We start from the raw sequence: 72,089 nt of genomic DNA on the forward strand, positions 1-72,089 counted from the left end.
TAATATACCTCACATAAACCAGTAACTGTGAATAGTTTGCAATGTCTGTAGATTCATCAAGCTGGATGCTAAATATTGAAAGTGGAACAGATTTAATTTCCTGGATTACCTGATCAAGAATATCAGCAGAGCCCTGGCCAGTTTGGCTCAGCGGTTAGAACGTCAGCCCACAGACCAGGGAGTCCCAGGTTAGGTTCCCGCTAAGGGCACCTACCTTGGTTGCAGTTTGTCCCCGGCCCCGGTTGGGGTCGTGTGGGTGGCGGCCAATCGATGTGTCTCTCTCACATTGATGTTTCCCTCTCTCTCTTCCTCCCTCTCTCCCTCCCGCTCTATCTGAAGATGAATGCAAAAATGTCCTCGAGTGAGGTTCAAAAAAAAAGAATATATCAGCAGACATGTCATTTATTCTTCTGTTGACAGTGTCATTAGATTAGGAAACTGCACTCTATTTTGTAATAAATTCATCTCCGATCATAACTTGAACAAGGTCCTTGGCCACTGGCAACAGTGAATCCTCAGCAATGGTGTGAGGTTTCATATCTCTGATGATTCTGAGTGCCACCAAATATGAAACTTCAATGGCTGCTATGTTTTGTTTGTAATACTTGCCACCAGTGTCAAGTCTGGCTTTCTTGAGTCCATCAGCTTTGCTTCTAAAATAGTTGGTATCCTTGCCGGCAAATCTCGGATGCTTGCTATCAAAATGGCGTTTCAGTTTGTTTGGCTTCATAGATTCGGCTGATAGAACTTCACAACAATAACACATTGTGGTTTCTCAATTCCTACTGTAATTATTGAGGTAAAACCATACTGTAAAAAAATCCTCACTATATTTTCTTTTCTTAACTTTCTTCTCTACACAATCCATTGTCATGGGATGGTTTGCTAATGAAAATAATATATAACATAGCTTTAATAATACAAAAGATGATACATGGCATAGTTTAGTCAATACAGTTCATTAAAGTTTCCTGTGATTTACCATTCTCTGTGTTGTTGTTGTTTTTTACATTCCTGTCACTATCACAAAGGAGGCAGTATTCACATCAACCACAGCTGAATATAAAAAGGCTGATCAGCATCCAGATTAAGTTCTCATGGTACAGATTTTTTTTTTTTTTGTCATAATTGATGATTTTACAGTACATGATTTTACACCTACCCAGTAATTATAATTCATGAAGTGTCGTTTTATCTCCAATGCTGCTGCTTTCAACACAGTAGCTACTTTTAACAGAGTAGCTGCTTTCTACACAGTAGCTGCTCTCTACACATGTGTGACTCACATAAGTACACTATGGCACCAATTCTGTCATATACACCTGTATTTGTATGGGATGTATGTGAGGGGGTTGGCATAATGATGTCATCATGCTGGGTACTTGTATGTGGGCGTATCTGCATGTGGGTGGGCCCGCCTGGAGACAGAGGGGTGGTGTCTTGGTTCCTAAGACCATTAAAAATATGTGTTTTTCGATGGTCTTAGGCGACCCCTGTGAAAGGGTCGTTTGACCCCCAGAGGGGTCATGACCCTGTGAATGGGTCATTTGATCCCCAAAGGGGTCGCGACCCACAGGTTGAGAACCACTGATCTAGACTGATATATAAACTTTAGTGATTTAGATGGCATGCTTGCTTTATTGAGAAAAATCATGCATCTTACATGAATATTTTCAATATATGTTCATTTTTATTGTCTTTAGTACTATTAATACAGATCATATTATCTATATTTGTATAAAGTAATTTTAAACAGATTAACTTTTTATGATGTGCTATAAATGTTGCAGTTCTGTGTTATTTCCAATTTTTTCACAGAGCATAACATTTGTAATCACAAATCTTACTTTTAGGAAAGTATGCAATTCTATGTTTAGAAGAAACCATTCCACTATGTCCAGAGTTTACAGAATACCTCAGGTGGATAAACATCATTTCCATAGTTGTTGTTGTTTTTTAATAAATAAATAAAATAAAGGAAATTTTTGTAAAAGTCTGATTCATAACCAAACTTTTTCCCCACTTCTATTTATTCATTCTACTAAATACTGAAACACGCACATGCACACATGCACACACACACCCCTAGATTTCTGTATAGAAAAGAAAATTTGTTAAGAAGCATAGATGTTTTTGAGAATTTACTAAAATATAAATTCATATCCAAACTGACTGTTATTTACATGTATTAATATATCTTCCATATATTCATTTCTCATTTTCTAGCATTAGATTAACATTTTCAATGGTACAAGTAATGTCCTGACCTCTGGTTCCACAGCAGTCAATTTCTAGAACCAGGAAGACTACAAGGACATCCTCTGTACATCCTGCCCCAGATTCTTTAGTCTTGAACAATTTTTTAGCTCATCACTTTTTAAAAAGTTTAGTTCAGTTATAGATATAGCATCAAATCCTTGTTTATGTTCAGTTTGGGTGCAGGATATCAACCAGTTTGGGAGTCAAAGTATCTATTTCAGTTGGTTCAAATTAAAATGATAAAGCCCTTTCCACAGTAGACATCTACTTACCATTGGACTTTTCCTCAATACAAACTGAAAATCAGTAGCTTGATTCAAAATCAAATCAGGAGGCATATAAAAATATTTTCTGGAAACATGAACATTCATAGGTCATAGTTTACAAAAGGTTCATTTTTCAGAGAGATCAGACTTGAGTCATAATCTCTTAGATTAGATTTTTTCGTATTTTTTCCTGTTACTCAGTTTTTCTTTTGGAAACTTGCTGACTCTATAAGACATAAATTTGATTCACAATGGTATCTATTCTGTATCATGGCAGTCAGGATATATGTGTCATTCTTTGATCTTTTATTAACTGGGGGAGTCAGAATCGTCATACAAAAAAATCAGAAGTCAAATGTAAAGTGGATAAAAGAATGCATGACACATAAGCCATTCTAAAAATCTTAGCTTTGAAAATTTATTATATGACTTAGATTTTGGAACTTAGCACAGTTTAATTCCATTTTGTGAATATAAAATAATAAATAGAGATAGAGATATACATGACCATATTTAGTTTATTATAAAACTTGTTGAATCTTTGAAAAATATTGAAATCATCTAGTATCATACCACCATAATAATCCTATTAACATTTTGGTGTAATTTCAGCTAATGTTTTCTAAATATGCAACACATACATATGTATTAGAAACTGAAGTATTGCTTTTTATCCGTTTCCTGTGACATAAATATTGTTGAAAGATGTTCTAAAAATGTATATGTTGGATATGGCATGGGAAAGTTGGTGTGGCCACATGAGACAATAAGAATGAGATTTAGAAAGCAATTTTATAGTCACAGGCCCCAGAGAGGAGGTCCCCAGGCGCCATGCAGGGCCACAGGGGAAGCACCAGGTTTGGTCAGGAGGCAGAAGATAGGTGTGTGGGGAACGCCAAGGCCAGAGCCCTTAATGAGGTCTCTACAAGAAAGAGAAGGCAGGTCAGGGTAAACAGCTTAGAATGGCTAGTTTGAATAATTCTGGTGGGCTTTGGGGCATAGAGGTGGTCTTCAGTTTCCTGGTACCTGGTCCTAGGTTGATTTAGGGTATAGGAAATATTGGTTTGGTATTTCAGAGTTGGATAGGGAAGTGGTTGGGGAACACTAGCTTGGGATTAGTTGGTTCGCATATGAAAAATGTGTTCCGGATAGAGCCCTTGGTTTCCTTTAAGAACTGGCTCTAGTCCTGGCCTATGAGGTGGGGGTGCTCAGCAAGTTGGAACATCATCCTGTAAACCAAAAAGTTGTAGGTTCAATTTCAGGTCAGGGCACATATCTAGGTTGTGGTTTTGATCCCCAGTCAGGGCATGTACAGGAGGCAAATGATCGATGTTTCTATTACATCAATGTCTCTCTCTCTCTCTCTCTATCTCTCTCTCTCTCTCTCTCTCTCTCAGAAACCAATAAGAACATATCCTTGGGTGAGGATTTTTTTTTAAAGGAAAGAAAAACACTTGGCCCATAGATCGCCCTGGCCGGGCAGTTTCTCCACTGTCAGCAAAGCCACAAATGTCAGAACATGAAGAATATAGAAAATAAAAATATATAGTTAACATAATTGGCCCTGTGATCAATGAGTGCCAAATAGACAAATATAGAACCTAAGAAAAAACAGAAAAATCATTTTTGTCATGACTGCCTAGTAATTCATCATAGGAATATCCCATGATTTACATAGTAGTAATACTGCTATTATCAGATGACAATCCTTTTTATAAATTTTGGCATTTAAATAATTTTACAGTGAATGGGCAAAGAAGAAAATACAAGAAAAAAGATGGATTGTTTTATTTAAAATGTCATATATAAATAAATATACATGTAATTTTTAGAACCTATTGGGGTGCTCCTTAATTTTTTTGTTTCCCCTTTTGATCAATTACCTGATATGTTAATAGTTTTAAAATACTGTCATTCTCGTATCTTTTAAATACAACTTAACTAATAATTTTCATGGATATAAGTAAAGTTATGCTTAATTCTAGTTTGCTTGTATTTTCCTGATATACCTTTTTCCATTTTTCTCTTTAAATCACTTCTGATTATTTGGTTTTAAGTATCTCTTAAATAGAGCGTGGTTAAAAATCTAATCTGAGCATCATCTTATAATAAATATACATTTATTGCCATTCCTGAGATACTCAGTATTATTGGTAACATCATGGTTTATTTGTTAGTTTTCTTTTGATATTACCTATCTTGCTACATTATCTCTTCACTTGTTTTTTCCCCCTGGACATCTAGCCTATTTTAATTTTCCTAATGGTTAATTTAGGATGTTAAAACTATATCTAAAACTCTACTCTTGAGTGACCAAGAAGAAAAGTATCCATTAACATCCTATGAGGCTAGATAAGAAATTCAGCATACATTTACTCCTTAGCCAATGATGACTTCTATAAGCCAGAATTGTTCATTTTTGTTCATGATGTAGTTATTTGTTTTTATTAAGTATCTTCCCTTTCAATAATTGTTTTTGACATTGATTCTAATTTTTTACTAATAAACTAATTCTTAATATTTTACTAATATTGGACAACTGGTATTAGAACCTTCATTTATATACTCTTATTCCTTGCCCTAGATATATTTGGTGTGAGCCTACAATCATCAAAAAACTTGTAAGACTTTTGTATTATGTTTAAAATACATTACAAGAACAAGATCTTTGTACATGATATTACTGATAGGATATAATGATTGAATTGCTATTACTTTCATTTTAAAAGGACTTTTAGATCCATCTGGTCCACAAGAATACTATAAAATACTTTACTTATATAATGCTTCTTTTTTGATTTGGTAGACTGCAAAGGATGATCATTAACTAAAAATATGGCCCTTTATACTACTTCCTTTGGGGTAGAGGAGGGAAGAGTAGGTAGGAGTGGGAGAAAGGAGGTGGGAGAAGGGAGGGGGGGAAGAAGGGAAGCAGAGAAGAAGAAAGGAAAGAAAGAAAATGTAGCTTCAGTGTAAACTCTAGTAAATAATTTGAAGTTGGGGAACTCAAAATAAATCATTTAGTCTTAATTGGACACAGAGAACAGGAGAATTTCAGACTAATCAACACATGAAAAATTTAGCCAACAATAACTTTCTTCTTAAGAAACAATACTGCTTGAAACAAGGGCTTTATTGAATGATCTTAAAAGGCAAATCTATTAGCACTGAGAAAAGTTCGGTTTTTTTAAAGAATAAAGAACAAACAGTACCAAGAATCTTGTTACGATATGTAGAAAGTCATCATGGACAATTGCTTCTGCTGTAGAAACTAGAAAGAAGGCAGAAAAAATAAACAAAGTACCAAAGAATAGATAGGACAAATATCAAGAACAGATGGGATAAATAATAAAATGACAGACTTAAACTCAAAATATTTGCATTTTTATGTAAATGTACCAAATAGTCCATGTAAAGACAAAGATGATCAGACTGGATTCCAAAAAAAAAATGACCCAACTATATTCTTTTTATTAAAAAAAAAAACAAAAAACAACACTTTATTAAACATGTATCTCAGATATGAGACACATAGGTTGATAGTAAGGGAATGGAAAACGCTATACCACACAATAAATAATCATAAAGTATGGCTATGTTATTATCAGGCAAAGGAGACCTCACAACCAGAAATATTGCCAAAAGTCTAAAGCAGGAGGACATAACAATGCAAGGTATAAGTGCATCTAACAACATGACTTCAAAATACTACTGAACAGCCCTGGCCAGTTTGGCTCAGCGGTTAGAGCATTGGCCTGCGGTCCGGAGAGACCCGGGTTCGGTTCCCGCTAAGGGCACGTACTTCAGTTGCAGTTTGTCCCCGGCCCTGGTTGGTCGTGCGGGTGGCAGCCACTCGATGTGTCCCTTCACATCGATGTTTCTCTCTCTCTCTCCCTCCCACTCTATCTGTACAAAAGATGGAAAAATATCCTCGGGTGAGGATAAAAAAAAAAAAAAAAAAAAAAAATACTACTGAACAGAGGATCTACGAACAGTTTTCTGGCACCTGATTCTGTTACGGAGCACAGAATACTCCATGTAGGAGGCTTTCTCTCCAGCAGACTTTTATTGGTATTAACATATTTCTTAGCATGAAATGTCCCTGGGAAGGTGTCTTACCCATCATTAATAATGATAAAAACAGCAACTAAAATAACTGCTACTGGTGTTTGCACACTTCCTACCTTCCAAGTAATGTGCCAAGAAGTGTACCTACATTTTCCACAAAGATGTTATTATTTTTTTCTTATTTAAAAGATGAAAAAAGTAAAGATTATAAAAATGTTAGAGGATTTTCAAATGGTATTATTACCAGCAGATGACAAATCTAGGGTTTGAAGTTCTTAATTGCTCACATTGACATTTTAAAGTGAATTGCTCCAATGAGCCAACAGATTTTCTCTTTCTAATAATTACTGAAATAATTCAGTCATTTGATTTGAGATAGAGAAGAAGAGGGGGGAGTTGAAGATTGGGAATTTTGGGAGAGAGCAACTAAATGAAGGGAATATTAGGAGATGTGGTGAAAAGCCCACAAAATCTAAGAATAAGGACGAACTGAGCCATGATGGTGGGATAAGATAGGAGGGAATCACAAAGTAAATCGTTTTTTTCTTTGCGTCAGTGTTCCCCACATTTATACACCAACCAACATTGCACAGTAAAAGCACCTTTGGTTGTTGATTACTGCCTAAGACTTCCCTTGAAGTATATGTACCATGGTATAACATTGAAAAAAATAAAATAAAAATGAAACCCTCACGTAATTAACCCCGAATTGTGAAGAGCTTTGTGGTTAGTTGGATGAATGGACAAATGCATTTAACACCACCTTCGGCCAAACCCCACTAAAATGACAGAAGTAGGATAAAAACATTAAAAAAATCCTCATGGTCAAAGGGAATGGGAAGGGGATGACAGCAAACTGGCAACATCAACTAATTTTCAGAGGATGGAAAGAGGATACATGAGTGATAGGTGACTTAAATCAGAGCAAAGGAAGCACAAACCTATGGGTCCCAAGAGGATAATATCATTAAGAAGCAAACTGGTTCATCCCTAAAGAAACTTTAAAAGGCTCAGGAATTAGAAAATAAGGTATTACACAACATGAAGGTTAAGTTTGAAAGAAAAGGAAACTGACTTTTAAAATATGCATAATAAGCAATTAAACCCTCAGAGTCCTTATTCTGTTTTAAACTTTAAGATAACTACCCATTTCCTAATCTTTTTTTTTTTTTTTTGAAGAGGAAGGAAGACAGAGAAACATCAATGGGAGAGAGACACATCTATCATCTATCGATTGCCCACTGCACACACCCCAACCAGGGATCAAATCCGAAGTCCATGTGTGGGAATTGAACCTGTGACCCAGTGCACAGGAGGATGCGCTAACTAATTGAGCCACATCAGCCAGGGCATCCATTTCCTATTCTTATAGGAGAATAAGTGTCCTACTCTTAATGAAATTGAACTAGAAATGCTGCCCTGGCCAGTTGGCTCAGCAGTTGCGCGTCGGCCTGCAGTCTGGAGAGACCCGGGTTCAGTTCCTGATAAGGGCATGTACCTTGGTTGCGGTTTGTCCCCGGCCCTGGTTGGGTCGTGTGGGTGGCGACCGCTTGGTGTGTCCCTTTCGCGTCGATGTTTCTCTCTCTCTCTCTCCCTCCCACTCTATCTGAACAAAATATCAAAAGAGTGTCCTCGGGTGAGGACTAAAAAAAAAAAAAGAAATGCTGATATCAGGCATTCAAGGTATCTTCAATACCTTGAAGATATCAGGTTCAATGAAAGCAAGAATGAGGGAATGAGGTGCTATATGGAAAAAAGATAGAGATTAAATCTTTACTGAAAAGGTGACATGAGCCTTACAACCTCTCCCTCCAACCAGTTACCAGAATGCCCCCAGACTAGATAATATCTCCTGGGCATTGTGGTTGGCAGCCTACCAAAAAACTTCCAAATAATCCCACTCTTCTGACATTTACACCCTTACGCAATAGCCTTACCCTGTATGTGGGTTGAACCAGGGACTCACTTCTATCAAATGAAAAATGCTAAAGTGATGAGAAGATTAGGTTATAAAAGACTGTGAGTCTCATCTTGCTGGCACTCTTCCTCTCTCTTGTTTTCTTGGCCTGCTTACTTTAATGATGCAATTTAATCATGTTGGAGAGACTCAAGCAGCAAGAAGTAGGGGCAGCCAACAGACAGCAAGAAACTGAGGTGCTCAGTTCAACAGCCATCGGGAACTGAATCTTGTCAGCCACCTTGTAATTAAGCCTGGAAGAAGATCCTTTCCCTGTCAAGTTTTGAGATAACCAGATCCCTAGCCAATACCTTGACTGCAACCTGTGAGAGACCCTGAAACAGAGGAGACAGCTAAGCCATACCCACATTCATGACACACAGAAATGGTAGAATAGCAAAGGTTGTTGTTTTGAGCCACTACATTTTGGGGTAATTTTTATGTACCAACAGATAACCAACACAGGCATTTGGGTCCATCCCTCTATCAAAGAATTGAACGACTAAGAGTAAAGACCCACCGACATGGACATTTGATGGACTCTCAACAACAACAAAAAACTTGATCATCTATAATAAAGTCCAAGAACCAATAAACTATGCAAACTGATATATGTCTGCCAAACAGCTCCCTCACAGGAACAGGCAGCCAAGGATCACCAGACGTAGACTGAAAGTGTTATCACTGTAATTAGCTAGCTAATATTAATAATAAGAAGAAAGCAAAGGAGAGACCAGACATTTTAAGCATGGTCATGTGGGCAGCTTCACCAGGAAACTGCCACTTCACACTCCTCAAGAAACCACCAAACCATTCCCTGCAGATCACTGGAGGAAGGAATCAAATAAAGGGGAAGATGGGTGCATGGACAGTGAAGTCAGAGTGATGAAGGAAAGGTACTTGCCTGTCAATCTATCCTAGGGAAAAGGTAATTGACCAGGATGGTAGAGCCAATGCAAGCCCACAAAAATTTGGGAACACAAAATTTCCAGGCAAAGAATTCTCTCTCTCCTGCTCTTGCATTCCTATTTCCACTTGCTCTGTGACCCAAACTCACCTGTGTGCTGGCCTGCCATGTGACCTTCAATCATATGGTAAGGCCATATGACCGATACCATGCAAACCCTACACGCAAGGACTTCAGGTGGGATAACGCGCTAGTCTAGCCAGACACTGGACTGGACTGGACTTTAATATGGAGCAGAAACTCTGGGCAGTGGCTTTGATCTTAGCCTTACTGGAGACCAGGCTGGACTTTTCCACGGCAAGACGAAGGGAGATGGGACCTTGGAAGGCAAACCCCTTAATTTTACATCATTCATAAAGCTTTCCACAATACCTAATCCTCCCATGGGGGCCTCAGGAAATTATTTGCCCCATGGCACCCTAAGAACTGTACCTGCACTGGCAACAGGTGGGAACGCACCCAACCTATAACAAAATAGCCAACATGGAAGGCAGGTTAAAACAGATATACAGCCCTGGCCGGTTTGGCTCAGTGGTTGGAGCGTTGGCCTGCGGTACAGAGAGACCCGGGTTCGATTCCCGCTAAGGGCACGTACCTCAGTTGCAGTTTGTCCCTGGCCCTGGTTGGTCGTGCGGGTGGCAGCCACTCGATGTGTCCCTTTCAGGTCGATCTCTCTCTCTCTCTCTCTCTCTCTCTCTCTCTCTCTCTCTCTTCCTCTCTCCCCTCCCACTCTATCTGAATAAAAAATGAAAAAATGTCCTCGGGTGAGGATAAAAAAAAAAACAAAACAGATATACAAAACAAAACAAAAAGAAGCTTTATGGAAATAGAAACAGTTCAGAAAACAGGTGAAAAGTTAACCTACAAACAAACTAATATTACTTTCCTCAGAAAGATAGAGATACTACATCTAGGAAACAAGAAGAGAAGTCTAGAGGAAAGGGAAGAGAAAGAAAAAGGAGGAGGAGGAAGAGAGAGAAGGGGAAAAGAAGAAAGACAAATAGAAATGATCCTTAGAAAATAAAAATGACTGCTGAAAGACAAAATTTAATAGGATTTAAAATATCATTGAAGAAAATTTTAAACAATAAAACAAAAGGGAGAGAAATGGGTAATATGAGATAGAAGGTAAGGAAAAAAGGATAATCAATCCAGGAAGCTTAGTATTTGACTAATAGGAGTTCCAAAAAGAGATTTAAAAAAAGAGGGGATTGGTTAAAAAAACAATAAATTAAACTTTCTCAGACTAAAACACATGCTTTTCCAGGCAGAAAAAGACCCACAGAAAGTTCAAAAATAAATAAATAAACAAACAAACAAACCACAGTAGGATATATAATCATGAAATTTCAGAACACCAGAGATAAAAAGAATCTAAGTTTACTGGGACGATAGGTATAAATCATTTGCAAACCATCTAGAATAAGAACAGCATGGGAATTTTCCAAAGCTGGAAACCAAAAGACCAGGGAATCATGGCTTCAAAATTCCATGGGAAACTACCTTTCCATCTGAATTCTACACCTAGCCAATCAATTGACTGTGAGACCTTGTGTAGGGTCTAAAAAAGACATACACAAGGTGCCTTTATACAGGAAGATATTGAAAGTTGTGCACCAATGAAAAGAGGGAATAAATCAATAGAGAAGAAGCAGGTCCAGGTAAGAGTTGATTCAATACAGAAAAAAGGGTAAGATAATCTCAGGAATAAAAACAGGAAAAAAGTACCAGGACAGTAGCTGAACAGCAAGTCTAGAAAGGCCACTACCCAGACCACAGCAAGTGAATTAAGGCTCCAAAGAGGAAAAACAAGGTCCATCAAATTACCTGATAATTATATTGAGAAACTATTGGAGATATAAGAGTGAAAAAAGCTGTTGGACATATGAGAAAAATTAGAGTTAGTTTACATAAACTAAGCAAACGAAAAAGTTGAGACAATATTTAACTGCAGGAAAAAATGTTTAAAAGAATCCTCAATCGCTGAATAGACACCTCTCCAAACAGGACATACAAATGGCCAAGAGACATATGAAGAAATGCTCAACATCACTAATCATCAGAGAGATGCAAATTAAAACAACTATGAGGTATCACCTCACACCTGTCAGAATGGCCACCATCAACAAATCATCAAACAACAAGTGTTGGCGAGGGTGTGGAGAAAAGGGGACTCTAATACACTGCTGGTGGGAATGCAGACTGGTGCAGCTGCTATGGAAAACAATATGGTGCTACCTCAAAAAATTAAAAATTGAACTTCCATTTGACCCAGTGATCCCACTGCTGGGAATATACCCTAAGAAGCCTGAAACACCAATCAGGAAGAATATATGTACCCCCATGTTCATAGCAGCACTGTTTACAATAGCTAAGATCTGGAAACAGTCCAAGTGTCCACCAGTAGACGAATGGATCAAAAAGCTGTGGTACATATACACAATGGAATACTATGCAGGTGTAAGAAAGAAAGATCTCTTATCCTTTGAGACGACATGGAGGGACCTGGAAAGTATTATCCTAAGTGAAAGAAGCCAAGCAGAAAAAGACAAATACCACATGATCTCACTTATATACGGAATATAATGAACATAACAGTCTGAGGAATACAGTAGACCCAGACACATGGAAGTAGGGCACAGACTGATATCCCTCAGAAGAGGAGATGGGGGGTGGGGGGGGTGGGAAGAGATAAACCACAGAACTTATATGCATGTATGCATGACCAATGGACATGGACAACTAAGCCGGGGACAGGGTGGAGGGGGGGTGGGGTGGGGGGTGCCAATGGGGTAAAAAGGTAAAATATCTGTAACAAAAAAATAAATAAATAAAATTCAAAAAAAATAAAAATAAAAATAAAATAAAATAAAATAAAAGAATCCTCAATCATTGAATACTATGTGACTCAGCAGTGAACAGTATTTCATAAAATATGTTATTTCATAATCATAAAACGTATACTCTGAAAATGTTCTAAATAAAATATTTGGAATTTAATTATATTAGAAGAAATGGAGAGAAAATACAGTGACAGAATTGTAAGAGAGACAAATCCTTACATATCATAAAAAGAATTTGATAAAATACCTCCAAAAATGATAAACCAAGAAATGGTAGTAAATAATATTCTTCCACTACAATATTATTTATAATGTGGAATGGAGTAATCCGTGAGATAGGTAAAATAACTGAAATGGTTTTTTAGAAGAAAGATGGGTGGGGGAAAGTATTAGTGTTCTTCATTATAAGCCTTTTATTTGCCTTTAACTATATATATATATTACTTTAATTAAAAAGAGCTTTAACAAATAAAACAGTTACACAAATCTGTTTCTCTCAAAGGATGTTCCTAATCTACAATCAAATGAAAAAGCCATGATGCATCTTAATTTAGTATGTTGCAATTTTCCTAATTTTCATAAAATAAAAAATAAATACACTTTGTATGTGTATAAGTGAATGAGTATAGACAATACAGAAAAATACACCCATGTTGATTCTGATTTATTTGAAGGAGGTAGGGTTGGAGTGGGGAACAAGACTTTAGGAAATATTTAGGGGCAAAGAGATTTATATCTGCAACTTATGCTCAAACAATTCAGAAAAAAAAACATACATAGATGATGGATGGTTGGATAGATAGATAGATAGACAGACAGACAGAAATAGAGATGGACACAGAGAGAAAGAAAGAAAGAAAACAGATATGGTAAGATCTGAGAGATTCTAATAAAGAATTTAAAGGAATTCTTTGTGCTATTTTTGCACATCTAAATTCATGTCTAAATAAAAGGTAAGAAAAAAATTAACCATGTGCAAAAAATGTTTTTAAGGTACTCTCAGGAATGTATCCTTAGATTGGGACAAAAATACTGCCTTTTTATCGGTATTATTAGCAAGGTACCACCATCAGATATTCATTACAGAAATAATTTAGGAATCAAGAGATATTGTGTCTGCATTCTTCCTAAGACAAAAGGAAGTTCAAATGACAAATCAGACTCGCCAATCCGAAGTGGTTTCAAGAAAATGCACTATAATTGTTTTGGAAAGAATTATTTGGAAAGGGAAGTATTTTTTGCCCTGCCTCTCATATTGCATCTGTATCAGACAAGTTGATCTTATTAACAATAATTGAAATGGGATTTTAAAGTATACATTTTTTAGGTGTTTTAAGGACCCCAAATAAATTATATATGTCCCTCAGACACATACTTGGAGTCATTGTTTTTTAAACTTTATCGAGGCAATTCTAAACTAGGTCAGAGTTTTGTGTTGGTTATCTTGTTCTAACACTTTACTCTTCTTCAAGAACAGCCACTGGTTACTAAATTAAATGGTGCACAAGCAAACAGTACTGGATGGTAAGCTCTATTTAACTGCTCATCAAATCTACCCACTGAAAACTGCAATCTTTATATTTTAAAATGTGGAGAGTGACCTATAGGCATAGGCATTTATTCTCTGTTACAACCTACTTCTTTGGCATTGCTTTATTTATATATGCAATAAATACGATGTGTGGGAAGTGCAATTAGCTTAATAATTTAGGTAAGTCTATTTGTTTCTCGGAATAGACTTTGTTTCACTTTTCCCCTTCATTAAAAAGCAATGGACTAGATGACTTCAAGTTCCTTTTCAGTTCTAACAATAGTTGTATTAGTCAGAATTCTCTAGAGAAACAGAACCACTAAAGTGTGTGTGTGTGTGTGTGTGTGTGTGTGTGTGTGTGAGAGAGAGAGAGAGAGAGAGAGAGAGAGAGAGAGAGAGAGAGAGAGATTGATTGATGAGATTGATTTGACGAAATTGGCTCACACCATCATGGAGGTGCAGGTCCAAAATCTGCAGGATAGGTTGTCAGTCTGGAGACCCAGGGAGAAGTTGCAGTCTAAATCTAAGACAATCTTCTAGCAGGATTCCTTCTTGCTCGGGGAAGGTCAGTTTTACTTACTATTAAAACCATCAATTGATTGCATGAGGCCCACCCACATTATAAAAGGTAAACTGCTTCACTCAACGTCCACCAATTTAAACGTTAATCTCATCCACAAACACCTTCACAGAATAATGGTTTATCAAATATCTGGTCAACATAAAATTAGCCATTATAATACTTTTTGTTACAATGATAATCACGTTAAAGTTTAAAAGTCAAAAATGATGTGAGATGCATTGTTACATTTTTTTTTACAGAAAAGCCCAAGAAACTCCACGGCAACTCCTGGGAAACATTGTAGTTTTTCAACAATTGAGATGCTTGCTCTTTATTAATGTGTTTAACCCAACGGTCAGGAGTGAAATGAGCTCTTAAAGAGCATTTTTAGTTACCAACATGATGTCTGATACAATATCAAAATACAGTGACTTTAAGGAAAGATACTGAATCCCTCTGTTGAATCCCCTTTATGTGTACTAAAGACAGTTCTGGCCTCAGTTTCAGGATGTAGATCTGGAAAGGATTCAGAGATCCATTATCTGTATCCTTTCTTCATAGAATTTTACTGCCTTCCTTAGTAGGGATTCCAACCCATAATTTCAGTGTTGTGATATCATATTTGGAGTAAGCGTAACTCATAGCAGTACTTCCCATCACATTATAAGGAATTATTTACCTCAGCAATAAAAATGCACTTACTAGTAACATGCTATCATTTATTTAAAAATAAAGTTTTTAGAAGTAAAAGAGTAATCGCAATATTGTATTAGTACTATAAAGAAAAAATATAAATCTCCTTTACTGGTATTTGGCTGTTTTTACCCAAGGAGTCTATCAGTTTCAGGAACCAGCTATAAAGCAAACGACAATCAGGCCCTCACTTGTATTCCCTCATAATCACAGAATAATTTGGAACAAATTCCATTTTAGTCATGGCAGTGCCCAAAGGGAAAATGTACGTGAAATAAAAAGTAACAATTTGAGAACATAGAACACACTGATCTGCACATTTCTTAGTCCTTTGCTCCCACATAACCCTGAGGACTTTGGTTATGTGGCAAGAAAGAACCCACATGGCAGTCTAGTTCCAGAATTGCCAGCAAGATTAACTTTCTTGAGATTAAAAGGAGTGAAGCAAGACCTTCAGAAGGCCTTTTAGTTTGCCTGTATGTCCTCCGATAACCTTGAATAAAGATAGTGGAGGTAAGTCTTGAACTGCCAACCCAAGTATAATTTAACAGGGCTCGTTCTAGTTGTTGAACATGGAGTAGCTATTTAAGGAAGGAAAAACCTGTGGATCTTATTAATGAATATCTACCAACCCCTATTAGGTAGCCTACACTTCATTATCCCTGCCCCCAGATTAGTGAAAACAAGTCACTCTAGTAAAGTCTGAAGTTCCTTGTTGGGTGTTTTATCATCCGTGGATCCCTTTCCAAGGTGCAGCTAGTCTACGATCAGGTCCTTCCTAGGAGGCTTTTGCATGAGGAGGCAGAGCCTAGATGCCCTACCTGCAGGGGGGATCTTTTTTCTGCCACAGGCCATTTGGATATTTATAACATCATTCACAGGCCACACAGAATTATCAACTTATTTGGTCAGGCTAATTTGGTGAGGTGTGTGATACTAGCTGGTATTAATTTCATGGGCCTTATCCAGCCTGGGGGCCGAACATTCCCCATCCTTGCACTTTTTTTGTTATTGTTATTAAAACTCAGCTCTCCACAAACCAAATCCGATAACAAAATGTCAAGTTCAACAATATGACAGTTGCAATATACACATATATCCTATCATTATGTTGTACAACTTGAACTAAATAATGTTATATGTCAATTACATCTCAATAAACTGGAGAAAAGGCCGTTATGACATCCATGTTTCCACACATTAAGAAAGACTGCTTGCCTGCAGTTTCAAGAGCAGTCATTATGATCATCATGGCCAATACTGAAGGGGAATGATACAAAAGGTAAGAAAAGGTTCTTCAAGTTCACAAAGTATGCAATAACTGAGTGCAGTTGTAAGCAAATGGGAGAAACAGGAAGAAAGTCGGTGCCACCCCTTGTTTTCATGAGGTGTCAACTGGAAGAAGGAGATGGAGAGAATGAGTCCACTTCAGCACCCGTGGAATGACAGGAGAGTGCTAAATGGGCGCTGGCCAAGGGCCCAGGTCAGCAGTGTTCTATGTAGCGGCCTTTAAACCACGACTGGCCCAAGCATGAGTGCACTAAGAAGGCGTGCTAGGCTGACAGAGCCCAAGGGTCCCCCCACTCCACCCCACCCCACCCCAAATAAAATAAAAACTAGAAAATACCGTTGCCACCCAGTGGTGTCCCAGCTCCCCATTCGGGTCTCTTGATATGGACCACTCAGTGAGACAAGAGGTTAAAGGTCTCTCAATTAACAAAATAGGAACCCTCTTAACCACTTCACAGGGGCATTATGAAGGAATATAAAGTTATATATGATTTCACAAGTGGAGATGGACTGTTCATTAAAATAAAAAAAAACACCTTGTGCCCATGGGGTGGTGTGATAGGGACACAGGACACATTATCTCGTTCCTGGACTACTCTCAGTCTTAAAAAGAAATACTTCTGTAGAAAGAAAAGACACTTCAGCTGAATGACATGCACCCCTAACCCACTCATTGAGATTGGTGCTCAGCAATTTCGACCTAAAAATGAATTTTATATAAGCAAATGTGGGACTTCAAAAATGCATTTATTCCATTTCCATTTGGACCAGTAAAAAGTATTCAGACAGCAATTACCTTGCACAATCAACCTGGTTCTCAGTAAAAAAAAAAAACCCAGCCATAAGCCCTGGCCAGTTTGCTCAGTGGTTAGAGCTTCGGCCCACTGATCAAAGAGTTGCGGGTTCAATTCTGGGCAAGGGCATGTGCCCTGCTTGGGGGCATGCAGGAGGCAACCAGTCAATGTGTCTCTCTCACATCCATGTTTCTCTCTCTCTCCCTCCCTCTCTCCCACTCTATCTGAAAATAAATGGAAAAACGTCCTTGGGTGAGGATAACAGCCATAAGAAATCACAGGTCCTTTCAAACAAAATGGTCAAACATTGTCTACTTTGTGTCTGAGAAAATAAATGTTCATAAATTTCATTTAACTCCCACTTCTAAGGGAAATAAAAGCAATAAACTCTTGGAAACTTGCTGATCAAAGGTAACTCAGTGTCACAACACTGTTGCTCAAGTACACAGATTTTCCTGTGACTTTCATAAAGAATGTCTGTAATTAATATTAATTATAGGGTACGTGACAAGGTACTCAGTAGTATATTAAACACTGGCTCTGCCTGATGGGTTTACGATCAATAAAAACATGTTAATCTAACTTTTCCAACATTTACTTTGCCAGCCCCTCCACTCCTCACCTTCACTCTCACCCAGTTCCTTCTTTCTATAAATATCCATTCCTAAAACAAACCCACCCAACCTCCTACACAGAAAGCACTTCTGTCTCTGTTCTCCACCTTCTCAGTAGCTTTGTCTTTTCCTCTTCTCTTGACATTTTCCCCACGTTCCCTCCGTTTCCATTTTCCATCCTCTACCCCCTTTCCCTTCATGTCCTCCTCCCCCTTCCTCTGCAGCCAAAGCTCCTACTTTCCACATCCAGGTCGCTCTATTGTCCAATGTGCTTATATAAATAGTTGAAGAAAAGGAACTTTCCAGAACATTCACTAGGCTGTGAAAATAAAAGGAAAGAAAGAGCTTGAAAAGTAGAAAGGTGGTATTACTTAAAGAACGCTGACTGCCCGATGGGGAGAATAATTGCAAGTCAAAGACCATGCCGCTCTCCCCCTCCCTCTCCCTCCTTTCTTTCACTGGATGTCCTATCATTGTCAGCTACTGACTGATGCAACCAACTGACCCTCTGCTGAGCTCTGACAACCAGTTTGAGGGACTGATAACTTTTGGGAAAGTTCTTTGTGCAATCAGAAATATTTTAGAACTTGGAGACTCGAAAGGACAAAAGTAATATTCCAGAATCATGAAGGCCAACCCAGCTAAACAAATAAACAAGTAAATAAGTGTGGTAATGGGGAAAATATGGTTTCATTAGAAAGGCCTTTCTGGGTAATAGAAAACTAAAGAAATACTAGGAGAAATCAACCACAGGGAAATTAGGAGCCACAAAACTGGATATAAAGTAGAATTAGAGGTAAAAAAGCAAAGGCAGGATACAATCTGGAAGGTCAATTGATAAAATGTGTAGCAAGCACTGAACCAACACCAATCAATACGGCTCCATATGAACCGAATCACGGCCTAATAACCACATCACATCCATTTTATGGTCCTATCTATCACACGAACAGCAGGAGGCAGTGGCAATTCAACTTACTACACACTCCAGCGAACTGGCTTCCAAGTGTCATCTGAAAGAAACAGTGTGGTAGCAGTTACTGCAATCAAGGCAAAAGGGGGCAGAGGCGGCTTCTAGAATGGTCTGTGAGCCCCTGTAAATTCAAATCTGGGGCAATGGTGGGACAGAGTAAGGGACACAGACAGAGAAGTAGCTGGAGCATGCCTGCTGATTCCACACCGAATTAGAAAGTTCTGTTGGATACTGTGCCGATGCATTGGGGAGAAAGGAATCAATAGCAATCAGAAGCAGGAGGTGATGGAGAGAGGAGGGCTAGAGAAAACTTGAGTCATTAATAGAATTATGAAGAAGCAGAGACTTGTGTGCTAGTCAGATGTCTAAAACTAAGATGAATGGACAATGATTTTATTTAGACTGTTTTCTTTTTTCTTCATATCACAGTAGCATTTTCATTTGGGGGAAAAATCTGAAAGAAAAAATTGATATTATATATGTTCTTCAAGCACAATTCAGGGTGCACGCGCTGCCCTCTGACAAAGGCTGTTTGCTGGCCACAGGGCCGGCTGCTGTACCTTCCTCCGTTTCCGTGTGTCTCCTAAGAGGCTGGGGTCTTCCCCTGGAGCAAAGGAAGCAAAGACAGTTTCCAGGACTGTATGATGGGAAAACCACATCTGTAAAACCAATTTTTTTTTTTTTTGAACTCTAAGTGTAGCCTCTTTTTCTTCACTATTACCATTCTCTATCATAATCCTTTATTTTTACTTCCTCTCTTAATAGAAATGTCAAGTCTGAGTAGGGATGCACCACACAAATGCTTCAGAGAGTGAAATCCATCGCAGTGTTGGAATGCAGCTGCCTTGACTATGAAAAGGGACAGATTAAAGCCCCGTCTCCACATTTGCTCTGATTAATCTAGAGAATACATGAAGCATTTAAGCTGGTCAATCAAATCAGACCTACCTTGTAAAGCATGTATGTAATAAAGTATTTATAATAAAAAACTATTTTCACATGGTATATACTTGGATTTTACTGGCCACATTAAACAAAATGTTAATCGAGAAACTACCCAGGCTACTCTGCAAGGAATGTAAGATTCTACATAGGTACTTAGTCAAGGTGTTTTATGTGACCACGAGTCCTGATCGTTGGTGTGCAGACATTTATCTATGTAAAGTTTAGTGTCCTCAAGTTTTTGGTAGGGACATTTGTAAAACATCCTCCCTTAATTTAAAAGCATTGTTTTCCAAGGAATTTACTTTCTCCCCTAAATTATTTGACAGCCAGAGTAAGAGTATAACAAATTTCCTCTCTCTGTGTAGAGTTAAAGGTAGATAACAATAAAACCATAGACTGCAAAACTGAACATTTCTGGAGCCAAAGCAAACAAACTTCAAAGGCTTCAGTTTGCCCAAATTTAAAATCTAGAGTTCAAATCCAAATGCCTAAAACTATATCCCTTTGTTCTCCAAGACCTATTTTCAATCTCCAAATATAGCAAATAGATATTCTTCCTACAAAGACCTTTTAAACATGTTATCTATCTTCTCCAAAACCTTTTGTGTTCAGTTTTCTTTCCAAGTTACATCAAGTGGATTTTTTTAATGAGACTTAAAACACTCCAACTTCTCTGTTTCATTTAATAACAGAGATGTGCAATCCTATTATAATTACCCTGAAATCCTTAAAGCTATGTCTTTTATCTATGTACATATGGTTTGTATTATACTGTACCTCATACACTGTCACATTTTAATGTGGTTCAGTGTGTTAATTATACACTGTATGGGCAGAAGATACATGCAAATATGAAAGGTAAAACCTGGATGGAAAGAAATGAAAACACAAAAGTAGGAAAATGAAAATGAGAACAACAGTTATTTAAATAAGTTTTGGTGCCCAGATTCGAAAAGGAAAGTACACCTTCTTTGTTGTGATCTTGCAATCTTGAAATAGAGTACAAGAAATTAGACTGGAGATGGACAAATATTTTTCTCCCTCAAGTAAATGTCAAGGCGGAGTCTGGAAAATATTGCCCTGCTTCCTTGATGTTACCCTCTTACAAAATCACTCTCATTAAAGTCTAGTAAGATTTGGTTTCAGAAAGTCAAACTCACAAGTACAAGTTAAAGGGACCCAAATTGGACAATACCTTCCCAAGACGAAGTTAAGATAAGTTAGAGGCTCGGAAATTCTGTGTTCTTTTAGTACTGGATGTGCTGGTGATATTGGCCCCATCATCAAAGTTCTCTGATTCTCAGTTTCCTTGTCATAACGACAGATACAATAGCCCCCAAACTCTTGCCCTACATGTACCATTGCTATCAAATGAAATGTATGAAAATACATTGTAAACTGTAAAACACCATGGAAAAGCCAGGCCTGAAACTACCAACACATGTACATGAGAAAAGATTTTTAAAGTTACAGCTGACTTTCCAATAGGAGTCAGTCAACCTCTGATGTGGTGAGTATAAAAAGTATGCCAACCTGATGGGTCTTAATAGAATAGCAGTGAGGGAAGTGATCCTTTTTTATCCTCACTGGTTAGACTACACTGAGAGAAGACCTTAGAAGACATGATTTCCATCTTTCTACATCTGAAAGACTGGTGATGAGGAAGGACCATGTGTCTTATGCAGGGAACAGAACACAGCCAGATAGAAATTGTCCAGAGAGATTCAATTGGTTCAGTAATTGACTACAAATACTTGTAGTTGTTTTCAAATCTAATATCTTAGAGTTTTAGATATAGGAAAGGAAGAGAGAAGTTGGTAATTTGGGAAGGAAGCAACTGACATCCATTTTCCATGTGAAAAGCACACTCTTAGGATGCAGAGTGGCCCAGCTGGTACGGCTCAGTGGATTGAGCATCATCCCATGGACTGAGAGGTCCCAGTTCAATTTCTGGTTGGGGCACATGCCTGAGTTGCGAATCAATCCCCATTAGGGGGCGTGCAGGAGGCAGCTGATCAATGCTTCTCTTTCACATGGATGTTTCCGTCTCTCCCTTACTTCTCTCTAAAAAATCAATAAAATAAAGAAAAGATGCAGAATGTACAAAATGCACAGCTCTATCAGTCAGGCACCCCTCCCCCCACTGTGTACAGGAGTTTTCATGTACATATACACGCACAGGGGCCAATGGTTACGGAGTTCACCCCTTAACCCGCCATCCCAGAGACCTGTGAAGAGCATTTGCTCCCTCCCTAATTGTCAAGAAACCATTTTCCAGAGTGACTGCCCACCACTTCCTGACAACCTCTTCCTCTTGTTCTGTGAAAATGGCCCCTAACCACACACTGTCCCTAAGATGAGGGGGTGAAATGGGGCAAATCAAAGGGCATCCCTCCACTATTCCCAACTACTTCGGCTTGGAAAACAAAGGGGTAACTTTGTCACACTCAAGCATCCACGTCGATTCAAAGGCCTGTGGCTTCCTGTAGTAGAATTGCTGATGGTTTGAATGGAATTTAAAACTGAGAAGAAATAAACACACAGATAGTTAACCTGAAACTTGACTGTGTACCTGATGGCTAAGGAATGAAAAGGCCATGGGGAGAGTCTGTCAGAAGTAGAAGGCAGTGCCCACACAGAACCCACTACCAGCTTGTTTGGCTCTGAACCAATCCAAAGCCGAGCTGCTGGGAAGCAGCGGGAGTCCAGGCTGAACTCAGTGCCATGTGCCGTGTGCCGACCTGTCTGGAGCCACAGTGTGGCCAAGGAGGGTGCCATAGGGCACTGCTCCAACTGAAGCCTGCCTCTCTCACCAGGGGTTAAGAAATTCTCACTAGCCCACATTTTGCTATAGTGTGAAGAATACTGGATTCACATAACAGTCCTTTATCCGAGAATTCTATAAGTACATGTGACAAATATCAAACTATGCATAAGCTGAATTTATTCCTTCAGTTGTGTTATTTGCATTGTTGTGTGTGCTTTCCCTTGTTAAAAAAAAATAGTATTATTTAAAAACTCTATTAGAACAGGTAAATCCATAGAGGTCCTAGAAATTGGGAGAGAGGAAGGACTCAGGAGCAATTACTTTTGGAGTACATGGTTTTCTTTCGGGGTGGTGAAGATGTTTGGAATTAGATAGAGTTGATGGTTGCACAACATTGTAAATGCACCAAGTGCCGCTGGACTGTTTACTTTAAAATGATTAATATTGCCCTGGCCGGTTTGGCTCAGCGGTTAGAGCGTCGGCCTGTGGTCCAGAGAGACCCAGGTTCAGTTCCCGCTAAGGGCATGTACCTCGGTTGCAGTTTGTCCCCGGCCCTGGTTGGTCGTGCGGGTGGCAGCCACTCAATGTGTCCCTTCACGTCGATGTTTCTCTCTCTCTGTTCCTCTCTCTCCCTCCCACTCTACCTGAACAAAAAATGGAAAAATGTCCTCGGGTGAGGATAAAAAAATAAATAAATAAAAATAATAAAATGATTAATGTTATGTTATGTGAATACCACCCAGTTAAAAACTACAGCCCTGGCCGGTTTGGCTCAGCGGTTAGAGCTTCAGCCTGCGATATGAAGAGACCCGGGTTCGGTTCCCGCTAAGGGCACGTACCTCGGTTGCAGTTTGTCCCCGACCCTGGTTGGGTCGTGCGGGTGGCAACCACTCGATGTGTCCCCTTCATGTCGATGTTTTTCTCTCCCCCTCCCACTCTATCTGAACAAAATATCAAAAAGTGGCCCTGGCCAGTTTGGCTCAACGATTGGAGCATCAGCCTGCAGACCAGAGAGTCCCAGGTTCGGTTCCCGCTAGGGGCACGTACCAAAATAAAATAAAATAAAAAATAAAAATAAAAACTACATATTATAATGGGATTGAAGATTCTGAGAGAGGAGGGCCTGTATTCATTAGAAAAAATTAACCTTCCAGCCTCTACAAAAACACATTTTCTTTTCTATATTTCTTATAGAGAAACTCTGTCCTAGTCACACTCAGAGGCATATGAAATCATTTTTCACGACCCAGAGACAATTTGGCCCTGCAATCAGTTAGTCAACAGTGACTGTTCCTCTGGGGCCTGGCAGTTGGCATTTAATATCTTCCTTCCTTTTGAAGCTTAAAAAACAATGGAAATACTGTCTTCCATTTTTAGACTTGTTACAACTCTAACAAAAAGATCCCTATGAAGAAGTTTTTGTTCAATGTACTGATTGAAGTGTGTCCAGTTATTATTGATATTGTACTATTCCTCAGACATTGAATGACTTATATCTATAGGATTCATTAAACAAAACCTTTAAAACTCATCTAGTCTTTCTTAAATAACAGCTTCCAAGCACCGACACTTCCCATAGAAACAGATGTATTTTTTTAAAAAACCACCAAACTCATAGAAAAATAGCTCAGATTTGTGGTTACTACAGGCAGGGCATGGGGGAGGGGAAATTGGAGGAAGGTGGTCAAAATGTATTTTCAGTAATAAGATAAAGAAGTACTAGGACTATATGTACAACATGATGACTATAGTTAATGTTGTATGATTATATAAGAATGTTATTAAGAAAGTAGATCCTAAGAGTTCCTATCACAAGGAGAAAAATTTTTTTTTCTTTTTATTGTATCTATATGAGATGAGGGACGTCAGCTAAACCTATTGTGGTAATCATTTCACAGTATATGTAAATCAAACCATCATGCTATGCACCTTAAATTTATACAGAGATATTTGTCAGCTGCTTCTCAATAAAACTGAGACAAAAGAGAAAGAAATGTGTTTGAAAGGTGTGTTTGATATCACTTGATGTACTGGTAAGTGTTCTAAGAGAAACAGTATCAACAGGATATATATATGAAATTTATCATAAGGTATTGACTCATATGGTTATGGAGGCTGAGAAGTCACAAAATACGTAGTTGGCAAGGTAGTAACCCAAGAAAGCCGATGATATAGTTCCAGTCCAAACATCACAAGGCCTAGACCCAAAAAAAGCTGAAGTTTCAGTTTGAATCTGAAGTCAAGAAAAGACTGATGTCCCAGCTCAAAGCCATCAGGTAGTAGGTCTTCAATTGACCGGGTGAGACAATCCACAGAGAGAGTGATTGACTTAACTCAGTCTACCAATTCAAATGTCAACCTCATGCAGAAAACTCTCACAGACACACACACACACACCCTATGGCCCAGTCAAGCTGACACATAAAATTAACCATCGCACCTCATCACAGAACTTTGGACCAAATGTCACATACCCCCATAGCTCCCAACACGCAGGGTCATACAAAAATAAATAAAAATAATAGTAGAAACTCAAATATCTGTTGAATGGAAATGTAGATCTTTTTTGTATCCAATTTATATATTAAGAAATGTATTCAATAAAACATTCCATTAGTCCCCAAGCTAAATGAACCATTTAAAATGAACCACATTAACTTTATTAGCCTTGGATGAGGGTGTAACTGCTTATAAAAATGAAAATAAGAAAGAGCAAGGAGGGGGCTCCTGATGGCCATCGCCATCCTCTCGATAGCTTTTCAGACCTGCAGAAGTACCCAGAGACGGGCAGGGGAGGAAGTAAATGAGCACTGACACTGGAGAGAGCTGAAATAATGCAGACTAAGAATTTTTGTTGTAATGTTTTTTTCTTACTGTAGTTTTTGTTACTGTAATTAGCATGATTGAAAGCAAATGTTCTACCCCAACAGAGAAAGCACATATTAAGTCATGCATAGAAGTTTAGGGCATGGACTTTGGAAAGAAACAACTGGGCTGAGTAAAACAACTTTACTGTGCCCTGTGATTCCAGGCAAGGGTTGGAATCTCTTTTGGTTTCTTTAGTTGTAAAATAGGGAAGCACTTGCCTCATATGGCATCGGTATCAAATCATTTACTCAACATAACATACATGTTCCATAAACATCAGCTATCTTTTAATTATGTGGACATACTGGAAATTCATCACATACACAGCTAAAGAGTTCTCTTCCAACACTGAAGACTTCAGCACTTCAGATGGGCCATGAGATGGCAGGCAGAAGCCACAAACACAGCTCCACTGTAAGATTAGATCGAGATCCCAATGAACCTAGCCAAGGTTACAAACTTCTTACAGGCAACACAGCCACAAGGAGCAGAGGCAGATGCAGCCTGTCTCCATGGACCCCAGAGTCCCTGTCAGGGAGCCTGTCATGTCAGAGCACTACCCACACAGGAAAGGGTTTCACCAGATCCAGGAGCCCTTTTCCTGTCGTGGACAAAGGAAGAAAACATAAGCAAGCATACACCAACCATCTCTAGGTTACTAATAAAAATAATGAACACTTGCCCTGGCCGGTTTAGCGCAGCGGTTAGAGCTTTAGCCTGTGGTCCAGAGAGACCCGGGTTTGGTTTCCGCTAAGGGCATGTACCTCGGTTGGAGTTTGTCCCTGGCCCTGGTTGGGTCGTGTGGGTGGCAACCACTCGATGTGTCCCTTTCACATCGATGTTTCTCTCTCTCTCTCTCCCCCTCCCACTCTGTCTGAACAAACTATCGAAAAATGTCCTCAGGTGAGGATTAAAAAAAATAATAATAAAAAAATAAATAATGAACACTCATCTAACTCCCCCATCTTCAATCCAAGCTCAGCAGAGTCGATTCCCATGGTCCTCTGAACGGCTCCTCAGCTTGATTCAACAGCTTCCTGGGAGGCCAACCTCCCCACCAAGATCCACCTCCTGCTCTGCCTGTGTGTTTTCATGCGAAGTGCGGTCCAAGGATGAAGGCCCATTGTTCTACAGTGACCATCTTCAATCTAAACATAACATTCCATGTACTGTACTTCTACGACTTTCCAGTGTAACTTTCTTGAGTCAAGCTTTCCATCCTTCGTGCGGCTGGATCTGACCCACGGACCACGGACAAAGGGTAACATCAGGCAAAGGGTCCCAGAGGCGTTCAGAACAGGCCACTGCTGCCCTTCTCTTCTCATAGTCCCTTCCACTCTCCTGGATTGACGTCTGAAGGACCTCAGTGGAGACCATAACTTGGATAATGACAGAATTGTGTTGCTGTTGCTAAAATTCAGGTATTCCAGAGAAAAGAGACTCGCAGCCCTTATGAGTCCTTTCACATGACGCCATTGGAAAGGAGTGGAGGAAGATGAGAAGTGGGAAAGAAAAACCAAACACCAGACAAATCAGGGCTCAGGAGCACCAAGAGACACTGAGTGTCTGGCAAACTGATGCTGAACAATGAAAAGTCAGAACACATTCTATGGATCACAAGAGAGGGAATGAAATAATGTCTGACAAGGTTCATTGATAATCAAATGTTTCACAACATGGGTGGGGGATGATAAAAGCTTTTAATTGCCACATAAATTTTGAATGGTTCTTCAACTCTAATCTTAGCTGCAAAGCACTGGGTCATGTGATTGCCCTTCAGCCCACAGCTCACCTCCAATTCCACCTTCTTGGATATGCCTCTCTGTGTGCCACTCGAGTGGATTAGCTCCTAAAGAATCAAAGTCTGAGTTTTGGTGTGGGCCTGTGCCAGCCTGAAAAACTAGCATCCAAATGAGTGTTGAAAATAATGCTACATTCCCTCTCCCCTACTACACATACACTCTGTTTTAGTGGAGAAATTAAGTGCAAGGACCTGAGTTTCTAGTATACCCATAAATTTTGATCCAGGTAGCACCACATTAAACAGAATACTTGGATTTTAAGAAAGAGGGACTTTGAACAATCTCAGTCATTTAGAGTGGTATATCTCAACCATTCATGTGTGTACAACTCACACTGGGATCTTGTGAAGCTTCAGTTTCTGATTCAGTAGGTCTGCATTTCTTACAGGGTCCCAGGTGATGTTGATGCTGTTGGTCTACAGTCACACTTTGAGTAGCAAGGATCTGTAGAACGAACACCTGAAGGTGCTACAGAAGGCAGTTAAATATTAACAAAAGAGAAGGGAGCCAGACATCTGATTAAGCCAGATGAACTAGGAAAGGAGAGTTTCAGTCACTCCGGGCATCCATATAGGCAGGAAAGCATTTTTCAGTCACCCCCAGGGAGCAATGGGCACTGGTCCACTGGATTAACAAGGGGAGGGAGAAAACACAAAGGGAAATTCCCTCCACTGAGTACACTGAGTACATGCGCAGAAGAAGCCAAATGACGACCATAAAGGGGGAGGGGACTAGCCTGGAAAAAGGATCAGACAGGATAAAGGCACAAAACCCCAGAAGATCTAGGAAAGGATTGGATAGGGTGCCTGGGCAGACCTACCTTGGTCCCATTCCTCCTCTGGTAACAAAGGTAAATACTGGCAGCTTGTTGGTGAACTAAGAGTGATATTAACACCACTTCAAAGAAACACCAAGTTACAGGGATCCTTAGGAACCGAAAACATGCAAGCATTCTCGAAATCATTCAAAAAGTCTCCAGTAGAGGAAAGAACCTTCCAATAACTTCTAATTCTCTGGTCAACCTATGGTGTGCTAACATGTAAAATCCAAAATGTAAATTTTCACATGTGGATTGCCTTCTTCCTGAACGTTTCGACAAACTGTTCAACTGCAAGGCTTTCATTCTTCATTTTAAAAAATTCAAAATGAAAGTTTTATTTCCTGCTGTAGTTTTACTCCTTTTGAGATCTTTGGTGGAATGGTGGTGATGAGGGTGCAGGGACGAGAGGATTCTCATAATTTCAAAGACTAGATTTTAAAAAGAGAATTGTCTAGTTTCACTTTTTTGGTTTTACTAATAAGGAAATTTGGCCTATTTTGATTTTTTCAGGGTCATCCAGCTAGTTACATAGCTAATTACTGGAAAATGTGGGACTAAAATCACTCTTACCTCCCAATTCATTGCTTTGACTCCTGCAGTATTAACTAAAACTTTCCATTTTTAACCTTTACTTTTGGATGAGTATTTTACAATCATAAAACTTTACACAAAAATGAAACCAACAGGTTCTAATAGAACTTTGGCATCTCAAATAGCTTACAAGCAAAGGGCAGGCCTGATGACCTCTTTATAGGACCACCCAGCTACAATTGGTAGGAAAATCATGTCAGGAGCAAGAACTAGATTTTTGGCAAACTATATTATCAGTTATGGGTCATTTGGCTTATAATGAGTGCCCCAAAGAACTAAGTGAAGATGTATTTATTGGGCAAAGTCAAGCTCTAAGGAACTAGCTGAAGACAGGGGTTGTTTCAAGAACAAGAATTGTGTTGTCAGACATCAAGGAAAACTGCTAAGGATGCTTCCTTGGGCATAGAAACAATTTGCTTGCATTTGCGTTACATAGAATAGAGAATTCAATTAGGTCTGTTTAAACCCAGGCAAAAAAAAACTTTACATGAGCCCTGGTCCTGTGGGAAATATGTTACAAATTGACACCGTGGATAATTCTCTTTATGGTGAATTCACTGTATTTTAAGTCTTTAAAACAAATCTCTTAATGATTTTGATCTTCTGCATCATTATCAAACATTTTGGTACATTATCTTTTTAAATCTTTAAAATTTCGGTTTTGTATATCTTGAGAAATCCTTATTACAGAAAAGTCAGGTTCTAAATAGCAAGGACAGATATAAAAATTGAAAATGGATCCCTTATCCTTAAGAAACTCAATGTCCAGTTGGGGAAACAGATATGCACACAAATAGTACATGAAGAGATTGGGGAAGCTGGCTTTGGCTTGGCATGAAATGAGAGAGCCTCAAATTTTCCAAATGGAGTGCTATACCCCCAAGTGGTTAAGAACACAGACTTAACTCTAATGTTAGAGTCTCTGTTTTTAAATCCTGGCTCCTCCACTTATTATCTGTGTGCCCTTGGGCACATTACTTAACTTCTTAGTGTCTCAGTTTCACCATTTGTATCATCACATAAGAATAGTACCTTCCTCATAGAGTCAGTATGAGGAATAAATGAATCAACATGTGTAAGATATTTAGAATAGTGCCTGGCACAGAGTGTTACCTAAGTATAAACTACTTCCATTACTGCTCCAAAGAGGCATCTGTTTGATTCCCAATGATTCATTTCTTACAGAATCCCCCTAGAACCCAAAGGGTAGGAACGAAAACCAGAAGAAGGGGCTGTCCTTGATTTGGTCACGTAATTGACATATGCCTGCTACCTTCCATGGTCTTGAGAGTAGTAAAACAGTTCATCTCCGAATGTCACAAAAGCCTAAGAAAATGTTGCTTTGTATAGTTACTATTTTTCCTCAGTCATGTGTGCTATACCAACTGCAGTAAACTGACTCAGTGTGTTTCCAAGCACTGAAAACAGGCTCAGCCCAGTGGGCTTAATCTGTTACACAAAACCTTGGCAAGGACTTGATGCTCAGAGCAGGGTTGATTTACAGTGGGAGGAAGAATAGAAGGGAGAAATATTAAAATAAAGTGCAATCATGTTTCTATTTAAAAGTGGTTACTGCCAACAGTATTGCAAAATAATGCTGGCCAGCAACCAGGAAACTGCACCTGCGGATTCCATCTGTAGAACCTTGGAACCCTCACTGTGATTGCTCAATAACTCTATTTAGCACCACTGGCAAAAATTTGGCGAATCTTATATATCCACAAACACACACACATACTTGTACTCTCAAAGAAACATGGGCAATTTGTTTAGCCTTTGTACCATTAAGACATTACTCTGTTTAGGATGGTCAAGATGGTATTCCTTTACAACTCCTTTTTCTCCTACTATTTTTTCTTTTACTCTCTGAACTGAAATTTTACACAGGTTAATATCCAGCCACATTGAGCTCCTCTTAAATCAGTGTTGTCTATATTGCACATGTGCTTTGTTTTTTCAATTTAACATCTGTGCACCTTGTCAACCTTCAGGAATAGCCATTAAAAAGTGAAGGTTTGAGGTTCCTTTATGTAGTACCCTTTTTTTCCAGGAGCTCCTGGTATAAAATGTGGCAATAATAATAATACCATAACATTTAGAAAATGTGTGGCAAGTTGAAGAGCTCATCTTGGTGTCTAAGTTGGAGTAACAGGAGTACTGGGGCAGGAAGACGGGGTGTTGCATATCAGCCCCACCACCCATCACAAGCAGCTGCCTGGCTGCCTTTGGACAAGACCCTCTCTCTACCTCAGTTTGCTCATCTGCACAATAGGCGTTAAAGACCCGGTCCTGCCTGGTTCATAGGATTGCTGTGAAAAAAATCTAATGAAACACACATGAATGGATTTCTAAACTACCCAGCATCTCAGGTAGGCCACACAAGTCACCCAACTAAAACAGGAATTTATCTAAAACTCCATGAAAGCAACTAAAAAAAGGCAGTGTGTGGACTTCCATTTTTCCTTCCTTATACGAACCTATCTTGGCCACTTCCAAAATCAAGTATTTTCTCTTCCCAACAAACATCCTCAAAATATTCTCTAGCATGGCTGTGAGAGACAAGATACTAGTGAAAGACTAAATTCTGTCCAACATGCATTTTGTTTGATAACTTAGATGTTACTTAAAAGTCAATGACTGACAGGAGAGAGGGTGCAAGGAGCATGTACAGGGTCTCTAAGACTTTGTGTGAATAAGACCAGAGGGAAACTGGGGAGAGGGGAGGGAGCTTAAAAAGGGAAAGAACTGGGAAAATAGGATTAAAAAAGTGAAATTAACTTGGATTTCTTTAAGTCATTGTTTAAAGTTCTACTGACAAGATCAACCATTTCAAATATGTGTACTTACTTCTTTTCTTAGTATTATATCCTCAAATAGAAAACAACAGCCATGTAAATAAATAATCTTAATAAAATGTGCTAAGTGCAATGTCAGAAAAGTACAAAGGAGAGATACTTACCACAGCTCTTACAGATGAGGAAAGCCTTCTTTAAAAGGGAAATTCCTAAACTGAGCCCACAGGAGAATGGCAATCCCCAAGAAACAATAGCCTTTTCAATTGTAACCAACTCTTATTTTCCCCAACAAACTTTGTAAAAATATCTTCATGCTTCATGTAGAACTTCTTCCATGCCCAACACCAAAGGAAAAAACCTAAAGGGCCTCTACCTTGCTTGCCAGTACAGAAAATTTATCCACAATAGCATGAAGGAAAGCCATTTGATACTAATAAAAGTGTATACCTAATGCCTTGAGTAGAAATTAGAGAAGATCTAAAATATATTTTCAAGCTTCTAGTCTTGAGTCAGGTAATAACTAATATGTTGGCTAAGTTTAAACTTCCATGCCTCCATTTACCCAAGAGCAAAATTATCTTAGTAATTTCTATCATATTGGGTTGGTCTGAGAATTAATTAGTGCTTTAATATGTTCTGAAACCCTAAAATAGAAAGTATATCTTTAAGTAGAAGAATCCTTTTTTTAATAATCCCCCATACCCTTAAGATCTTCTTCAGATGGTTATTTTCATTTCTGTTCAATTTACAATCCTTTTACAATCCAGTTAAGTGGCCCAAAAAAATACACATTTGGATTTATCAAGCCCAAATACAGGTACACAGTGAGTTCAGAGGTATTTGCATCAGTGAATACTGGATGATGAACTCTGATGGAACACAAAAGACTTCACATGCCTCTTCCATCTGCAGCCTCTTGGCATTGCAATGAGCTGGGCTACTACCACTTTCGAATCAGGAGTCTAGGTGCCTTACTTCGGAAAGGAATGCATCAGAAATTTATTAGTAAAGCAGTTGGCTTGACCCTGGTATCTGATTAATAATTTGTTCTTAGGTACTATACTATAATCAGATTTTAATATCTCTCGAACTGCTAGAAAATAATTAAAATCAGGTTCCAACTTTCCCACTAGCATTCAATTCTTTTGAAAATATGTGAGTTTTCTCTACATGTTCAGCTACTAACACATAACTGAGAGCCCAGAGCATGAAATTCTGACAGTTACTATAATAAGGTAAAAATGGGGTTACAGAATTCATTTTCAAAGTTTCTCTCTGCTTAAAAAAAAAAAAAAAAATTAAATTGGCACTACCAAATTTAATGACAAGGCTACCCTGCTGAGTTTGGAGCCCAGAAAGCTATTGTCTCCTGGTTATGTATCCGCCTCTGCTCTAATGTTTCCTATAATGCCACTAATAACCAACCATCAGCAATAAATGCCTTGTCATCTCATTGTTGCACACAGCAATAGCTGGAGCAGTGATACTGACAAATGAACCTGCGTAATCACTTTGGATTTCTTTGTTACATCTCACAGTGTGAAGATGGCTTCTGCTCAGCACGTCCCCCCAAAACAAACAAGCGCTAGTGAGGTCTCCTCCATCAATCTCTCCTTATTGTTGCCATTCAAACCCCTGTGCTGCCCTCACTACCACCCATCTTCTCAGGAAAGTGAAAAGTCCCAGCTCTTTACTTTTGACATCCCTCTCCTACTGTTCCTTTGCCAACTGTATCACTAAGAAAGAAATGGAAATTCAGAGAACGAGGGATAAAAAGAATGTGAACTTTCTCTACTTTCCAGGCTGTTTTCCTTAAGAAAAATAATAATAATAAGCTCATTAAAATCCAGTTGAGTCTGACATTTTCGCTTTTACCTTTTCAATCTTTTTATAGTTTCAAATCATTAACTATCAGCATGAAGCTCAAAGGTAGCTCTCGCCATCTATGAAATGGTGACACATTTGACAATAATGCTTTTGAAGAGCCTGTCACATTCTCTCCCCAAACAAGTCTCATTAATGCTCAAACTGTCTTTCTTTTCTCTATGCTTCTTTTCTCCTGATTTCTCTCTAATTAGCTTGTTTTTCTTTTTTTTTTCTTTTTTTTTTTTATGTTCCCTCGTTCCACAGTTTGAGCTTAAAAAAAAAGAAAGAGAGAAAGAAAAGTGGTGGATGTCATTTTCATGAACCCCAAGGCCAAGTTAATCAGCAGAATTAGTGCCTCTATTACCCGTTAGACTGGGGGCGGTGGCATTTAACTCCAAGCACCCAGTATTCTCCTTCCACCATGCTTCTTCGTTTTGCTCTGACAAATGTAAACTTCTGCTCTCCCAAAACAAACTCTGAGATTCAGCTTATTTACACAGCGTTTCTTTTCCCCTTTAGAGTATGACTTAGGAGGAGAGGTTGAAAAGGTGGCTGCCTCTCCCTGCAGTGTCCATGCTGAGAAAGAATCATGCCTTTCAGTGAGGATAGATAAAGGAAGTCTCTGGGAAGACTGGAAAAGAGTCATAACCTAGTGATTCCTATACAACTCACCATGATTGATAAGCCCTTCCTGTAGAACATTTCATAGTTGCAGCATCACAGAAAAATGCCTCCGTATTTTTTAAAGCCATACTGTGGAAGAAAAAGCTATGTCAAAAGTTAAACCAGCAGGAAAGTTGATTTGATCAATTTTCACAAACAAGCATGATTGGAGGTTGAATAATTTTTAAAATTAATTTTCAATGGATTGAGGGGTAAAAATTTCAAAGAGTTGTTTCCTCTTTGAACAAGGACTGAGGAATATATCCTTTTATCCTGAAAGTCAACACTAACACAAAACTGATTAAACATTTTGTATGTATTCAAATGCTTTATTTTACAAGTATCTACCTAGAAACTGTCAGAAGGGAATTTTTACCTTTCATAATGCAATAATAATATTCTTCACAGAAGTTCTCTTTAATTTGTTAGTGATACTGTTATCAATAAAAAGATAAAGAGGACAAATACAAATTTATCTGGGCATTCAAATAGGCTTCCAAAGAGTAGAAATACCAAGATCATTTCAGAGAGACTTGCTTTCATTTTTCTTGTTACAACTCCACTCTCATCTACTACAAAAGCTTGTGATATCATTTGGTAGGTTATCTTTATCCAAAGAGATTATTATCAGAAAATCTTTTTGGGTGAAAACCCTGCCCTAGTTGAGTATGAAGTATCCTGAGCCACAGAATTTCTGTCCTTGTCCTTCGCCCTCAATTTAGTCTACAGAATATACCTGAAAGGATATTGGCAAGAATGATCATCTTAACATTGACTTTATTCTTTTGTTCTATCTGTTCACAGAAACAATCCCATTCTTGTTAACTGGTCTTTTTTTCTTTTTCTTTTTTTTTCCCCATTATGAAGGGAAAGCCTTAGGGCATTTAAAAAAAAAAAAATGAGTCAATAGCAGAATTCAAACTTTCAACAAAAATAGTTAGTAAAAAAAATAACATTTCAATGGTTATTAATGAGAGTTTTGTATTACAAAAGGGCATTTGCAATACTTGGAAAAGAAAGGGAGAGTATTTGCAATGCTTAGAAAATATCACTTTAAGCATAGCTATCTTCAAATACCATAGAAAATATAAGCCATCCAACTTCTTTTTGATGTTTAGATAGTCATCAGGTATAAAAGAAAAGAAAACATATCATAATATAAACAATAACATGTATTCACAAAACAGAAGGACCCCAAACACTTCATTCTAAGAGTCAATGTACCATGATGATCATTGCCCCAAATCTGAAACTCAGGGAATAAGAATTCTAGTCCCAACCTGCCAAACCCTAAGAATGATTATGGGAGAGTCAGGAGGGGGGATGGGGAGTGCAAATTGTATCTATTTGCCTTATCACTGTAAAAGAATAACAATAATGAAACTAGATTACAAGTAAATAAAAAAATAGTACATAAAAGTCATTTCAAAGATTCCTACCACACCAGAGAACAACATTCGATTACAGAACAACATTCAAAACTTATACACACACACACAAATTGTGATTATGTTTCTGTATGCATTAATCCTTTGTCACAACACTCACTTTGTCACACTCACTCACTTTATCCCGTATCTTCTTTATCTTGCCTTTGTTATGGGGATGCAAGATAATAGTCTTTTAGAGATTTCTGAAATGCTTTTTGTTAGGTTCTTCTTCTAAATGTTCTCATAGCATTCTCTACTTTTCTTGTGGTAATGTTTATTTCATGTGTCTGTCCCTGCACCATTAGAAAACAACAAAAGCAAAAACTGTCTTGTTTTCTGTTGCACTCTTCCTAGAAGAGTGTCTGACTCATAGTGGCATGAATTATTTGTTGAATACATAAGTGGGAATAAACTGAGTTGATCAACTTAAACCTAAATTAGCAGTTATAAACTTCATGTTCCCTATAGAGCCATTCACAGTTACCTCCAAATTACCTAAAAACCTAAGACCATCTGAGAATGTATAAAAGTATAGTGGTATTTTCATGTTAGTTTCATATGAGTTAAGTTAATGAACAGAATACAAGCTCAGGACAGACATATTACTTTACTGTTTTATTATCCTTGATTCCTTTTAATATTTAAAATGTCAATAATGCAAACAAATAAAATATTTAGATATCTGCACTTTCATGTTCACTGCAACATTATTCACAATAGCCAAGGTATGAAAACAAATTAAGTGTCCACGGATGGATGAATGAGTAAAGAAAATATGGCATATAAACCTAATGGAATATTATTCAGCCTTTAAAAATAAGGAGATCCTGCCATTTAAAACTATCTGAATGAACCTGAAGGATATTTTGCTAAGTGAAATAAACCAGACATAGAGAGACAAAAAGCGGTATGATCTCATTTATATGTGAAATCTAAAAATAAATAAATAAAAAAAAAAAAAGTCAAATGCACAGAAGCAGAAAGTACAATGGCCAGGAAAGTGGGAGAAATAGAGAGATGCTGGACAACAAATACAAAGTTGTAGTTATATAGGACAAATCAGTTTACACATATAATGTGCAGCATGATGACTATAGTTAATAATACTGTATTAAATAGTGAAAATATGCTAAGATAGTAGATGTCAGATGTTTGCGTCAAAAAATAAATAAAAAAGGTAACTATATGAAGAGAAAATGTTAACTTGATTGTACTAATCATTTATAGATATAAATATATCTATGTCCCAGGACAGAAAATATGCTCTGAGGTACTAATGAGTTTGGATTGGCAACATAATTTCTAGCACTAGGAGACAGTGGTACACGTTTCTCATTTCCAAATCTGGCTAGGCATCAGAATCACCTGAGGAACTTTTTAGAAATGTAGATTTCAAGGCACCACAAGTGACTAACTGAATCAAGAGATTCTGGTGGTAAAGCCATGTAATACGTATTTTTATCAAACTACCCCAGGGATTCTTACAAATTCAGCTTGCTGATAGTTGTTAGCCCTGCAGAAATAAAATGATTATGTCATAAGTACATAGAACATCAAATGTATTTCATTCTTAAACCAAATCTTTTTATGTACAGAAGATAGCTTATAGCCTTTGGACTTCAACACATCTGCATTAGAATTCTAGTTTCACCCTATCCAAGTCATGTGCCCATAAATAAGTAACCTAATACCCCTGCATAACTAAGAAAATAAATATAAAAATAGATCCCTCAGGAGAGAAAAAATGGTGGCAAATTGAATGGAAGCTACACTGACCTTCTCCCAGAACCAAAATGGAATTACAACTGAAACATAGAAAAATCAGCTGGGCCCTGGCCGGTTTGGCTCAGCGGTTAGAGCGTCGGCCTGCGGTCCTGAGAGACCAGGGTTCGGTTCCCGCTAAGGGCATGTACCTCGGTTGCAGTTTGTCCCTGCCCCTGGTTGGGTCGTGTGGGTGGCAACCACTCGACGTGTCCCTTTCACGTCGATGTTTCTCTCTCTCTCTCCCCCTCCCACACTCTATCTGAACAAAAAAAAAAAGAAAAAAAAAAGAAAAATCAGCTGGAATTACCAACTGAAGACCAGCTAGAGAGAATCCTTATACCAAGGATGTAAAGAGGAACCTACATCAATACTGGTAGAAAGTGTGGAGACTTGAGAGGGCTGGCTGGACTCCCACAGGCATCAGCCGCAGTTCTGGAGGGATATCTCAGCTGCAGAGGGTTCCCCTTGAGAAGTCTGGGTATAAACCCCAAGCTGACAAAACCAGGATTGGTACCCACATAACACCTGGTTGTGAAAAATACCAGAGGTTCTGTCTGGCAGGGAAAAACGGCTGGGAACACAACACGAGTACCCTCTTGATGGGCTAGCAGACTAAAGTTGCTTACAGCCACTCACCTTGGACTCTGGTAGAGGGAGAGCTGAGTGGACTAGAGCTGCATGAGGATAGTCTGGGATTTGGGGCTCTGGGGAATGAGCTGGGAAGGCAGACACCAGGAGCACTGTGCTGAGTGATTGCCCCAAGCTTTAGAAGCCATCTATTGCAGGTAGTTTTCCCATCAAAGCAGCTTTAGTCCAGGGGTGGGGGGAGCAATTGCCCCACCCATTGGAATTTCTCTCATCCTGTCTGCTGGGTACAGTTTACATCTAGCAGAGGACTACAACCTGAGGCTCATTAAGTGACTGAGTCTAACATCCTGCCTGCAGGCAGACAGATCTCTGAGTGCTTTAAATCTTTGCCTCACCTGCAGTCTATGGGAATCTGTGCTCTGGGGATAGAGTTATGAAGGCCGCAGTCTGAGCCCCTGTGCTGAGTTATTATTTCACATTGCAGAACCCATCTTTCTCAGGCAGAGTTTTCCCATTAAAGCAGCTTTAGCACAGAGAAAAGCAACTGCCCCACACACTGAAATTTCTCTCACTCTGTGCACTGGATGGAGTTTACATCTACTACAGGAATACAACCCGGTGCTTCTTAAGTGACTGAGACTAACAACCAGCCTGCAGGCAGAGACAGATCTCTGGGTGCTTTGAATGTTTGTCTGGCCTGAAACTCTGCCCTGGGAGAGTAAAACCAGACCTTGGTGTTCGGCTTGGTGTGGTCCATACACATCCAGCCTCAGCAGAGGGAGCCACAAATTGCAGATTGTTGATATCCACTGGGAGATTTTGACAGACTCCAAACACTGATGAAGTGAATTGTACTTCACATGATAAGCAACTGCACAGTAGCCTGCTCATTGTGTTGGAGGTTCAGCAATACTGTTAGCCACCCAGAGGGCCAAGCCCACAAATGAAAGGGCCAATAGTAATCAAGACTCCATCACAACAAGAGGGACCCCACAAAGCACATGAGGGACACTATTAGAGTATCCAGGTCTAATGATCAGGGAGACTATGCCATGGGGTCCCAAAGGTCACCTATAACATAAGATCACCATACCCAGCCTAGGAGTCATAGCAGATCTACCAAATACATAAAAACATATCCAAGCAAGCAGCCAAAATGGTGAAACAAAGAAACAAGCACCAAATGAAAGAACAAGAGAATTCTCCAGAAGAAGGGCTAAATGAAATGGAGATAAAAGCAAGATATCAGATATAGTGTTCAGAGTAATGATTATAAGGATGCTCAACAGCATAAGAAAAGATACAGAAATGATGAAAAACAACCAACTGGAAATCAAGAGTGACATACCAGAAATGAATAGCACACTGGAAGAAATAAACAGCAGACCAGAGGAAGCTGAGGATCAGATCAGGGGGGAAAAAAATCACTCAATCAGAGAAACAAAAAGAAAAAAACAATTAAAAAACAGGAGGAAAATTTAAGACAGCTGGCGAACAATATGAAATGTAACATTATCCACATCTTAGGAGTGCCAGAAGAAGAAAAAAGTGAGCTAAGGTTAGAGAACCTGTTTGAAGAAATTATGGCACAAAACTTTCCTAATTTGGTGAAGGAAAAAGGTACAAAAGTTCAGGAAGCACTGAGACTCCTAAGCAAGAAGAAGCCAAAGAGGCCTACACTAAGATACATCATTATTAAAATGCCAAAAATTAGCCCAGCCAGTTTGGCTCAATGGGTTGAGCATTGTCCCATGTACTAATAGGTCCTGGTTCAATTCCCCATTAGGGAACATGCCTGGATTGCAGGCTCTATCTCTGGTAGTGGGCATGCAGAAGGCAGTGATCAATGTTTCTCTTTCACATCAATGTTTCTCTCTCTCTCTCTCCCTTTCTCTTTCTCTAAAAAAAACAATAAAAACATATTTTAAAATAAATAAATAAATAAAATGAAGTAAAATGCCAAAAATTAAACACAAAGAGAGAATCTTAAAGGCAGCAAGAGAAAAGCAACGGGTTACACAGGTTACCTACAAAGGAGCTCCCATAAAGCTCTCAGCTGATTTCTCAACAGAAACACTATAGGCCAGAGGGAATGGTATGAAGTATTCAAAGTATTGAAAAAAAGAATTTTAAGCTAAGACTATTCTATCCAGCAAGGCTAACATTCAGAATAAAAGGTGAAATAAAGAGCTTTCCCGGACCAAAAAAAAAAAAAGGTGGGGGTGGGGGGCTATAGAAATGTATTACCACCAAACCAGCGTTGGAAAAATGTTAAATGTTAATAAGAAGAAATAGAGAGAAACAGGCATAAGGAATAAAAATTGCAATTAATAAGTACCTATCAATAATAACCTTAAATGTAAATGGATTAAATGATTCCATCAAATGACACAGGGCACCAGAATGGATAAGAAAACATGACCCATATATATGCTGTCTACAAGAGACCCACCTCAGAACAAAAGACTTACAAAGGATTAAAGTGAAGGGATGGAAAAAATTTTTCCATGCAAATGGAAACAAAAATAAAGCTGGGGTAGCAATACTCATATCTGATAAAATAGACTTCAAAATGAATGCCATAAAAAGAGACAAAGACAGTACCTACATAACATTAAAGGGATCAATTCAATAAGAGGATATAACCCTGGTAAACATATTTGCATCTAATATTGGAGCACCAAAATATATTTTAAAACTTCTGGAAGACTTTAAGGGAGAGATCAACAGCAATACAATCATGTAGGACTTTAATACTCCACTGGTATCACTGGATAGATCTTCTAGATTAAAAAATTAACAAGAGCCCTGGCTGGTTTGGCTCAGCGGTTAGAGCATCCGCCTGCGGTCCGGAGAGACCCGGGTTCGGTTCCCGCTAAGGGCATGTACCTTGGTTGCAGTTTGTCCCCGGCCCTGGTTGGTCGTGCGGGTGGCAGCCACTCGATGTGTCCCTTTCACATTGATGTTTCCCTCTCTCTCTCTTCCTCTCTCTCCCTCCCACTCTGTCTGTACAAAAAATGGAAAAAAATATCCTCGAATGAGGATAAAAAAAATAAATAAAATAAATAAATTTAAAAAAATTAACAAGAAAACAGAGACCCTAAATGATACACTATGTCAGATGGATTTAAATGGTATTTACAAAGCATTTCACCCCAAAACTGCAGAATACACATCTTCTCAAGTGCATGGGCATTCACAAATAGACCACATGTTAGGATATAAACTAAGTCTCTACAAGTTCAAGAAGATTGAAATAATTTTAATCATCTTCTTGAATCACAATGGCATGAAACTAGAAATTAATAAAATAAAAACAATCAAACTTATAGAGGCTAAATAGTATGTTTTTAAACAATGAATAGGTTACCAGTGAGATCAAGGAAGAAATCAGAAACTCCCTGGAAACTAATGACAATGAACACACAACACAAAATTTATGGGACACAGCTAAAGCAGTCCTGAGACAGATGTTCATAGCATTATAGGCCAACCTCAAGAAAAAAAGAATACTTTCTAATAAACTATCTAACCCTACAACTTAAAGAATTAGAAAGGGAACAAGAACAAACAGTATAAGTAGAAGGAAAGACATAATAAGATCAGAGCAGAAAGAAGTGACATAGTAACTTACAAAAACACAATAGAAAAGTTCAATGAAACTAAGAACTGGTTCTTTGAAAAGAGAAACAAGATTGATGAATTTTTACCCAGACTCACCAAGAAAGAGAGGACCCAAATAAATAAAATTAGAAACAAAAGTGGTAAAGTAACAACTGACACCACAGAAACATAAAAGATTGTAAGAATATACTATAAAAAATTATATGCCAACAAACTGGACAACCTGGGTGAAATGGACAAATTCATAGAATCATACAATCTTCCAAATCTCAACCAGAAGAGTCAGAAAACCTGAACAGACCAATAACAGCTAAGGAAATTGAAGCAGTAATCAATAAACTCCCAGCAAACTAAAGCCCTGGTCTAGAAAGCATCACAGAGGAGTTTTACCAAACATTCAAAAAAGAACTGACACCCATTCTCCTCAAACTATTCCAAAAAATTCAAGATGAAGGAAGACTTCCAAGATCTTTTCCTGAGGCCAGCATAATCCTAATTCCAAAACCAGATAAAGACATTATAAGAAAGAAAATTACAAGTCAATATCCCTGATGAACATAGATGCCAAAATCCTCAACAAAATATTAGCAAATTATATCTAGCAATATATCAAAAATAATATTCAACAAGACCAAGTGGGATTTATCACAGGGATGCAAGGATGGTACAATATTTGTAAATCAATAAATATAATATGCCACATAAACAAAATGAAACATAAAAATCATATGATCATATCAACAGATACTGAAAAATCATTTGACAAAATTCAGCACTAAATTCTGATAAAAAAACTCTCAGCAAAGTGGGAATAGAGGGATCACACCTCAACATAATAAAGGCCATATATGACAAACCTACAGCCAACATCATACTCAATGACCAAAAACTAAAAACATTTTCCTTACAAACTGGAACAAGACAGAGATGTCCATTTTCACCACTCTTATTCAACATAGTACTGGAAGTCTTAGCCACAGCGATCAGACAAGAAACAATAAAAGGCATCCAAATTAGCCCTGGCCAGTTTGGCTCAGCAGTTAGAGTGTTGACCTGCGGTCCCTAGCCCTGGTTGGGTCGTACGGGTAGCAACTACTAGATGTGTCCCTTTCACGTCGATGTCTCTCTCTCTCTCTCTCTCTCTCTCTCTCTCTCTCTCTCTCTCTCTCCCTCCCTCCCTCCCACTCTATCTGAACAAAAAATGGAAAAATTTCCTTGGATGAGGATCAAAAATAATAATAAAATAGAAGTGAAACTGTCATTATTTACAGATGACATGATATTGAACTGTCATTATTTACAGATGACATGATATTGTATATGGAAAACCCTAAAGACTCCACCAAAAAAAACTACTAAATTTAATAAATGAATTTAACAAAGTAGCAGGATACAAAATTAACATCCAGAAATCAATGGCATTTTTATATGCCAATAATGAATGCTCAGAGAGAAACGAAAAACAAAAGAACCCACTTACCACTGCAACAAAAAAATTAAGATACCTAGGAAAAAAACTTAATACAGGAGGTAAAAAATAAAATAAAATAAAAACTGTTCTCAGAAAACTATAGGACATTGAAAAAAGAAAAAGAGGAAGACATAAAAAAGTAGAAGCATATACAATGTTCATAGATTAGAAGAATCAACATCACTAAAATGTCTATAGTATCCAAAGCAACCTACAGATTCAATGTAATCTCTATTATAATACCAATAGCATATTTCACAGATCCAGAACCAAAACAACATTATATGGAATAACAGGTGGGTTGTGGGAATACCCAAATTTAGAGCCAAATAGATCAAAAGTGCACATAACCTGTGAGATCTACTTACAGCATGCAAAGAAGCAGAAAAATATAACACATAATAATGAGAAAACCAAAATCGATAGACACGGACTCAGAAATGGCACAGATAGAGAGTAGGAAAGATAAAACTTCAATTATAAATATACTTCATATGTTCAATAAGGTAGCAAAAAACATTAGTGGTTAAGGAAAAATATAAAAATGAAACAAAATGAACTTATACAGATGAAAAAAATTAATGTCTGGGATGAAAAACTATATATTGGGCGTGATCAACAGCAAATTAGAAACTGCATAAAAAAAATAGTGGATTTGAAGATATAGTAAGTAAAATAGAAACTGCTTAAAACTAAACAAAGAGAGAAATAGATGAAAAAATTATGAGAACATCAGGGAACTATGATACAGCCTCAATTGTTTAAATATACATTTAAGAGGAGTCCCAGAAATATAAGAAAGAGGAAGGGAACAAAATTTTTTCAAAAAATAATGGCAACATATTCCCCAAAGATGATGGAAATCACAAACTCACAGTTTCAAGAGTTGAAACTGATGGTCAACAGTAAAGATGTTTTGATATTAGATTACAGACTCTAGAGATATAAATATAGGCTTCAACTAAATGCTCCAATTGCTTTGGTTGTCACGTAGCTTATATTCAAAGATTAAGAAAGTATGTTAGTCTTGTCCTAGGGGCCTGCCTGCAAAGCGAGTTCCAGGAAAAATGCTTAAATGTACATTTTACTTGAAATAATAGAAAAATGTGGCTAGTTAAGCACAGAGCAATAATAGCATTCTAGGAGTAATGATCACAAGATGAATAGCTTCTGCTTTGGCACACCAAGATAATAATATTAACACATTGTTAAGATGTTTTACAGCTCACACGTTGTAGAGGAGAAGACCAACCCACTGCTATCTCACTGAAGCCAGATAAGGCAATGCCAGGATTGACATAGCTGACTAGAAGATGAACATTAACTGCTTACTTAATCACTGACCAATCAACAAAGCCCAGGAACCTAAACCTGTTACTCATGATTTCATTCCATAAAAACTCTTGCCTGTAGGCCTTTGGAGAGTTAGGACTTTGACAAAGAGCTTGCTCTTCTCCTGGGTGGCTCCATTCCAAATAAAATAGCTTATGTTTCTTCACTACAAAATCAGTTCTCAGTGATTCACTGCACACAGGGCGGCAGGAACTCTTACTTGGTTTGGTTACAGAATCTCAACAAATCCCAAACACAGGGAAGATGATGAAAATTATACCTATGCATGTTATAAATAAACTACTTCAAAGCAGTAAAAAAGATAAAAATATTAAAAGCATCCAGAGGGGAGACAGATATATTGATTACAGAGTAAAAAGGTAAGAATGACCACAGACTTAGAAACCATGCAAGCCAGAACACAATGAAGCAACAACTTTAAGGTACTGAAATTAAACAATTGTCAACCTGGAATCCTCTACCAAGACAAAATATCCTTCAGAATCAAAGGCAAAATAACTATTTCATACATACAAAATATAAAATGATGCAGATTAACACTATACAAAATGACAAAAGAAGTCCTTCAAGCAAAAGAAAAATAATACCAAAAAGAAATCTGGATCTAAGCAAAGGAATTGAGAACACTAGACATAGTCCATATATATGTGGATATAAAAGATATTTTTCTAAATCAACTTGAAAGATAATTGTTTAAGGAAAAAATGGTAAAGTGTACTGTGAGTTTATTAAATATGTAGAAGTAAAATGTATGACAAAGTCACCTCAATAACCAGGAGAAGGTAATAGAAATATATGGTCATAAAATTCTTGTAAATTATATGAATTGGACTAATTCTAACAGGCTTTTTTATAGAAACTGACACGCTAATTCTAAAATTTACTATTCAGAAATGCAAAGGTGCTGGGATAATTTTTAAAAGAACAAAGAGGACTTACGCTACTTGATTTCTAGACTTATTATAAAGCTACAGCGATCAAGACGTGTGGTTTCCATACAGACAGACACAAAGATCAATGGAAAAGATTAAAGTCCAGAAACAGACCCATACATGCATGTTAAATTCATTTTTAACTAAGTTCCAAGGCCATTTAATCAGAAAAGAATATCTTTTCAACAATTGCTATTAAAACAATTAATTAGATAGCTATGTGCAAAAAAAAAAATGTATTAACTTACAACATATCTAAAATTAATTCACATAAGCACATAGAACTAAATGTAAGAGCTAAAACTATAAAACTTATAGAATAAAACATAGATAATGTTAGAAACCTTATGTTTCCTAAAGACTTTTTTAAGTAGGACACTAAAAATTATAATGCATAAAAATAATAAATTGGACTAAAATTTAAAGTATTTTGCTCTGCAAAAGCAATGTAATAGAAATGAAAAGGCAAGACGTGAACTGGGAGAAAACATTTGAAAAAAAAAAAAAAAAATCCAACAAAGAACTTGTACCTAGAATAGTGATTTTCAACCTTTTACATTTCATGGCAAACATAAACTAATTACTAAAATTCTGTGGCACACCAAAAAATATGATCAAAAACTAGGTATAATTTTTGATTCATTCACAATGGAAGACTATTACTGTGTTGGTTGTTATCATTTTTTTATTTGACAAGCTAGGGCAAAAAAGATCACTGCCCCTAACTAAACAGTCGGGTATTGTGTGTTTTAAAAATTCTCACAGCACACCTGGGTACCTGCTGAGGCACACTAGTTGAAAATCACTGACCTAGAATATATTATGATTTTGTTCAACTCAGTCATAAGAAGACAAACAACCCAATAAAAAGTGAGCAAAATATTTGAACAAATTTTACCAAAGAAGATGTAAAGATGCCAAATAAATAAAAAGATGCTTAGCATCATTATTCATTAGAGACATCAAATTAAAGCCACATGAGGTATTCCTACACACCCATTAGAATGACTGAAATTTAAAGATCTGAACCCACCACAATAAATTAACATGTTTTTTTTTTTTTCATTAGAAAAAACAAGAAACATTACACAAAAGAACTGATAAACTGACTACCTAAAATGAAACACTTCCTTATAACAGAAAAATAAAATCATTACAAACATATTTGGAAAACAAAATCAACCTGGGCAATAATATTTACAAAACATATGACAGTGGGTTTCTAGCCTTAATACACAAATAATCCTTACAAATTATTTTTTAACTCAAAAGGTCCTAAACTAGCAAATCCCCAAAGAAAACAGAAAGTGATCAATAATAAGAAAGATGCTCTTTCTTAGTTATTATCAAAGAAATAAAATTGGAAGTAGATACCATATTAATAAGTTGGCAAAGTGATTAGCAAGCCTGCAACACTCTACTAAAAGATATAACAGAAGAAAAATGTTAAGTAAATGAATTAATGTTCTCTTAAATAGAATTGCATTTTAAAAATATAATTTTCTCTAAATGTTCACATGTTGAATTTAATTAAAACATTATAGAAATGTATTCAAATGCCCATTCAAAATTCCAACTAAATAACTGAAAACTGGGCAAAATAGAGTTCAAAAATACTTCAATTATTTTTCAAGAAAGTCATTGAGGCAACAAGCTGATTACTTGGTAGTAAAATATTGCCAATTGTTTGGGACAATAAACTATTCATTTGGAGACAATAACAATAATGCTGAGACAGCACTGCATTTATTTAAAGAGTAAAATTAAGCCATAAAATTGCTAACTAAAATTTAGAACTGGCTTTTTAAAATAAGCATAAAGTGGGGACAATCTTTTAGCATATTATAAAAACTCAAGCATAAAACAAAAACTGATAAATTGACAACATAAAACTAAATACTTCATTATAAGAGGGAAAAAAAAGCATATTAACATTTTTTGTTGTTGTTTATCCTCAACAGAGGACATTGATTTTTAGAGAGAGTGGAAAGGAGAGCAGATGGGAGAGTAGAGAGAGAGAAACACTGATGTGAGAGAGACACATCCACTGGTTGCCTCCCACATGCTCCCTGACTGGGGCCAGGAATTGAACCTGCAACCCAGGTATGTGCCGTTGACCAGAAATCGAACCTGAGACCCTTCGCTGTGTAGGCTGACACTCTAACAACTGAGTCACAACAGCCAGGGCATAGTAACATTTTTAAAATAAAAATACAAACTGGGAGGTAACATTTATAAAGCATATGACATAAGATTTTATCCTTATGCAAAGAGCTCAAAGTTTTCTTTAGGATAAAAATGTAATATGGCAAGAATAGGCAATTACTCAAAATGTTTAAATGGTGAGCAATCATTAAATGATGTTCTTTCTTTTAATCAAAGAGATGCAAATTAAAGCAACTATATATTATAGTAGTAGATCTAAAAAGGTAAAAAAATCAAAATCTATATTAAAATGGGAATAAAAATATCAAGTGCTTATGATTTGTTGATGAAAGTTTAAATTTATATGCCCTTTCTAGAGATCATTTCAGCAGTCAGGAAAAAAAGAAAGAACTGAGTAAGGGAAGGATGAAGGGAGGAAAGAAAAGGAAAAAAGAAAGAGAAAGAATAAATGTTCTTTTTCTCTTAAATGGTAATTATGGAATAAATAAAGTAATACTCTGCAGCCATTAAAAATAATATAGAATCTTTCTGGTCATTAATAAATGCTCAAAATTGGTATAACTATATATTTACATTATATACATATAATATGTAAGTATATATAGAGAGAACAATATATATAATGTGATCCCAATTACATAAAATGAGTGTGTATGCACACGTGTGTATATGTGTGTATGTGTGTGTGTGTGTGTATGCATTCATAAAGAAATATCTAAAAGAGTTTTCACCAATGTATTAATAGTGGTTATCCTTTGGTGCAGGAATTCCATGTGATTATTTTTATACCAATCATTATACTTTTAAAATAGAGTTTTAAAAATAATGATCATGTTTCAGCTTTAAAGTAGTAAACTCTTTATGTATTTATGTATTTATTTATGTATTTATTTATTTATGTATGTATTTTTGGTACGTGCCCCTAGCAGGAACTGAACCCGGGACTCTCTGGTCCACAGGCCGACACTCCAACCGCTGAGCCAAACTGGCCAGAGCACTCTTTTTTTAGCTGTGATTCATCCATTAAGAGGAGAGGAATAGTTTAATTGTAATATGATCATTGATTCAATTTAAGATCATATATAAAGTGACTTAAAATCATGTCTTCTTTGAACAATCTTTAAGTTCAGTGTCTTCAATCCTCTCCCTCTTCCCTTCAGAGGAGACAGAGGAGAAGCAGAAAGCAGGCAGCATTTGATAGTAGGTCAAATATGAAATAATTATTTGATCTTATTTTTAGTCATTTTAGTAACTGAATTTCATTTCAGGTCAAGATCAATTTTTATATTTAGACAGAGACAAAATAGAAGGCAACACTTGTATGTTATCAACATGGTTCAAGTATCCACAAGCATCCATGCAAAGCAAAGCATTAGTTATAGCCTGCAAAAGAAAGAGGCAGAAGGGCCCTGGCCGGTTTGGCTCAGCGGTTAGAGCGTCGGCCTGCGGTCCTGAGAGACCCGGGTTCGGTTCCTGCTAAGGGCACGTACCTCGGTTGCAGTTTGTCCCCGGCCCTGGTGGGTTGTGCGGGTGGCAGCCACTCGATGTGTTTCTTTCACATCGATGTTTCTCTCTCTCTCTCTGTTCCTCTCTCTATCTCCCACTCTACCTGAACAAAAAGTGGAAAAAATGTCCTCGGGTGAGGATAAAAAATAAAATAAAATAAAAATATTTAAAAAAAAAAAAAAAAAAAAAAAGAAAGAGGCAGAAGGAAGCAAGACAACGAACATTTATCATGAGTAGGTGGAATAGAAAACCATGAGATAGTCTAAGGGTAGAGGTAAAAACAGAAAATAATTGAAAATTCAAAATCAGGAACTATAATATAGACTTTGGAGAGTAATCCAAAAGAATACTTTAAATGAAGTAAAATATTTCTAAATTAGTGTTCATAGCCAGTGTTCATTCATTTACCCTTTTGGTCCAGATCCAATCAGATAGTATCTCCAGGTGCAATATTTGGCACGGAGATGAACATTAAAATTAAATATTTATTGTTGCCTTAATATCATCTGAGCTTTGTTCCAACCATGACCCAGGTTTGTTTCCATCAGGAAGTACTGTATGATGATTAATCTTGATCTCACTAAAATCAAGAAATGTCATCATAGAGATATTATTTTCATTTCTAGTGTCAGTTCTAGAATGCTGGTGGCCTATTATATTAGTTTCTGACTATACCATACCATATTGAGATGGACCTGGATTATTTCCACTTTAAGGTAAATTTAACTACTGTGGCAGATAATGACTATTCTAGACACCAGATACATGAAAAACAGATACTTTTTATGACCATTCATTTCAAATGCCTAAAACTTCTACCCACCCATTTTAATTTTAGAAATTTCCACTGAAGAAATCATTGTGTAAGTAAACAAAGACATTTACAAATCCTAGACAAGATTGTTTTGTTTTTATGATGGGCAAGAAAATACATATTTTATTTTATTTTTTTATTTTTGTTACAGATGTTTCTCCTTTTTTACCCCATTGGCAAGATTGTTTTTAACAGGGAAAAATGAAAGGTATGAAAGCATGCTACAGGTTCTAACAATAAGAGACCAGACGAAATTTGGGTCTAGACATTCTATGCAGTCATTAAAATCAATTCAAGTTATCTTCAACATGTCAATTTTCAGAAACAACCTGTGTAATCATAGTTGTAATTACCAGGGTAAAGAATTTTCACAGCTCCCTTTATGGCTATGCCTTTAAAATGTCTGATAGTCACAAGCTGATATCCGTTCTATGTTGCACACAAGGAAGGTTGAATTGCGAGGCTAGAATTTGTAACTGTCACTTTACTGCTATTCTCAAATTTACTGCACGGCGGCTCAAGTTCTTTACCTCACAAGTCCTATTGCTGGGTACCTTCTTCATTTTGAGTTTTGAAGTAAGACTCTTTCCCGGTTCATCAAGCTGTGTAATTAAAGACAAAGGATCTTAAACATATCCATGTTTTAAAGTGGGTTAGGAAATGTTTGGGTATATATTAACACAGGGAACACTGTGTGTGTAATTCAAGATGCCATACTGAGATGCCTGCTCATAAAGGCACATGTACAGAACAGTCTTGACATTGTTCCAAAGGGCTGTCATCACATTATCTGGGTCACACTACAAGCGATGTACTTAGAAATTGTTCCCCCCAAGGTTTTGGTTATAGAATACATTATGATCTAAAATTGAGCATAGTACTTAAAAAAAAAAGTAGAAATTTGCATGCCACCTTGTTGGGCATGATCCAAAATATGTTTTCTCTCTATCATGGAAATAACTAAGAAGGCTTAGTTAGGATTTCATAATTACTTTGTAAGTTCACAGGATGATCTTGTTGATTGTGACTGGCTTCTTTTTAAAGAACTCATTCCACCATAAATCTCTGCTGCAAATGTTGAGCCAATTATTTGGAACACAAACTTCCAGACAACCTAGATTCGGGCAGTAGTTTTGCAGGTACTTAGTTTAGTTCAGGAATTCAATTTTATCCCTGCCACTTCTCATTCAAGCAACTGGTCAGATTCCAGTAATAGCACAGACTAGGGGATATGCTTTAGTGAAAGACAGTTTTCTAGTGCCTCTGTCACTCCATATTCAACAATTGTGAAATTACTAATTGGAAGCTATTTTAAGTCTTGCTTTGACTGATTTCAGACTTACTTGGGAAGAAACAATATAGTGGCAAAACACCTGAATTTGACTACAACTTACTTCTATGTGGCCCTTGGGTCTCAGTTTACCCATTTGTGAAACTGAGATAAGGTCTGCCTCAGAGGACTGTCATAGGATTGAATAACAATGTGCTGAATAAAGTATTTAAAAACCTACATTATTATTATTTGTTATTTCCACTTTATCACATACCTTTGGGAAGATATGGCATTAATGATTAAACCTCAGCAGAATTATTAAAAAACATTTTTTCTAGAACCATGTGGCCTAGTTCTATTGCCTTCATATATTATTATTTTAGCTAACTATTGTTGCATAAAAACTAACCTCAAAGCTTAATGACTTAACCACCGTTTTATTTGCTCACAAGTCTATGGGTTAATACTTTAAACAAGGGTCAGCTATTTGGTTCTTCTGTTCCATGCAGTGTCAGCTGAGATCATTTGCTTGGCTGCATTCAGCTGGTGGGTAGGTTAGACTAAAAATACAAGAATTCTTCACTCTTGTGTCTGGTGCTTCATTTCAGCTCTATATGATTCTCTCTCTCTCTCCAAATAGCTGGCTTGGGTTTACTCACAGCATTATGGTCTCAGGGAAATCAGAGTTTTTTACATGGTTTCCAAGAGGAAATATTCTAAGAGGGAGCTAGCTGCCAATCTCTCATGGCACAGGCTCAGATGTTTCACAGCATCCCTTCCCCCACGTTCTATTGATTAAAACCAATTAAAGAACCAGCTCACAGAAAAGAAATAGACATCATCCCTTAATGAGATGTGCAGCAAAGAATTTTCAGTCGTAATTAATCCAACAGTCATGTCCACTAGAGACACTGTAGTGCAATATCGGTGCTCCTTTTGATTCAACCTCATCATTAATAGGTATGTGTCATAGTGATTTTGGGTGGGATTATCTCACAGTTGGTTTTGACCTCCCCAAAAAACTTTTAAGAATCAGCTCATTCTTGTTTACAGACACTATGAATATAATATTCTACTTTGTCTGGAGAATGTCAGTCTCTGAGTTTCAGGCTCCAAAGATGAAAGATAATTCAGAAAGAGAAGGCAGGCCCAGTGGGTATGAAGACTAGGTATGGAGGATAAGGGAGGGTGGTGGGGGCAGCGGGTGTCAAGGTCAAATCCTATGTGTTTTACCTTATGCAGTAGACAGAACTGATAGTTAAGATGATACATGGAATCCCAATTATCTTGGAGGTCTGAATGCAATGGACTTGAACATTTAACCCATACTTTGTACAAACCCATAGTCTGTACAAGTCCTCAAAAGACTATTAGAATTCCTAGGAATCTTTTTTTTTTTTTTTTTTTTTTTTTTTTTTTTTGTACCTCCTTTGTATCCCCTCTCTTGTCCTGTTTTCTCTTCTGTGTTCCATGCTTACCTGGGTGTGAGACTAACCCCTCCACTGCTTTACTGGTTTCTTTACACGCACACACGCTTTTGCCCACACGTTTACTTACATCCTGTACAATATTTCACAATAAAGATGAAGGGCTTTGCATTTTAAAACAAACAGCTTTCCTTGAGAACTTCAAACACCTCTTTTCTTAAAATATCCATTGGCCTCTTTAGCAATCACTATGGAATTTCACTGTTCCTCTAATTCATCTCAGTTTTCCTCTATATTTCACTTTCCCATCCTTCTTTCTTACTTTTGCTTCAATTTCCTCCTCTTTCTTCTCTCCCCTTCCTTTCCAGGAGAAAAATAACACAATAGCTTTCTGTACTGGGAACAGATCAAATTTCTTTCACTCCGAGGTGTTGGTGCCAGCTGATGCCCAGGTTCCTGGCAGTCGTTGGAAAGGTGGAAAGAAGGATAGTCAAGGCTTTCATCTAAACAAAAACAGTTCTGTTCCAAAAAGAACCATGATAAATAAAACTGCTGTTACTTTGAAACACTGAGACAAAGACCCTAGAGGAAGGATTTAAGGGAAGGGGGAGATATCACTCATTCACTTGTGATCATATTGAATATCAGATCCTTTAAGACACCTAAGAGGAGAGGCAAATATGGAGGTCTGGAGTTGTAGGTTTGAGCACTAGAAATAACTGGAGGTTTATAATATTGAATCCCAAGCAAAGACCACAGTTCTGCACAGGTTTGGGGTCCCAGCTGGCTCTCTCTTCTTCTTTTCTTTTTTTAATTTTTTTTTTTTGTATTGATTTTAGAAAGAGAGGAAGGGAAAGGGAGAGAGAGATAGAAACATCGATGAGAGAGAACATCAACTGGCCGCCTCCCACATGTCCCCCACTGGGGATCAGGCCCCCAATCTGGGCATGTGCCCTGACCGGGAATTGAACCAGGACCTCTCAGTCCATGGGACGACGCTCAACCACTGAGCTACCCAGGCTGGGCTGGCCTTCTCTTCTGACTTGGAGGGCACTTTGGATCCAAATTGCAAATTCAAATAACTCTGGTGTAGAAGTAGGTGGTTTGCAAAACTTACCATCTCATTGACTGTCTGCAGTCTCATGAAAGGACAAAGGCTTGAAGAAGAAATGATGCAGCAGGATATTCTTTCTCACAAGTTCAGAGGTGTAGCTCAGTTTCTGTTTCCAGAGTAAGGGGCTCTCTTAAAGATATTCTCACCAAAGGTCATCCTTACACTTTCAGGTCTCCATGCAGATCCCTGGAGTTTGGCACAAACAATGGTAGACTTGGTGAATTTCTCTTTATTCCACATCACATTGTAGGAAGAAATTCCATCCTTCTGTTGGTGGCGTGCTGCTTAGAGGGCAAACTAAACTGTAAAATGTCAAATTTTAATATGGAGGAGGGTCAGCCTGCAGGGAGAGGGGTGAGTCCGATTTATTAGTCACCGAACAAGCTGATAGCCCTTCTCTTACAGAGAGAAGATCATAAAAGAAAGGCCAAAAGTTCATATTATATGCAAAGCCACTATCATGTCTCCATTTACTGAGCAAAGTCGATCCATCCATATCTCGCTTCAAAGCACACCATGAAACTCGGGGCCTCACACAAGCATATCTGAAGAGGAAGGTCTGGAGAGGACTTCTCAAGCTAACACTGAGAGTGTGACAGTGAAAGGTGGTATTCTCTTTAAAATCATTTATCAAGCTTTTAAACCCATTTGTTTTGGAAATGAGGCAGGACATAAATAACTACAAGAATATTTAAATTAGAGCACTCTTTGTTCATCAAAATCCAAGGTACTGTTGGGCTCCTACTTTCAAAACCCCTGGTCAAGTAAAAGCAAACCATGATGATTTCTGCATCGTGGCTCAACAAGCATGTCATGCTATTTCCCCCACCCCCTATTATTTGCCTTATTTTATAACCTACTTCTTCCTGGAAGCCTTCTGTGCCTCCAGCTGGGTAAGCTACCCCTTCAATATACTTTTATATCACCCTGTACTGGTACCCATCAAAGCCTCTGTTATACTCTATTATAATTAGCCATTTACCTCTCTGTCTCCCCAACTACACACTTTCCTCTAGAACAAAGACCACACTTTACCCACCATTGAATCCTCAGCACTTGGCACTATGTCTAGCACAGGGCAGTTGTGCAATGTTTGTTGAATTAATTAATCATCTTTCAATAGCATAATCCCATTAGACCTTGACTACAGCCTTGCGAAATAGGTGAGGAGGCTGACCTGTATTGACTCAATGACTTGTCTCATGGCTGAACCATGGCCAGATCTCCTGACTTGTGGCCCGCTGGTCTTTTTTCTATGCTACATCAGTATCAGTAGCGTATAGATCAATCTATCATGCACTCCTTCACACATTATACTCACTTTGTTTTCTGTGCCATTAAAGCACAAAGCTCAGAGCTTTCAGAATCACAGAGTGGAAAGAGCCTTAGAGATTGTTTTGCCTCAGTCCAACTCCAGCCTTTTCCAAAAGGAAGCCAATCCAGAGGGAAGTGACTTGGGCAGATCCTGGTCTAGAATTCAGGCCTATCAGCACCTCTCCATTTTCTAGCCTTTGATAGGAAACTACAACAGTAATGATACTAGATTGATAAATGCACCTTTTTGCCAGATTTGGGTCTTCATTCCAGGCCTATTAATGGTGTGCAAACAAGTGAATTTGAAAAAGAACATAATTTTTCATTCATCTTTCCATTCCGGTTCCACATGCCGCAAATGGAAACCATTTGGTGTGGGCTGCAGGGGTGAGAAGAGAACCACGACGTGCCGTTCTGCACCGCCGCTCAGCAGGGCTGTCAGTAATATCTTACTTAACATGCTCGCACGGAATTTTCCTTCAGTGTCACCTCGGTCGCTACTGTAACACTCCATAAGAAATAATGCCATCTGTTAAAATACACAAGGCAGGGAATCGCAGCTGCTGTCATCACACAAAGATGGAATTAACCAACACTAAGCAATTACTTTCCTTTTACATCTCACAATTAGAATTTTAGTCTTGCCTTATTTGTATCACAAAAGTCACCACAACACTGTGCTTGTTGAAGTAACAATACCGCTCTCTTGATGAAAACATGGAGGAGGAGGAGTTTAGTTGGGGATAATGGTAATTGTCACTCTGTTGCCTTTTTTATAAGTATTTTTTAAATTCTATTGGGTCGTGTTAATTATAGGTAGCAGTACTAAGAATAATGGATTTGTACAGAGCATTCACATTTTGGCTCAATTCACAAAGAAAAGAAATTCACCAAGTGAGGTTTGTAGCTGATGGAATGATTGGTGTGCTATATATCCAAGATCTTTTTATTTTTTTCCCCTCTCCTTAGAAGTAGAAGATTTTAAATAAAGAAGGGACCCCACTCATAGGAGACAGGTTTCTAATTTGAACAGAGAAGAAATTCTGCCTCTCAGCTTTTATTTCATTCATTGGAAGGGAGCAGATTGCTGGCTAAATAACAGAAGGGTGGATCTATTCAGAGCTTAACTGCTAAGCTAACTCCCCAGAAAGCTGTAAGAGATCAACAATTGCCTTGGCCATACTCCATTCTGAGGGCATGAGGGTGTCAGCAAGCTGGTGTGTCTCTCTTAGATGCATTTTTTGGCATGGGAATTACACACTACCCTTTCTGGAGGCACAGCAATAGGCACAATCTGTCTCAACTGGTTTGCTGTTGGGCAGAATTCTCTTACAGGGTGGATCAAAACCAATGAATACAACAAGGGGTTAAATGCCCATTTTTTCCAACGTCTGATCTGTGTATGAATCATACAGTGAAACCATAATACTAATGATGTCATGAGTGTGGAAATATCTAAACATTTATTGGTCCTCAAGAGGAAGCCTCAAATAGCCACCCTCTCATAGCACCTTTGATAACTCTAACTTTCTGTACCGTTCCCATACATTTGCTTTTAATGATCTTCTTTGTAGCTGTCTGCTTCATAAACAGAATGATCCATATACCAGTTCACAGCAGAATGGCTCTCAAACCTTCTGGTAATAACATTCAATTTCACTTAAGATTAAGTTCATTCTAAACTCTGCAGTCAAGGCATATGTCTTTATAGCAAAGCTACTTTTTAAATAGCATACACTTGGCACTTTTTCATAAAATATCTTATAAAATTAGTTATTTTATAAATCCATGTCGAGCTTGACTTCCCAAAGACTGCAGATCCCTTCAGGACTGAGACCCGACCTTACCCCTGTGGATGCCCCATCAGCTGCAGCATAGCACAGTCAGGGGAAAAAAAGTCCAACTTATATGAATTAATAACTTCAGACTTTAAAACCCAGTATGCTGTCCTGGCTGGTTTAGCTCAGCACTTAGAACATCGGCCCATGGACCAAAGGGTCACAGGTTCAATTCTGGTAAAGGGCACATAGCTGAGTTGCAGGTTTGATCCCCAGCCCCAGTCGGGGTTGTGCCGGAGGCAACCAGTCATTGTGTCTCTCTCATGTTGACATTTTTCTCCCTCTCTTCCTTCCTGCCTTCCTTCCACTCTCTCTAAAAGATTAATGGAAAAGTATCCTCGGGTAAGGATAAATTTTTTAAAAAAATAGTATGTTTCCATTTTGGAATTATATGTGTTAGTCATTAGGTATCTAGTTGGGGCAGGACAGGGGGAGGGTGTCTAAAAAAATCTTTCTCAAAAACAAAAGCTGGCCAAATTCATTACTCATACACATGGATTTTGTTTAGTCCTACTGACCAAAATCTTGACAAATACAACGCTACATGACGTATTATTAAATGAAGAAAACACAATTTTATCACAGACTGCAAGACTCCTCTAGTCCTTGAATACAAAGGGCCCTATTTAGAAAGAAATTGCAATCTGTAAATTAATTCACAATCAAGGCTCTCAAAGTCATAAAATAGCAAAGACTACATCTGTGATTACTCACTGAGTCAAGCAGGACCCGCACTCCAGTGACTACCAACCAGACAGAAGAAGCCTCTGGACCACACGGGTCGCACTTGGCCCCCCAGGCTCGTGTCCAGCAGTCTTCAGCCCTAAAAGATGCTGTTTCGGTTTGTAGCGTGGATTGTAAAAAGGGGAAAGATGAAGTTCTAACCATTGTATTCACTTTGTAACTGTAGTAATATGTATAGTTTAGCACGACCAGCATGCCTTAATAATGATTAATAATGTGCTTTTCCCGGCCAGTTTTCAGTCACAATGTTGAGCTCCTGTATTAAATGACCCCTTATTTTCTGAGCCAAGCTTAAAAGAATGTACAGTAATGATGAAAGTGCACAGTTAAGAAGTTAATAAGAAAGCAAAAATTACTTTCCCCCATGCACTGTAGAATAAGAGACCTTTGGGGTCTCCGAGAGGGAAATATATACACAATCTGTTCAAACCACCCAATTTCTCATTTATCCCCTGCTTGCCCATCTCAAACTAGCTCTTCATTTTCTACAAACCCCTCATCTTTCCCATCCTACTATGTTGTTCCCTTTTGGATCTTACAGACTCACTATATATCCACACCAAGATCTGAGCTCTCACAGATATTTAGCATAATCATTTCACATAACATATGAACACCGCTCAAAGTAGCACACTGGGAAAAACATATACAAACCTTTTTCCCCTCAATCCAAAGCAATAATAGGGATAAAAACCTCTATGTGTGAACGAAATAAAATCTTTCCCACTTTAAAATTTAGATTTCTCTCAGCTATCATTGCTTTCTTTTTCCATTCCAACAATTTTCCTAAAAATAGACACCTTTATTTTTATTTTAAAAATTACAAAAATAAGCTTAAAGGTGGGCAAAGGGGGGTAGGGGGAAAACACTTGCAGTAATGTCAATCCTCAAAATGTTTAATAAAAATAAGTAAATAAATAAAAAGATGGGCGGCACGGATTCAGACCTGAGCTTTACGTCTGTCTGTCTCCCTACCAGGTATTCGGGAAGAGGTAAGTGAGAAACAGCTCAGACTGGCTGAGGCTCTGGTACCAGCCGAGCCTCGTCAGCTCCTACTCACACACAGGCCAGATGGCTCCACGCAGTCAGGAGGTTTGAAATGAGGCGGTCATTTAGTTTGCAGCTGGAATACACAGGATTGATCAGAAAGAAAAAAAAAATGCTCATTTATTCCTACTGATAAAAGAAATGGATCTCATAAAACATGCAGTTTTACTTTCTTCCAAGTTCCTAAAAAATTTCAAACCTAGCGAACAATACTCCCATCCCAGCCAAACCACTTTCAAAACCAAATTTAGACACATTCCATGGGAGCATGAGTGTGACAATTTCCTCAGACTCCATAGGCGTATATGGGCTCTTAGGTGTGACCTGCGGTCGACATGCCATCCCGGTGTTGTACTGGCCCCACAGGTCGTGTTTACACTAGAGCAGCCTTTTTATCACAATGTCTGCAAAGGTGTTAAAAATCCAATCCTGCCCTGGCCAGTATGGCTCAGCAGTAGAGCTTTGGCCTGCAGACCAAAGAGTCACGGGTTCGATTCCGGTCAAGAGCATGTACCTCGGTTGCAGTTTGGTCCCGGCCCTGGTCGGGGTCATGCAGGAGGCAGCCACTCAATGTGTTTCTCTCACGTCGATGTCTCTCGCTCTCTCTTCCTTTCTCTCTCTCCCATTCTATCTGAACCAAAGAGTCCTCAGGTGAGGATAAAAAAATAAATTTAAAAAATTCCAATCCACAATCACTCTAGTAGCTTCCCAATGTTTAAGCAGCTTTCTATCAATTGAACTCTAACTTTTTATCAATTTACCTTATTCTAAGTATTTACTGGCTTTTGTCCTGTACACAATATAATCTTAGCCATATTTATTTAATTTTTAAAAATTTTTTTCAATGTCCTGTTAGTATCTTTATTTGCTTATATACATGATTTTTTTTTACCATTTGATCTCACTTATATGTGGAATCCTTTTTTTTTTAATTTTATTTTTGTTACAGAAATTATTCACCACTGAAAACTGTTACCCACATAGGCCCATTTACTCCTCCTGAGATTCCTGAAAAGACACAAAGCAAGGCAATAACTTCATCCCTATATGATTCTGACCAATTAATTTTTATTTGTATAACATAAAAGAAACTTGTAACTTAGGTAAACAAACACAATCTTCACCCTAAAAATGTAGTATAAAAATGGAGTGCGGTGGTGGAGAGTTTCCAAATTTTCCGGTCCCAGCAATATGTTATTTATTTAACAGTGTGTAAATGAATTAACAAGAATACATGCAGGGTTCCTGGGGTAAATAATTTCCATTTCTGTCACTGCCTAGAAAGCATCATTAAGTACCTCCTAAATATTCATGCTACAGAAATTAGGCAATAAAATGAATTAAGAGAATCATCTCTCACCCAACAGTCTCTCCTAAAAAACAAAAGTGAGAAGGTAGAGAAAGAGAAAGACATGGTGAGAAGGAAGAAAAAGGAAAAGAATAAATTTTTGATTCACAATTTATTTTTCATCTTTTTGTGAAGACTTCTCCTTGGGCATCATGGAACTAAGCTTGTCTCGTAAATTTGTGAACATCATAGCATGATGCACAAAGCTTCCTGGACATTTTGAAAAGCAAACTCCTGAGAATAGCTACATACAATTAACATCGCATGTTACCTAGCCAAGTCATTATGTTTTCAAAAAATGTCTAATCCCAACTTAAATTATAAGTATCTTTAATTTAAGTTATACAAATCACATTATACAAATGAACAGGAGAAGCTCGTGTACTGATATACACGAGTATACTACCAGTCAAGCAAGATATTGACCACATAGGAATTTTGATATATAATGTATGTCAACATCTCAGATTTTTCCTGTGTAGAACTGAACAAATCCATTAGAGTTCAAGCAACTTTTCTCCTCACCCTTTGTTATGGAGTAAATTGTGTCTCCCCAGAATTAATTACATTGCAGTCTTATTTCCTAATGTGACAATATTTGGAGATAGGGCCTTTAGGGAGGTGACTAAGGTTAAATGAGGCCATAAGGGTGGGACCTTAATCCAAAAGGTCTCCTGTCCTTATAAGAAAGAGAGCCAAGCCCTGGCCAGTTTGCTCAGTGGTTAGAGCATCAGCCTGCAGTCCAGAGAGACCTGGGTTCGGTTCCCGCTAAGGGCATGTACCTCGGTTGCAGTTTGTGCCCGGCCCTGGTTGGGTCGTGCGGGTGGAAACCACACAATGTGTCCCTTTCACGTCAATGTTTCTTTCTCTCTCACTCTCTCCCACTCTATCTGAACAAAAAATGAAAAAATTTCCTCGGGTGAGGCTAAGAAAAAAGAAGAAAGAGAGCCAAGCTGGTGTGGCTCAGTAGATTGAGCATCGTCCCATGGACTGAGAGGTCCTGGTTCGATTCCCGATCAGGGCACATGCCCGGGCTACGGGCTTGATCCCCAGGAGCAGGCATGCAGGAGGCAGCCGATGGATGCTTATCTCTCACGTCAATGTTTCTATCTCTCTCTCTCTCTCTTTCTCTAAAAATAAAAATCAATAAAAACATATTTTAAAAAAGAAAAGAGAGAACGGAGCTCTCTCTCCATGTGAGGACACAGTGAGCAGGTGGCTGTCAAGCCACAAAGAGAGACTTTGCCAGAAATTGACCCTAATGGCACCTTTTATTTTTAATGTTCTTTGACATACAAATAGCTGTACATAATTAATGTATAAAATTTGATGAGTTTGGAGATAAGTATACACGCACAAAACCATCACCTCAATCTATGCCATAAACCTAACCATCATCTCCAAAAGTTTCCTCCCACGTACTTATTTATTTTTTGTCTGATAACATTTATTTATTTTTTTATTTTTTAAATCTTTATTGTTGAATGTATTACAGATGTTCCTCATTTTCTCCCATTGACCCCTCCTTCCCACTCCCAGCCCCCTCCCGCCTTTTCCCACACTATTGTCTGTGTCCATTGGTTATGCATATAAGTTCTTTAGTTTATTTCTTCCCACCACCACCCCCCCAACCCCTTTCCCTTGCAGGTTTGTCAGTCTAGCAATGAATTTGTGCTTCTTAATCCCTTCACCTTTTTCACCCATTCCCCCAACCTCCCTCCCATCTGGCAACCAACAAAATGTTCTCTTTATCTACGAGAATGTTTCTACTCTGCTTGTTCATTTTGTTTGTAAATTCCATTGTCAATAGATATATATTCATTGCCATTTTGTTTGTTCATATATTTTATCTTTTTCTTCAAAAAGACCTTTCATCGTTTCATAAAATAACAGTTTGGTGGTGATGAACTCCTTTAATTTTTTCTTGTCTGGGAAACTCTTTATATGGCCATCGATTCTAAATGACAGCTTTGCAGGATAGAGTAATCTTGGTTGAAGGTTTTTGCTTTTCATCACTCTGAATATTTCTTGCCACTCCCTTCTGGCCTGCAAAGTTTCTTTTGAGAAATCGGCTGACAGCCTTATGGGAACTTTCTTGTAGGTAACTAACTGCTTTTCCCTTGCTGCTTTTAAGATTCTCTCTTTGTCTTGAACCTTTTGCATTTTGATGATGATGTGTCTTGGTGTGGGCCTCTTGTGGTTCATCTTGTTAGGGACTCTGCTTCCTGGACTTGTATGTCTGTTTCCTTCAACAAGTTAGGAAAGATTTCTGTCATTATTGTTTCAAACAGGTTTTCAATTTCTTGTTCTCTCTCTTCTCCTTCCGGCACCCCCAAGATGCCAATGTTGGCACACTTAGAGTTGTGCCAGAGGCTCTTTACACTGTCCTCATTTTGGGGGGTTCTTTTTTCTTTCTTTTGTGTGTGTGTGTGTGTGTGTGTGTGTGTGTGTTCAAAGACTTTTTTTTATTATTATTAAACATTTTTTTTATTTTTTTTGTTACAGATGTTTCTCCTTTTTTACCCCATTGGCATCACCCCCCGCCCAACCCATCCCCGCCCCGTCCCTGGCTTTATTGTCCATGTCCATTGGTCATGCATACATGCATATAAGTTCTGTGGTTTATCTCTTCCCACCTCCCCACCCCCTCTTCTGAGAGATGTCAGTCTGTGCCCTACTTCCATGTTACTGGATCTACTGTATTCCTCAGACTGTTATGTTCATTATATTCTGTATATAAGTGAGATCATGTGGTATTTGTCTTTCTCTGCTTGGCTTATTTCACTTAGGATAATACTTTCCAGGTCCCTCCATGTCGTCTCAAAAGATAAGAGATCTTTCTTTCTTACAGCTGCATAGTACTCCATTGTGTATATGTACCACTGCTTTTTTATCCATTCGTCTACTGATGGATACTTGGGCTGTTTTCGGATCTTAGCTATTGTAAATAGTACTGCTACAAACATGGGGGTACATATATTCTTCCTGATTGGTGTATCTGGCTTCTTAGGGTATATTCCTAAGAGCGGGATCACTGGGTCAAATGGAAGATCAATTTTTAATTTTTTGATGTAACACCATATTGTTTTCCATAGTAGCTGCACCAGTCTGCATTTCCACCAGCAGTGTACTAGAATCTCCTTTTCTCCACATCTTTGCCAACACTTGTTGTTTGATGATTTGTTGATGATTGCCATTCTGACAGGTGTGAGGTGATACCTCATTGTTGTTTTAATTTGCATCTCTCTGATGATTAGTGATGTTGAGCATTTCTTCATATGTCTCTTAGCCATTTGTATGTCCTGTTTGGAGAGGTGTCTATTCAGCTCCTCTGCCCATTTTTTAATTGGGTTCTTTGTCTTCCTTTTATTGAGTTGTATGAGCACTCTATATATATTGGAAATTAACCCATTATCTGATATATCATTGGCAATGATGTTCTCCCATACAGTGGGTTGCCTTTCCATTTTGATGATTGTTTCTTTTGCTGTGCAGAAGCTTTTAATTTGATGTAGTCCCATGTGTTCATTTTTCCCTTTGTTTCTATTGTCTTAGGTGATGTATCAGTGAAAAATCTGTTACGTATGATGTCCGCAATTTTGTTGCCTACATTTTCTTCTAGAATTTTTATGGATTCACAGGTCACATTTAAGTCTTTTATCCATTTTGAGTTTATTTTTGTGTATGGTGTAAGTTGATGGTCTAGTTTCATTTTTTTGCATGTAGCTGTCCAATTTTCCCAACACCATTTATTAAAGAGGCTGTCTTTACTCCACTGTATGCTCTTGCCACCTTTGTCAAATATTAATTGAGCATATTGCCTTGGGTCCATTTCTGGGATTTCAGTTCTGTTCCACTGGTCTATATGCCTGTTCTTGTGCCAGTACCAGGCTGTTTTGATTACAGTCGCTTTGTAGTATAACCTGATATCTGGTATTGTGATCCCACCTACCTTGTCCTTCTTTTTCAAAATTCCTGTGGCTATTCGGGGACTTTTTTGGTTCCATATGAACTTTTGAAATATTTGCTCTAGTTCTGTGAAATATGTCGTTGGTATTTTGATGGGGATTGCATTGAATCTATAGATTGCTTTGGGTAGTATGGACATTTTAATGATGTCAATTCTTCTAATCCATGAACAAGGTATGTGCTTCCACTTTTTTTATATCTTCCTCTATTTTTCAATGTCCTGTAGTTTTCTGTAAATAGGTCCTTTACTTCTTTGGTTAAGTTTATTCCTAGGTATATTAATTTTTTTGCTGTAATGGTAAATGGGATTGTTTTTTCAGTTTCCCTTTCTGTGAGTTCATCATTGGTGTATAAGAATGCCGTTCATTTATTGATGTCAATTTTGTATCCTGCTACTTTTCCAAATTCATTTATTAGGTCTAGCAACATTTTGATGCAGTCTTTGGGGTTTTCTATGTATAGTATCATGTCATCTGCAAATAATGACAGTTTCACTTCCTCCTTTCCAATTTGGATCCCTTTTATTTTTTTCTCATGACATATTGCTGTGGCTAAGACCTCCAGTATTATGTTAAATAAGAGTGGCGAAAGTGGACACCCCAGTCTTGTTCCAGTTCTTAATGGAAATGATTTTAATTTCGGCCCATTGATTATGATGTTGGCTGTAGGTCTTTCATATATGGCCTTTATTATGTCGAGATATGATCCCTCTATTCCCACATTGCTGAGCATTTTTATCAGAAATGGATGCTGGATTTTGTCAAATGCTTTTTCAGCATCTATTGATATAATCATGTGGGTTTTATTCTTCATTTTGTTTATGTGGTGTATCACATTTATTGATTTGCGAATATTGTACCAGCCTTGCATCCCTGGGATGAATCCCACATGGTCATGGTGAATAATTTTTTGATGTATTGCTGGATCCGATTTGCTCGTATTTTTTTCAGGATTTTGGCGTCTATGTTCATCAGGGATATTGGCCTGTAGTTTTTTTTCTTTGTAGTGTCTTTTTCTGATTTTGGAATTAGAATTATGTTGGCCTCATAGAACATGTTTGGAAGTCTTTCTTCATCTTGAATTTTTTGAAATAGTTTGTGGAGAATGGGTGTTAGTTCTTCTTTGAATGTTTGGTAAAACTCCTCCATGAAGCCATCTGGGCCTGGGCTTTAGTTTGCTGGGAGAGTCTTGATTACCTCTTCAATTTCCTTAGTTTTTATTGGTCTGTTCAAGTTTTCTATCTCTTCCCGGTCGAGTTTTGGGAGACTGTGTGTTTCTAGAAATTTGTCCATTTCGCTTAGATTGTCAAATTTGTTGCCATAGTAGATTGTCACAGTAGCTGTTACAATCTTTTGTATTTCTGTGGTGTCGGTTGTTACTTCTCTTTCATTTCTGATTTTGTGTATTTGGGTTCTCTCTCTTTGTTTCTTGGTGAGTCTAGCTAAGGATCCATCAATCTTGTTTATCTTTTCGAAAAACCAGCTCTTTGTTTCATTGATCCTTTGAATTGTTTTTTTGGTCTCTATGTCATTTATTTCTGCTCTGATCTTTACTATTTCCTTCCTTCTACTTGCTCTGGGGTCTTCTTTTTGTTTGCTTTCTAATTCTTTAAGTTGTGAGGTTAGACAATCAATTAGAAATTTTTCTTGTTTCTTGAGGTAGGCCTGTAGTGCTATGAACTTCCCTCTCAGGACTGCTTTCGCTGCATCCCATAGATATTGTGTTGTGTGTTCATTTTCATTGGTTTCCCGGAAGTTTTTAATTTCTTCCTTGATCTCCTCGGTAACACATTCATTGTTTAATAACATGGTATTCAGCCTCTATGTGTTGAAATGTCTTTGCATGTTCTTGTTGCAATTGATTTCTAGCTTCATGTCATTGTGATCTGAGAAGATGCTTTATATGATTTCAATCTTCTTGAACTTGTAGAGATTTAGTTTGTGTCCTTTCATGTGGTCTATCTTTGAGAATGTCCCATGTGCACTTGAGAAGAATGTGTATTCTGTAGTTTTGGGGTGTAATTCTCTGTAGATATCTATTAAATCCATTTGGTCTAGTGCTTCATTTAGAGTCTCTGTTTCCTTGCTAATTTTTTGTCTAGAGGGTCTATCCAGTGCTGTCAACGGGGTGTTGAAGTCCCCTTCTATGATTGTATTGCTGATAATTATTCCTTGGAAGTCCTCCAGAAGATTTTTAATATATTTTGGTGCTCTTATATTGGGTGCATATATGTTTATCAAGATTATATATTCCTGTTGGATAGATCCTTTCAATATTATGTAGTGGCCTTCTTTGTCTCTAGTTGTGGCCTTCATTTTGAAATCTATTTTGTCAGATATGAGTATTGTTACCCCAGCTTTATTTTGCTTTCTATTTGCTTGGAAAAATTTTTTCCATCCCTTCACTTTCAACCTTTGTGAGTCTTTTGTTGTGAGGTGGGTCTCTTGTAAACAACATATAGATGAGTCATGCTTTCTTATCCAATCAGCTACTCTATGTCTTATTTTGGGAGCATTCAGTCCATTTACATTTAAGGTGATTATTAATATGTACTTATTTATTGCTCTGTTTAGTGTGGTTCTCTTTTTCTTCCCATTTCTCCTGCTAATTACAGCAGTCATTTTAACATTTCTTGCAGTGCTGGGTTGGTGCTAATGTATTCCCTTAGCCTTTTTTTGTCTGGGAAGCTCTTTATTTGACCTTCTATTTTGAATGATAGCCTTGCTGGGTAGAGTAGTCTTGGATTCAGATCCTTGTTTTTCATGACCTTGATTACTTCATGCCATTCCCTTCTGACCTGTAGTGTTTCTGTTGAGAAGTCACCAGAGAGCCTCATGGGGTTTCTTTTGTAGGTAACATGTTGCTTATCTCTTGCTGCTTTTAGGATTCTCTTTTTGTCTTTAATTTTTGGCATTTTAATTACTATGTGTCTTGGTGTGGGCCTGTTTGGGTTCTTCTTACTTGGGACTCTCTGTGCTTCTTGAATTTGAATGCCTTCTTCCTTCACCAAATTAGGGAAGTTTTCTGTCACTATTTTTTTTTTAATATATTCTCTATCCCTTGCTCATTTTCTTTTTCTTCGGGGACTCCTATCATGCGAATATTATTACGTTTCCAGTTGCCCCACAGTTATCTTAAGCTGGATTCCTGTTTTTTAATTGTTTATTCCTTTTGGTTTTCTGATTGGTTGATTTTTTTCTATCCTGTCTTCTAATTCACTGATCCAGTCCTCAGCTTCCTCTACTCTGCTTTTTAAACCTTCCAATGTGTTTTTAATTTCTGACATGTCATTTTTTATCTCTTCTTGATGGTTTTTAATTTCCAATTGGCTTATTTTCAGCGTCTCTATGTCCTTACTCATGCTGTTGAGCTTCCTCAAGATCATGGCTCTGAATTCTAGCTTTGTTAACTTGCCTAACTGCTCCACATTGATCTCATCTTCGGTGGAGGTCTCTTGCTCTTTCATTTGGCTTTTGTTTCTGTTTTTCACCATTTGGGCTACCACAGTGGGCTTTGGAGCCTGTCAAGTTTTCCCTGTGGGTGTTGGTGTTCTGCTGTTTGTGGCTTCCTCTCCTGGGTTTAGATGAGCGAGGGAGGACCCACGTTAAATACCACTGTCAAGTCTTACTTTCCTGGTTAAAGTTGTTAGCCCCGGAAAGGTACTGTTATCCTCTAGCTTTTTGCCTGGAGGCTAGCAGTCGAGGTTACTTGATGAGTTTTGGGTTGTCAGTTGATTGACAAACTCCCTCAGGTGCTCAGCATATGGGAATTTCACGAGGGTGGGGAAGATGCCGGTTGTTAATGAGCTTCAATTAGCACTTCAATGGCCCACAGGGTGGGGTTGGATCTCCAAGGGAGGGGCTGCTGCCTCTCCCCAGAGCCCTGGGAAGGAGCAATATGGCCACCATCCTGCATGGCAGCAGCTCAGCAAAAGCTCTGAGTGCCCTCCATATGCCGTGTGTCCCCACACAGTTCCAGTCCAGTCTGCCCTCCCTCTGCCGAAGCCCAAGGTGAGTGGCTGTGGCTTTTTTAGCCTCTGTCCCGGCTCTGTGCTGTGGAGCCGCCTGGGAGAGTAATCCGAGGGCGCTGCTCACAGCTGAGGCTGCTGCCGAGCTGCTGACTGTGGGCTCCCAGCCCCCATCTTGCGCCTTCGCAATCCTGCCAGGATGGAGTCAGTGTTCCTGGTTATATGGTCCTCACAGGCTGCTTTTCTGTTGGTTTTTCCCGTCGATTTGTCTGTGTTATAGTAGTAATTCCAGTTTGGTTCTGGGAGATGGTCTGTGTAGCTTTTGTTCACTCCGCCGCCATTTTGGAATCCCTCTCTTTTTTCTTTTTGCTGTTCTGATTAGGCGTTTTTTGCTACCTTATATTCCTAATCGATGGTGCTTCTTGGATTTACGTACTCTACTATTGAATCTGTGTAAATTATTCTTTATTTCAGTTAATGCCTCCTTCATTTCTGACTGTGCATCCTTTATTTCTGACTGGTCCTTTTTTATGCTCTTGAGGCCCTCACTAAGTTCATTGAGCTTCCTTATAAGCAGTATTTTGAAGTCAGCATCTGTTAGGTTGCTTATCTCCATTTCGCTTAGTTGTTTTCTTGGGTTTTGTTTTTCTTTCATTTGGGACCTGTTTCTTTGTCTCATTTTGGCTGCCTCCCTGTGTTTGTTTCTGTGTATTACTTCATGAGAGGTATGGGGCTATCTGAGACCAGATGCTGCTTGTTTGAAAGAATTTAGGCAAACCTGAAGCAGGATCCAAGACAGGCCAATCCTATGGTTAAGCAACTGCCAACAGCTTGGATGGGCCTGAAAGTTGGGTGGGGCAGGGCCTCAGGGAGTCACCAGGGCAGGGCTACCAGTGTGAGCCAGGTTGCTGGAGTCCCAGATATGGCAACTGTCTGCCGCCCCAGGGAAGGGCTCACCAAAGGAACAAAGGCCTCTGACAGCACGCCTGTCCCAGAGAAAGCCCCCTCTCCAGCCCTCGCTCCAGTGCCAAACAGCTCAGTTCTTCCCTGCATGTCTCTGGTGCCCTAGAGCTGCCTCCCCTCCAAGCTGAGAGGGAGAGAGTCCGATAAGTTCATGCGCGGGTCCTTTAAGGAGCTGCCTGGGGCTCCAGCCGCTTCTGCTTCCCTGAGCCTCAGTTCCCGCTAGTTTTTCCAGCCAGAAGTTATGGGGACTTCTCTTCCTGGCCCTGGAACCCTGAGCAGGGCATCTGGTGTGGGACGGGGACCCCCCCAATCCTCAGGGAGGACCCTCCCAGCCAAAGTATCCTCTGATTTTTATCCACCAAACATGGGTGTGGGACCAGCCCATTGCACCTCCGCCCCTCCTACCAGTCTGGATGTGGCTGCTGCTTTAATTCCGTAGTTGTAGAACTTCCATTCAGCTTGATTTCAGGCGGTTTTGAATGATGGTTGTTCTGTAGTTTAGTTGTAACTTTGATGTGGTTGTGGGAGGACACGATACCGTGTTTACCTACTCATTGGTCCACGGGCCGACGCTCCAACCACTGAGCCATGTTGACAAGAAATGTGTCTGATAACATTTAACATAAAGATCTACCTTCTTAACAACTTTTTAAGTATGCCATATAGCAATGTAAACTATAGGTATTATGCTGTACAGTAGATCTCTAGGGCTTATTTATCTTACATAACTGAAACTTTGTATCTTATTTTTTTATTTTTTAATTAATTAATTTTTGTTACAGATGTTTCTCCTTTTCCCCCCTCTCCCCCTCCCCACCCTGTCCCCACCTTTGATGTCCATATTCCATTGTTCATAAATACATGCATATAAGTTCTGTGGTTTATCTCTCACCCCCACCCCTCTTCAGGGGATTGTCAGTCTGTACCCCACTTCCACCTCTCTGGGACTACCCTGTTCCTCAGACTGTTATGTTCACTATATTCGACAAATAAGTGAAACTTTGCATCTGTTAACAAATACTCCTCACCACCACCACCACAGGCTCTGGCAACCACCATTCTACTCTCTACTTCTGTGAATTTGATTATCGTATTTTTAATCCTCACTTGAAGATATTTTTCTATTTATCTTCAGATAGAGTGGATGGGAGGGAGATAGAGAGAGAAACATCAATGCGAGAGAGATACATCAACTGGCTGCCTCCTGCACGACCCTGACCAGGGCTGGGGATGAACCATAACCAAGGTACATGCCCTGGACCGGAATTGAACCTGCGACTCATTGGTCCATGGGCCGACGCTCCAACCACTGAGCCAAACCGGCCAGGACTGAATTTGATTATTTTAGATTTATCATTTAAGTTATATCATGTAGCATTTGTCCTCCTGTGTCGGGCATATTTCACTAAGTGTGATGTCTGCAAGGTTCATCCAGGCTGTCACAAACCACAGGATTTGCTTCTTCCTCATGGCTGAATAATATTTTAATATACATATATCACATCTTCTTTATCCCTTCAGTCACTGATGGACACTTAGGTTGGTTACATATCTTGGCCGTCGGTGAATAATGCTATATACTGAACATGGGAGTGCAGGTATTTCTTTGAGATACTGATTTCTTTTGTGGTTAATCCTCACCCGAGGATATTTTTCCATTGATTTTTAGACAGAATGGAAGAGATAGATAGATAGATAGATAGATAGACAGACAGACAGAAATAGAGATGGACACAGAGAGAAAGAGAGAAATAAGACAGATATGGTAAGATGGTAAGATCTAAGAGAATCTAATAAAGAATTTAAAGGAATTCTTTGTGCTATGTTTGCAACATTTTTGTACATCTAAATTTATGTCTAGATAAAAGGTAAGAAAAAATTAACCATGTGAAAAAGGTTTTTAGGGTACTCTCAGGAATGTATCCTTGAGATTGAGACAAAAATACTGCCTTTTTGCACATTGTACCTGGACACACTGTACCTGGCAATCTTCTCCTCCCACATCCACCAACCAAAGAACAGTCTGGAGTAACAGGTGTGTGCCCCCCACTCAGGACATCTGGGGAAAACACACATTGCCTTCTTTTCTTTTGTTACTGTTTTCTTCATAAAATGATCTTTCAAGACTCAAAACTTTTAAACATCCAGATAATCGAGGTGAGAGTTAAGCTATAACCTCAGATATATGTCTGAATTCCAAGAGCTCATCGGAAACACCTCTCATTCATTCCCTATTTCTCCAAACTTTAAAACCAGGATAGGATCTGAGATGTTTCCATGGCAGGTTCCAATGGGACACGGGACACATCCATGCTGCCTCCTGAGGCTCCTATTCGTCTACATGCCCTTTCCCTGTGAACAGAAGTGACAGCTCTCAAAGAATGGCCAGGCTCTGTGCTCCCTTAAAACACTGAGGGAAGTTCTCTTTCCAAAAGTCCTCATAAGAACATGCGAGATAAACCAGCCCAGCAAGAATGCTGCCCAGGCTGTCCATAAACACAGGCCCCAGAGCAGCCTTAGAAGCCTTCACAACAACAAAAGAAAAAAAGACGACTCCCTGAGCATCTCTGTGTACTTACCATCTTCTCTTGCCTGTCAGAGTGCCTGTGTCACCTGCTGACTGATTCTACTGCATAAGTCCACTTTCTGGACTTCTCTGCATAGAATGAAGTAGTGTTTTGTTTTATAAGATACTATATATCATAATAGGTACCTAGAACTACATAAAAATGCAACAAAAATAATATAGTCTTACAATTACTTCCTTCATACCATGAAGATAGACTTTATTTTATTTTATTATTATTATTTTTAATCCTCACCCAAGGATATTTTTTCATTGATTTTCAGATAGAGTGGGAGGGAAGGAGAGAGAAACAATGATGTGAGAGAGACACATCAATTGGTTGCCTCCCACACGACCTTGACCAGGGCCGGGAATGGAGCCGCAACAGAGGTCTGTGCCCTTGACTGGAATTGAACCCATGACTCTACAGTCCATGGGACAACACTCTAACCACTGAACCAAACCGGCCAAGACGATAGAGTTTATTTTAAATTGACTAATATATATGTCCATGTTAAGTGCCTATTTTTTTAAATTCACATAAGAAGAAATATTGGAAAATCTGTGACTTAGCAAATCCATATTTTGCTCCCATTACTGATTACTGGGGGCAAGGGGTGCTGAGATGGGTGGGTATACTTAGCCCTCCCAAGCACAGGAGTGGAAAAAAAATCACAGCAAAGATTCCTCAGAAATAAGCCCCCTTGTTTGCAGCGTAGCAAGATGAACCGGTCTCACACAGTAACACCGGCTATCATGCGGGCGAGAGGAACAGGACTGTTGCTTGACTCTAGAAAAATACATGAAAAAGATATGGCTTATAAACCAGAGCAGTCAGGAAAGTTGGGGCTCATTGCCATAAGAAACGTTTCCTATTTTAAATTCAGCAACAAAAGCGACATGGGTGGCCATGACCGTTTTAGACCTGCAAGAATGC

Source organism: Molossus molossus, unplaced genomic scaffold (genome assembly GCF_014108415.1).
Source record: "Molossus molossus isolate mMolMol1 unplaced genomic scaffold, mMolMol1.p scaffold_m16_p_12, whole genome shotgun sequence".
In the NCBI taxonomy this organism is placed as follows: Eukaryota; Metazoa; Chordata; class Mammalia; order Chiroptera; family Molossidae; genus Molossus; species Molossus molossus.